Genomic DNA, 72,089 nt, shown 5'->3' with positions numbered 1-72,089 from the left:
AACTATAGTCTAGTAGGTGAACTGTATCAGGGCCCATGAAAAAAAATCATTTATAATAAATGTAAACGGAATATGACGTGATCTAGAAGGACAAGTCACTAGCTATACCTGAGCACCAGGGGCCGGATGCACTGAGTGACAATAAAGTTCAATACACAAATGTGCCAGTTGGCAGCTCAAAGTAGGACCTGAGTTGGGCACACAACCACATATAACACTGCACCTCCACCCTCAACTCCCGAAGTTAATGAGTTTTTATTTCTCCCCACAGGCAATGGGGTACACATGAGAGATTTGCCCAATGGCATCCTAACACAACCCAACCCAACAAAGAGGCAACAAAGGAAACAGAGCAGGGCACAAAACGTAACAAAATGCTCACTCGAGAAAGCTGTTATGACACTTATCTCCATTGTAATATATTCTGGTGCCACGCGGAGGGGATTAGTGGGGAGTGGAAAGAACTGAGACCCATGGCACATATGCATTGATGAAAGAATACATCCTCTACCATGGTACTTGGAGACTCACCCAAGGGAGGAAAGGGGAAGCTGAGAATGGGGCCGCCAATTAATTTTTACAACAGGCTAATTTCTAAGAAGGGCCGGTAGAACTGGCAGAGTCAGTCACATGTTCTGTACTGCATGACCACCCTCTGCCCCAACCTGCCTGCCTTTAAGTCCATATCTGCGAAATGGTTGCACTTTTTTGATGATAACACCAGCTTCTTTGTCATTAATGCAAGCCTTAACTTACAGTGTGCACTAAACCACCATAATATGGTATATTTTGTTACTTTTGTTTTTTGCCTTTTTATTGCCATTTGTAAAACCGTACAAACATTGTAGGAAAAAAGCATTATTATTTAGGTACATATGAAATTAGTTAGTACTTTTGCAAGATATTTGTTATGCTTTTCTTTTTTTAATTAATCTTTAATGAAATTTAGCGGTATACAGTGGGGCAACAAGTTATAAGGCATTTTGTGGTCCAGTACAGTGGTCAATTATGGAATCATTCAACATTGAACTCGAAATAGGTAGATGTTCCTCATGGAAACAACTTCTTTCAAATCATTACCTAACCACAAGTATTTCTGCTTTCTCTGGTAGTAACTATGTAGCAGGTCACAGGAAATGCTCGTACACCAAGAGTAACGTTGCCTTTTCACTTGTTCTTGTGGCGGTAACCTAAACAAAAAAACATGGATGCATTTCAACAATAGCAAGAAAGGTATTTGCCATTGGGTGCTGGACAAACAAAATTCAGAACCAACAGCAATTGAGAAACATTAACTCTAAACACAGTGTCAATCTGAAGCCCTAATATTGTCACAGTGTACTATTACTGGACCACTGGAGGATTACATGAAATGTTGGCAGTGTCAAAATGAGACAGAAAATAGGCCCATGCATCAAAATAAAAGTAGTCCCATTCGCAAATCAGGTAGCTAAAACTTTGGTCCACATTTCCAAATTTGGGCCGGTTTGAACTTGTAAAAGAACTTTGTATATCTGTTTTACAATGTATGGAGGACTACATGGAGTTGTGCTTTCTAGAGGACATTTTTACTGTATTAGGGAAATCAACAATAAAAACTGCCCACAAGACCACAAAAAAAGACCCACAAATGGCCAAAAAACCAGTCCACACACTGATTTCTCAGATGAGCCCTTAGGAGACTACCAAATTGCCCTGTAGGCCAGTCCGACTCTGTGCATTGGGTGATGCACAGCTAGCAGTGGAAGTGAAGTGATTGATGGTGCACAATTCCATGTGGAGGATTTACATAGGCTGATGCTGAGGCTTTATTATGGTTGTGGCGGATGTAATGTTGTCTCTACAGACTAGTGAAGTGCAATCTCCCGAGAAGGATTATACCGGTTGGTGCCCAAGATGTTTTTAAAACAAATGCCATGCTGGTGCCCAGAAGTGCCTGGTCTATGTCCTGGTAAATGTTCGGAGCATATTGAGGAGTGTGATTAGGGCTGATTCTCCATTATCAATCAGATTCAACAGGATGGCAGAGATGCCTATCAGCGGTACCTCTCCTGCCTGCTTTTTCATGCAAGATGACCTCAATCTTATTGCATGCATATATTGCTTATTTTAGGAGGCTTCAGATCAGGTTAAAGGTGTTGCACCAAAGAATGCGATATGACAACATTTATTAAGATTAGAACTATTGTAGATCAACTGCCGGTAAAATTGCCCTTTTTTACTACTTATAAATCTAATAGAAGCTCATTGGCTCCCTCATCTAGTTATAAAATGAGCAAGGAAATCCTTGTAAAGGTAGGCCATTATATCATGACCAGGAGGTTGCTTGGCAGGCCGATTTAACTACTGCCACTGTCGAAGCCAGGTCTCTGGGAATTGATATAAGGTGATGATATAAAAATACTTTTGAAATTAAAATCCCCAATAGGACTAGCCAGAAAACATACAGAGCTCAGTTCTCCGTGATCTGATTTTACCCTTTTACAGAGCTCATGAAGGTTTGAGGAGATTTTAAATTGAGACCTACCTTTACTGGATCAGTGAGTACCTCTAAAGACAACTCTTGTGTACAGAAACCTGTAGGTTATGTAACTCAGACTGCAACATTTTACATTCATGTTTTTTGTATTACTCGTGGCTGTGTGACATGCAAAGACAATATGATGATCAGATCAATTCAGGAATTCGTACTGTAGCCAGTGAATTCTTTAATTCTGGTTTAAATAATGGAGCATATGCATTGCATGCACACTTTGTGAACCACTTAACTAAAAGACTTTTGAAATATGATTTTCCTTAATTTATCATTGTAATTTTTAATATTAGTTCTGCTCAAAGTGATTAACAAATTGGTCCCTCTTCAGGCTCGACTTCAGTTAACTGTGTTATACAGTTTTTGCTAGGGAGATTAAATATTTTATATGTTCGATATGGGTAACTTGTGGCACTTAATCACGCCCTGGTTTTCATTTAAAATGTTTTAGCATTTGAAACGGTGTTATTTCAAGGTCTCTGTACTCTCTTGGGTTTTGATCCCAAATGCAGCTAACTAATAAGTAAAGAAATTGAATAAGACCTGGTATATACAGTTGCTATTCACTTTTCTAATTTCCCGTCATGTTGTTAAACATGTTTTAAACTGGTGCAGGCATTCATGAGATATTTATCTTTGTAATGTACGCTTGTATTGTGTTTCCCCACTATATTCTTCATGTTGAATCTTAATCTCAGCAACCAAAATTTCACAGTCTGGTAGCTGTGACGAATTGTGGGCAATGAGAGGAACAGAAAGGAAGTTTAGCTCTGTCCTAGTTCCTAATGTCAGAGAATATATGCTAGTAGGAAATACTAGGATAAAGGAGACGGTCTTCTTTTACCTCTTTTCCAGTATTTGGTCATTGCCCTATTGAGCCTAATATCAAGCAATAAGGAAAAAGCCTGACAGTTATTATCCAAAGGGTGTTCAGAAAGTTTGGATAACTTATCCTTTTTTTCTAACTGAAATTGGCCACAGTAATGATCTCTTATCTGCATCTTTCATCATGGTCAACCCTTCCCACTTTTTCAAGGCATGGTGCAAACATATCTTTGCATTGCTTAACCAAGGAACTTTTTTAGACCTTCTAAAATGTGGCCAAATCACCTAAAAAAAACTCAATGTCAACTCATAAATGCCAACAAACAAGAGAGTAATTTCTAACCTCCCCTGGTTAGACACGACCATTGAAAATGCCTTTCCCTACAGCTTATTGAGTATATCAACAGCACTAACCTACTCACGGTTCACCAATCGGGGTTCAGAGTGTGTGATGAAATGTTATAGTTTCCTTAATAATCCTGGACTATATCCATCAAATGCTCGCAAGCGGTGACTCCTGCCTCCTTGTTCTACTTAATCTACCTGTATCATTTCACAGAATTGATGATAAACGAATGCTGTTCCTCCTCAAACTGCATTTTGGAATTAAAGACATTGTTTTGAAAAGGTTCACCTCCTTTCTTTTGAACCTAGAACCATTATCAAAGTGTAAAGATGTAAGGCAAGGTTCTGAGCTGGCCTCTATCACCAATGTAGCCCCACATCACTTCATCCTAACCCCAAATCTCTTTAATCTCTTTAATTCATTTGAGGAACCCCTCTCTAAAATTTGTGGAGGCACAGATGTCTCTAGTCACCAAATTTGTCGGAAAACGTAGACATTACTTGACATCCTTTCTCCCGTGCTGTCCTCCTGAACATTTAAACCTGTTTCTCATTGTTACCCTTAAAAACTGAGTTTGTCGTGTTCTCTCCTAAGCACAAAAAAGACCTTCAATCCTTATCTGCTGCATGAATTAAACATTTCAGCAGTCTCTCTCTGTCTTTCTCCCACTGTCTTGCCTCTCGGAATCTTGCTGGACACTCCCTTATGCATGATCCCCCCACATAAACAAAGTCACCAGACTGGCTTACTCTTACGTCCTGACTCAAAAATAAAATTGCTTTTTCCTCCTGCCCGTCTAAAAACTGCAGCTCAGGCTCTAATCTTTTCACATCAAGATTTCGAAAGAGCTTCTCAATCCACCCGTATGCCACTTAAATCTGTCTTACATGCCACAGACAGACTTCTTTCTTAGGCATAGAAATGTGGCCACATAAATCAAAACCTAGTTGAGGTCAATGGCATCCCATTGTGGCTGGAATCAAAATTAGGCGGGGATGTCTAGCCTAGAAAGCAGTCCACTCAAACTCACCTCCTTACCTGGATAATTTCTTCAAGTTATTCAGAAGCTCAAAAATAACTTTCTACTGGAATTCCCTAATTAGAGAACTTCCCATGCATTTTTTCTGGTGCTTTCTCTCTCCCCTGAAACTCTCTTTCTACAGAAAAAAGGACCAAACCTACCTTTACCCATTCTGTTATCTTCTAAAGGCTCACCTCTTCAGACTGTATTTGCCACAATGACCCAAGTGTAATTGGTTGCTTGTGTATATTATGCTCTCGCTCCTATTTTACACCACCATAACGCAGTTTATTCTGACTCCTTGCCCTTTTTGTCTCCACTCTGGCAGCTGCCTGCTCACTCGCCCAAAGTCTCTCTTTCTTTGCATCTCCACATTGTTTTTTATCTCTTCTTCCTTCTCCCTCATTTACTCTTTCCTGCCTTCTCTCCTCCCTCTTCTCCTTGTCCCTCTCATCAGTACCCCATTTTCCCTTTTGTTGGTTACATTTCTCATTCAATGTACGACTGTCATGCTGTAATTGTTATTATGAAAAGGGCAAATATAACTTCTGGTGCTCATGTGATAAATAAATAAGTAAAACGTAGCAAGAACTCACAGGGGGCTCTCAGTTTTCAACTGCTCATGAAACTGTCCTAGCAGCGTACAGGCATTTGGGTAGGACGACAATATATGGCAAAGGCTGTCAATTGACGGTGGAAATACTTAAGAGGATGTTACTTGTTAAGCTGGAAAGGTCAGCTGTATCAAGGCAGGGGTAGTAATTACCCTCATCGGAGACAACTAAGGAGAACAGTGCACGGCTTAATTACATGTTGCGTTTTGAGGCAACATCATCAGTGGAGAATAATGACGGTGAGCTAGGAATAACTGTGACTTCCTATTTCCCTTCTTGTTGAAGTTGACTGGTCTTATTATTGTCACTGGTTAAATGATTAAATGCAGAGGACATAAAATGTTCCAATCTGCACTGGGCACAAGTGTTTTTTTGAAAACCAAGTGTTCCTAGCAGCTAACTGATCACCATCACAAACAGTTTACAGAAGCCCCTTTGTGTCAATCCCCTCCAATTGAGTGGTCTAAAAACAAGCTTAATTTCCCTTGTTGTGCTCTGTTCTGCACAAGGACAGTGTCTTGCTACCCTCCTGACCATCCTTTTTTCACAAACACACGACAACCACCCCTCGCCCAGTGATTTTCCTCTACTGTGGTCAGATCTATTGCTGCTGGTTCCCCAGATGTGGGTGTCAGCATGTCCACAATGATGAACTTCCCATACAATATGGTTGATTGTCAGTTCTCGGTGAAAGGGTGAAGTGTGGGTCTGTCACTTTTCAAACATTGATGTATAGGCTTTTTCTCAGTTGTCTTTCTTGTGCTCTACAGAGTACCTTATAGAGTGTCCTGTAAAAAGGCCCAGTCTCTCCTATAGCATGGACCAGCGTGGGCGGATCTGAGTGTGATTCATGAAGGATCCTCAAAAGTCCTTGCACTGGAATTGTGGACTAATGTCAGGTTGTGGGTCTATCGTAGATTCCATACAGCTTTGGTGGATGCCTTGTAGAGGACATTTTCCATCATTCTGCATGGTGGGCAGCTGTACTGAGATTAGGAGTGTAGAAAATCAGTCGCAAACTAGCCTAAACTTCTGACCTTATTGCTATCTTTAAGAAATCACAAGTGGCCTAGTGTGTAGCTGCATCATACCAGAAATGAGTTTAACACATGTTATGTACATATGTAAAAATTCTCTACCATCCACCTACGACATATGCTGTACACTAGGTAATTGTTGTCACTGCATAACCAACTAAGAGTGTACGTGAAGTTAATATTTCCTTGGCTAATGAAACCATGCTACATGCACCATCTTGAGGAATCAGTATACCACTCACACTTGTCTCTGTCAGCTTGATGTGGGCTCCCTAACATTTGATGAATCCTTGTTCCTAGAGACACATGTCTTGACTGTATTGGCAATGCTGCCATCCCCACCTGATCACACGTGGCCAGGTATTGTCCAATTTGATTAGTCACTCACTGCTCTTTGCTTTATCACTTGTGCAGAACGTGAGATTAATGGTATTGTTTACATTGAATTGCCCTTAAAGCTTGTATCAGTACGTTGCTGTTCTGCACAGTTGATACACCCAACTGTTTCTGATCCTTCCTCCTGCTTCAATGACCTGCAGGATTGGGAGATGGGTATTGAACGTTGCTATCTCCTCCCATGGTTGGAAAGTGCGTCCTTCTCCATCCCCAGTAGCTAGGTTCTGCCGTCAATGGTTGGAGAAGAGATCAAGCCTATGCCTTTTTTTGCAGTCCTCAACCTCTTGTGGACTTGAAAACACAGCACTTATATTGACCGGGATGTCTCTCTAATCCTCGCCTCACACTTTGACACTTATCTGTGTCTTGATTGTGAGTCCCATGAACCTAGTCTCCTCATTTACAATCTTCTCTGATAGCATCTCATGAGAAAATGTATCTTTATTAAATCCTACCATGGCGACAAGATGTGGTGGACCTAGAGATCCATGTGGTAATTACTTGCTGAGGAATGAATTGGATGGAAAAATCCAAACCGGTGGCTGTAAGGAGCCCAGAATATTAGCATTGTGGCTTTAAAGTCCTCAGACAGGGAATGAGCAGGGCAGAGTGCTGCAGGGTTGTAGTGCTCCTCTCAGACAATGGTATGACAATGGAAGCCTTCCTGAGCACATATGTCCTCTCAAGATGATATACTTCCTGTCCTTTTTCACAAATGTGCATAATTACTAGTTCTGATATTGGCAGGTACAATATTATAAGCTGTAGTTATATAGCACCTTGTTAATTCTGATAATGTGTCACCCAGTAAGGACAAGTAACTCATGGTCACATACCAGCAATAGCTGGGTTTTTATTTTATTCATAAAGTGTGAGAACTCCTCATATGTTTCATGCTCTATTAATAATTTGAGGTGAATATTTTGAGTAGCAATCCACCACGACCAACATATGTTGTGCAATAGATAGAAAATAAAAATCTGTTCAAAACCTCTCCAATGGTAGAGAGCATTGATCTTGGTTATAAATGGGGGTAGGCCTCTCAGGAGGCACCGCAACCTGGCAAAACAGTTGTTTTCTGACTAATTACTTATCCATGTTCTCCATGATGGAAACCATACTTTTCCCTTAAGCCTGCTCAAGTCTTACAAATGCCTTAGTGTACACGTGTGCCAGCTCCACCATGTGTCATGATAGTGTCATAACAAAACCAGTGCCTTTCCCAGCTTATGGCCTCAAAAATAGTAACTCCTCTATTGTCTACATATTGAAGAGCACATTACATTGGTTATGCAATCAATCAGGGTGCCAGTGATCTCTGTTGTGAGATGTTCTTTCACCATAACATTGTCCAGGAAAAATATTTTGTTGCCTCCCCAGCCAAAATAACGCAGGCCTCTGCAATGGGGATGGAAACCAGCTCATCCAATGTGTTTGGCAGTGCATGATCAACGACAAACCTAAAATGCAGCACAGTAAGTTGAGTCCATTGAGCCTGCACCACTGACACTTCTCGAGGCTCATTAGGAGATCTGTGTAATAAGTCTCTCAAGCACTCCGAACGATTGTACCAAAATGTATTAAAAATAAACAGTAAATTGTGCTGGCTTAGATAGTCCTCTATCCAAGGGTCACAGTAAATAAAAGTTGCTACAATTGCGAAAACTTTGACGATGTGACCATATAAATATAAATGACAGTGCCTACACACCCACAAGATAACAATTGCCTCTTGCTCCACTACGGAGTATTGTCATCCTTTATTTGGCCATAGATCAGTCATTATGCTCCGTAAATCATGACCCAATGGTCTAATAAATTGGTATGTTTAGCTTCCAACATCTTTAGAGTTCAAGCTGCTACTAATTTGATCAGTAAGAACTACACATCTTGTCTGAAAACTATTACTCATTTGGTCACCAAATAGTCACCCTTTTGGCATATTCACTAATCAACCATTCATGAGGCCAGATTTAAATTAAATCTGAAATGTAGGTCTAATTGGGGCTGGTATGATTGTAGAATCACAAGTAGAAGTAAATTAATCATGTTTCATGTACAGATCACCAGATGGTTAGCCAATCTGAATTGTGATATTTTCCATCCTGGGTGCTACAATGATTGATTGATTGATATTGCATTTGTAGAGAACAACTATCATTCTCCATGGAGCATCCTGGTGCTAGACAGGATTAAGATACAGTTCAGAGCATACAAGAACCAAGTCCAGTTTTTAGATGAGGGAAACGCATTGAGAGTCCGGGCTGCAAAGATCCATGTTTTAAGGAGTTTTTAAAAGAAAGATTCTGATTCAGTGGATCTAAGATGGCAGGGAAGGAGATCCCAGACTCTAGTCCCGAAGACAGCAAGAGATTTACCACCTTCTGTCTTGTACCTAAAGGTGGGCGGTTTTAGCAAATTTGCTAGAGGATCTGAGCGTGCAGGTGTAACATAATGCTTGAATTTGGAAAGTAGGTATTTTGGAGAAGATGCTCTACAGGCTCTGAAAGTAATTAAAAGGATCTTAAACAGTACTCTTTTATGAATTGATTCACTAGATGATTAAAGTAATTGAAGTTTTGGTTCTCCTGATAGTCATCAGACACGTGGTAGTTAACATGAACTGAGTTCCAGAAAAAGAATAATTCACAATATTACTCTGCTTCTCTCTGGGTTATTAATCCCACGTTTGTACCTTTCCTGTATGTGTGCTAAAACAGAAATGAATGCAATCCTCGTGATAAAGCATGTTGGGTTCACTCCCTATCGTTCCAATTCTTCTGGGTACCTATAAAGGCTCTTCTCATTGCTAGGAATGTGCAATAGGTGACCCTTATTCACATAACATGATGACTCCAGAAAGACAAAAAGTTAGAAATTAACTCATTTTAGGTTTTCTCCTACAACAGGAGGGCATTTCCAACTTTTTGTGGATTCACAAAATTTCCCAGATCTACTCATGGAAGTCTAATTAAATCATAGATTTTCATGAGCAGTTCTCTAGATTTACTGCACCTGATTTTTCGGGTGGCAGATATTCCACAAGAGAATGTGCAACAGAGATGTGGATTAGCACATCAAATTTATTGCACTTTAATGCACCGCTACAAATCCGTTTTCCTGGTAGGGAGAACCCTTTTCCTATGTGCCCTCTAGATATGGGGATGTTTGGAGAACCTTTATACCCCATAAGCCCTCTTACCCCCATATATTTTGGACAGGGTGACCACCTCTCTCCAAATCAGTACAGACACCCTCTCCAGTGAGTGCTGAACTTGTCACCTGCAAATCATTGATTTTAGGTGTGTAAATCCAATTTAGGTCACTGGGTTTAAAAGAAGATTACAACACCCAGACAGTATAAGACCATGACACAAAAGTACATGACTGGAAACTGTGTCCCTAATCACCTCGAGTGAGGTGGTTACCCTACAATTGGGAGTATATCTACATGTGTAAACGGGAAGGAAGAAACATTGAGAAAGTATCTGTTAACACACAAAGATATGACTTTATGGGTGTTCTCTATGTTCCTAATGGGCAGCACCCTGTCTGCTCTTGGCAACACCAATTTTCCATCTCTGTGCTCTGAACTTTCTCCTTCATAAAATCTGTCCTGCCAGCAAATCATCCATAGTAATATGTTCGATCTGTTCATCCTGATCCTGTGAATCATGATCTGACATCTGGAACCTCAATGGGTCATTTTGCGTGCTGAGATTGGACTTTGGAGAAAATTAAGTGTCAATCAAACTAAGAACTTCTGGGTGTGTTTTTAAGGGTTTCTTCATAATCTCATTTGTATCTAATAAGCCATCACTGTTATTTCGTTTAGTGCTAATCTCTGATTGCCTTTTCCAGTGTTTCATAATCTGCAGTCTCCCCTCACAGCTTTCTGAGTACTTTTGATTTGAATGGATTTCTTTTCTTACTTGGGGTTAGTGTCTCCAAGACGGATATGTTTTGCACACACCCCAGCATATCATATAGCCTCGTTTTCATGTTCTACACTGGAACATGCACGTCACGAGCCTCTTTTCAATTCGATGCACCCATTGCAAAGTTCCCAGCACCAAGAGCACTGTGACACTTGGACCTTTCTTTTTTGGACTCCTCTCCAAGACCATCAACAGACTTTACCACAGGCTAGAACCACAGCAAGGCCCGGTTTCTTAAATACAAGCCCTAAACTGGAAACACGGCAGCCAGTTACACTAAGCGATAAAATGGCTGATGTCCATTTGTCCCTCTAACCACACTGAGGGCTTGCATTTGTGGGCACGGTTTGCCTCTGAGAAAATAATGACTCAGAATAAATCTATCCCTCAATTCAATTGCAAATGGATCAGGGTACTTCTAATGTAGCCCACAGACACCCATGACTCAGCATTGTATGCTTTGATTGTGGAAAATGATATTATTTCTTAACTTTTTTAACAATTGCTAGGGCTCCAAACCTAAACTCTTCAAAGCTACTTAAGCACTGTACAGACAAAACATGAAGCTAATAAAATGATGTAAAAACACTAAAAATACACTCCTTAACCTGCACCAGACTTTCCCTTCCCATCCGACGGTAGCCAGAGGCATGTCACGTGTTTTTCTGATACCAATTTCAGAAAGCTATACTGTGCTTTCAGAACAGTGGCAGCAACCAGGAGAATGATTCGAGACAATCTTTTCTTTCATTATGTTTGTTTTTTATCTCCAGTCGTGCCATTTTTTCATGCTCCCATGTGTCTAAGGAAGAGACAGAAAATAACATAATCTGTGCTTCACAAAAGAGACGTCCGAGTCTTTTATGAAAACCAGGAAACAATAAGAAAATAATCTAGATTTTGGGAATTCTCATAAGAAGCGTACAAGACACAGAATAAAAAGCGTGTACCAGAAAAACCGCAACATGAGTCCTATTAGCAAAGTCGTTTTGGAAATAAATGTACGCTGACCTCTGAGGAATTTTGGCTCCATTGTGATTCTGTCTTCGCTGCTCTGTTTCATGTCTTTCTTGTATCGTGCTGACTATGACCTGTGCTTCTCAAGGCAGGTCACAAATCACGTGGAACTTCAAACCCAGGCCCCTTTTAGAAGACAGCAGCCCTCTGTAAACTACGTTTCTCTTTCAAGAAACCTGCGTTAGTCTCGGAATGACTGAGGACAGCTCCAAGGTCTTCTTGGCAAGACATTGTAAAAGGTGCAGACCAATCTCCTGACCTTTCTGTTGGAGTTGGAGGGTAACAACAGAAGCTTGGGTTAAAGGGAGTGCAACCCCTGCACAGTTTTGCATAAGAAAATCAATTCACAAATAGTGGGCGTGGTTGTTTCTTCTGCTGGAACAAATTTTGGCATTGCTTGGAAACAGTGCTTTAAGATGGTAAGAAACGATGTATTTAATAACGTCTTACAATCTTTGCTTTACCTGGAATTCGGTGTCTCAGAAAGTTGGCAAAGATAAAGGACATTTCAAATTCATATATTGTTAAATGGAGGACCAGTTTACATGCAGCAAATTCCACATTCAGATTCATACATTTTGCAGTGGTTGAATTTTATGTTTGAAATTGGCGCTAAGTATTGTAAAAATCCATCATTATAGTATATTTGGCGTCATCTTTATCTTAAGTTGTGGTGGAAAGGTAGGTGGTCCAGGAGGGCAGACCTACAAATTGTAGTCAACACCCACACATTCACTGGATTGGGGATTTACCAAAATTTTGCAGGTAGTTCCCACTCTGTGTTCATTTATTATAAGGAGCCTGTTGTGTTTTGCCACCATGATGCAGCATCTCATTGGATGGTCTACTAAACAGTATTATCACTTACTATATTCTCCGGTGTGACTCCTGTGTACTACTACTAAGTATGAGCATTCTAGAAAACGACATTTGTTCTCAAAGGTGTATGTCTCTTGCAAAACAAAAATGTTTACCCTGTGTGATAGGCAAGGTTTAAATCCACTTAAAGACTGAACTCCTCTTAGACTATTTTCATTGCAAGATGTATATTTTGTTTCCGGGTGATCTCTTCTGTCATTGATATTCACCATCTTTATACATGGAAATTGTTTGTTGTTACACACTTGCACTTACCTTTTCAGTTCACTTTTTTCTCACTGCCTTCTTTCACTAAATAGCCATCCCAACTTTCATATTGCAGCCCTACTCCCGGTAACTATTACATTCACCCTAAAGCAGGTCTTGTCCTATAGAACCCCCATTTCAACCGAACAGAAGGTCAGAAAACCCATTTCAACCAAACAAGGGTAGTATATGAAGGCGATCTGCTGGTTTCTTCTCCCACACAAAGGTCTCTTCTCTTTAATGACTTAATCGCCTTGCCCAATATCTCACTTACTCTTCCCTTGTTAAAAAAGTCCCGTCTTCCCTCAGTTAACATCTTAAGTTTTTAAATGTAAATGTAAATTCCGGCATTTGGAGAGCGCACAGCTACCTCCAACGGAAGTGTCCCAGCGCTGTCCGTATACCGCTTAGGAACCCTTCCTGGCTTTTCCCTGTGAAATGTCCACTCCTGGGCACCCCCAAGGTGAAACCAGGCATCCCAGCGCTGTTGGGGCCGTTGTGGAGATTAAGCAAGCTATTGCCCAGAGTTGCAGAGTGGGACCCATGATTAGAATAGGCGAGAATTATCAGGTCCGAGGAAATTGAGCCCAAGACCTGCCGAGGCGGGTATTGAACCCTGGTCCTGGACCAGACCTCTGCATCAGGGTCTGCCGCTCTAACCATTTGAGCCACAATATCAAGAGAGATGTCAGCCCAGCAACTGCACCTCAAATGTTCAGTAAATACCTCTTGCCCTGCCCACTCCTCTAGGTCACAAAATGTAGGAAAAGGAACATGCCTCCCAGTTTTTAACGCATTTTATTTGGCATCAGCAGCATTTGTTCCACCCACCACCCCTGCCCTAGCATCCATCCCGTCTTTCCTTCGAGAGCAGTAGCTATCTATATGCTGCGTACCTTGTATTTTATTTCCTCATAAGTGTCTTCTGTTGCTGCTGCATTATTTCTATCTATGTGGATCCTCTGCAGGCTCTTTACAGAATCTCCTCCACATCCCCCGAATCACTCAACACCTCTCATTGTCTTTCAAGTCTCTAATTCTCTTCACTTTCTTGACTTCTTGTTTTTTTGGCTTCTCTTACACAGGCGCTCTGCCCATGTGCCAGGTATTTTGCACTCTGGCTCTGTAACGTTTTCCCTTTCTTTGTCACTCGCTCTTACTCAAATCAAACCCATACGTCGAGGTGGAAACAAGTAAAAACAAAGCCATTTCTGCTCAATTAAATCTGATTCTTCCTTTAAAGTGGGGATGAATATAAGCACAGCCAGATTCAGGATCCTACGCTTGGACACAGATATGAAAGTGCAGCCCAATGTCCCTTAGCTTCCTTTTGACCCTTTTGTACAACTGTCTTGCCCTCTGGACATGCATTACATAGAATCTGAAGAGGAGTATAGAAGTCCCTAGATTTGTAGGACTGGATTCTCGCTTCAACTAACATATGTATGCTATTATAGTTAAAGCGCGGGTAATCAGGACACTCAAGGGGACCCCCAGAGGTGGCTGTTTAGTCATGGCTCTGTTGGCTCTCTCAACAACGGCGAAAGTTGACAGCTCCTCAGAATCCAGTGAGTTACTGGTCCTGCTCTCCTTCTGGAATCAATCAGGATCTTTTTCTCCTTCCTTAGCTGGGATGCCCCAAACTCTTGTTTTAATTTTGAACATCTCTCATGACTTTGCAATGTTCTGTTATGAGTCTGAGGTGGTTTGTTTTTTGATGAAAGTGCTCAATCTGCAAACTTACTGTCATTGTAGAGTCCTTCACCATGAAGAGATACGCTTTTACTTTGTTCAACCCCCTGATGTCTCTTCATCATGTTCATATCTCAACAAACTAAAAGTAGCCCCCAACTTTCAATTCTTCTTTAAGCCTCCATTATCGTCTGTGACTGCTTTTATAGCCATTGCTGTCTCCTTAGGTTCTTAAGGTGTGTCGAGTGCCTTTATTGTTCATCCACTTTTCCTTGCTGTGCACATGCCATATCTCCATCTGTTACACTATTGGGAGGCGTGTAGTTGCCCTTGCCTTATCAGTTGGCAATGGATCTTATTTCCTGCGGGCTGCATACCTATTGATATACAATACATTGGAATGTGACCCATAGTAATTAGCAATGACAGAGATCATTTGAAATATTCCACTCATCACTTTTTTGTTTTTCTCTCTGAGACACCCTAAGTGGGATGTATATGCCTAGATATGAGTCCTGTGACATTATAGGTAAGTAAAGTTTTACCATATATAACTTCACATATATGCACCTGGAAAATATATACATCTTCAAGGTACGCAGATGTGGAGGTAAGAATAGTAAATCCATACTTACCTATTTGCATTTACCCTCTCGATATTTTGGTCCTTGATATGTTTGACACGATATTCTGTCCATATGATATTTGTGTTTCCAATATTCTGTCAGAGATCCCGATGCTTTGTACTGCCAGGCTGCATATTTGTGCAGCTGTTGAGTACAGATTACTGCAGCGATCAGACAGGATGCGTCCCTGATTATTACAGTGCTCTCCGTCTAGCTCCTAGAGATATCATTTTGAGTAGCACATGCTGCACCAGGTACTTCATCCTCTCAGCCACAAGCCAGGAATTGTCCTAAGTTACTCACGCTAATGATTCATCCGTGGGTCCCTCTCAAACTACAAAACCCTCCCGCTCCTATTGTGATCCTCCACACCACAACTGGATCCCACATCTCTCTGCATTTTTCTATTTTCCTGGAGAGGCATTTGTACTCCTTCCCGTCACCTGAGAGCTGTATCTCATTCCTGCCCCTCTGGTTGCCGCCTCTTGGACTCAGTCTGGAACTGAACACTGGCCCACCCCACCCCAATTCAGGATGTCCTAACAGTCATCTGGAAGTGAGCCTGTGGTTCACGGAAGGAAGTCAGCTCTGCAACATGGTGATCTTTCACCTTCAACCTCTGCAGGGTAACATCACACAGCTCCTATTCTCCATTCCCAGTGCAACCTGTTTCTTTTCTCTTTCCTTTCTCTTGTCTACAATCAGAGCATTAGTCTTTCAAATAGTATTATCGCCAACAATTTTTAATTTAAAAGCAGGACTTTTTTTCTGTCTCAGGCAGGATCAAGAGATGTTCCCTTTTGCTTTTGATTCATTCCTTTGTTGAAAAGCAGCAGTGAGAATGTGCTACAGAATATTGCTGTGAAATTTCATTTAATTAGAAAAACTTACTTACATATGACAACATTGCCTTGTTCTCCTTAGCGTTATTGTGACAGCTGGCGCCCCCTGCTTGTCCATGTTAGCTACGGTTCCACAAGGGGAGCCACTTCTGATGTTTTAGCCTCACTTTCATGGTAGTCAGCCCTAAGCAAACATTTTCAGGAAGTTTGCTTATCTTCTGCAAGTTTACATTTCTTGTATCTATTTTTAAGGTCATTTGCGCCTTTCTCTTGAGAACAATGTATACCTGCAATGATCTAGTTGTTTTGGTTTCTATCATGTGTTTTCCATTGGTGCTCGCAGGCAACAACCTCATAAAGACTTCATGTGTTTGGAAAATATTAGCATTATATGCTTGTACGTGGCAGAAGGGAACCTTTGTTCCTCAATCGTGTGAATGCGCAAATTGTTTATTTTTCCTTGATAAAATGTGTACAGACTTTGGTAGGCATGCAGGCAGATTTTCTTCTACATACAAAAGTGCAGATCTAACCGCATAACACACACACACACACACACACATACACACATACATATATATATGTATTTATATATTTCCTACTGGTAGGAAAATACCAACATTCTATTCCCAATAACTTTGGCGCCGATTGACGAATCTTCATGACATTTTCAAAACTTATGGCCCGCTTCGGTCCGCTCCTATCTTGAAAGTTCTGGGGTGATTCGGCAAGCGGTGGCCGAGAAAAAAGGGGGGTCCCCATGCAATTTTCCATAGGAAACTTTAGACACGCTACAGCTCGAACTGCTGAATGTTATTACACCAAATTTGGCAAAAAGATAGCCATTGGTTCAGAAAGAGGCCTTTTTTTAGGTCTTGTCCTACGCAACGTGCATGCGTTGCATAGGAGGGGACCTAATGCCATCGGCAGAGCTTTTTCAGCAAAGACGTGCACGCGTTGCGCGTGGACATTTTGGCTATTTCCTTTCGGGGCGGCCGGCTCCATATGGTCCTGTACAAGGGGAGGGTTAACCCAATAGAGTCACTGGGACCTGGGTATCTGGCATTAAGAAGAAGAGGGGGTCCCAGTAAGGTAGACGTTTGAGTAAAAACAATTTAAATAAAGCAATTGAAAAGTAAATGCGTCTATAATGTTTAATTCACATTATAGGGAAAAGGTAATCAATTACATAGATTACAGTTGTATTGGTGCCCCTTACTATTACCTCGTGACCTCCTGTTGCTATGTCAACCGTGACAACAGGAAGGCCGGCGTTCTCCTCGAGGCAGCCGAGAGAGACGCTTCACTGTCATTGAGCCGCAGTAGACCGGTAAGCCTTCTTGCTCCCCGCATCGGCTCGCGTTACCTCCCATTACTTTCAATCCCGATTAAACCCCTGATTGACACCCTCCTCCTGTCCCTCTCACTAGGATACTGATTTAATCGGACGTTTTCCGCTCCTTGTTGCGCTGGGGACAGAGGACACACTCCACGCTAGTCGGTAAGCTTTACCGATCACTGTGTTTGCGCAGCTCCATTACCAGTACCGTCACTTTGGCCATATCGACCTGACTAATGTTCCCTTTAACCAGATACGCAGAGTGGTCCCCCCCTCCCCCCCGTGTTCAGCAACCGGATCGCTTCGCCATACCCCTTTGGGATATTGGACTTCATTTCCTAAGTAAGTCGTGAACTCCCTCGCTCAGCCCTTCAGATGTACACGTGTTTAATTTAACCACTGTCCTGATCGGCACTATTTTGTTCTTATAGGATTGAATATCCACTATCAATTCTACATAATGTTTATGGACGACCACTGATATATTCAGGTATGTGTAATGTATAATGTGAATACCCTCATATTTACTGTGATTGTTTCAACTATGATACACTTACTCCGTATATTTATTTAAATTTAGGTTGTTTGCCCCACCCCCTTTTCGTCCTGATGAAGACCCACTTGCAAGGACTTTACTGATTCCTGCGCCCCTTGGGTCGAAACGTCGACTTCCTCACCTTGAAACACAGCCTCCTCCAACCCATAATTCATGCACAGTATGGACATTGGGGCATGTGTATTGTGAACTTTTATGTTGATTTGTGGTCCTTCTATTGTCTGTTCGACATTGAATTCATACGAATGTTTGAATAATACGTGTTTTTAATATCACTATCCCTTCCTACACTACCCTCACGTTTGCACGTCCCCCATACCCCCCAGGGGCACCAATACAACTGTAATCTATGTAATTGATTACCTTTTCCCTATAATGTGAATTAAACATTATAGACGCATTTACTTTTCAATTGCTTTATTTAAATTGTTTTTACTCAAACGTCTACCTTACTGGGACCCCCTCTTCTTAATGCGGCTCCATATGGTGGCGCCATATGGTCGCACGCTCCTGAAAGGAAATCGCCTATTCCCCCTCCCACTGCTGGCACTTTCACTGCAGCGCGGCTTTATTGCAGGGTGGCCAATGCTTGTTTTCATTGCCTCTCTCACGTCTCGTTAGCCCCCTCCTCACATTCCGTCCATTGCCCCGGACCCCACCTTTAGCCCCACTCCTCACATTCCACCCATTGCCCCCTCCTCTCTGCAGCTGCTGCTCAGCCGGACTCTGCCTCACAATTGTCCCTTCAGTCGGTGACTGGACTCAGCGTGAGAAACCCCTGGAAGCTTCAGATCCGTCCATTCAAGCGCAGACTCAGGGGTGCAGGGAGGGGGTCCGTGGTTTATTGTGTGACCACGTGAGAAGGTAGCACGTCTTGTCACTGATGTGTGTCTGGGGACTTGAGTGGCTTGTGTTGTGGGCGCACATTTCACAAGTGCTGTGCTCCACTGTGTGCATGAATAGGCCTCTGAATATTGTTCATTCAGCCTCACGTGGGGTGAAAAGAAGTCCGCATTACGGTAAAGTGTTGGAGGGGAAATAGTGATCATACTGTTAAATGCGAACGAATCGTAATAGAAGATATGAGAGGATGTGGCCTAGCGGGCGGAGCTGCCGACTTTGGAGCTGGGAAAACCAGCTTCGAGTCTGGGCGTCGCCTCAACATCCTGTGATTCTTAGCAAATCCTTAGGGGCGAGTTTGAGGGTTTGAACTATATGAAACTGTGAAAAAAACAGCCACATGGCTGCAGCTGTGAGCATCACCAAAGCACCCCGGTCCTCCCATAAATCAGAATTGACTGGTGTGTCGCTTCGGAGAACCTTCAAGATGTGTCAGCTGTGAGGAGGAGTCACAGAGGGGGGGGCATAGGAGTCAATGCAGTTCCAATTTACACCGAAGTTAATTTATAAGGAAGAGTCAGACCTGTGTCCCGGCCCTGTTTATTAACAGGGTGAATGTTGTACAATAGCTATGCATGTAAATAAAAAGAAAAGTGTTGCATGCAGCATCTCGAACCCGAAGCAAGCCCATGCACACTGTGCCACCCACACTTCCGCCAGCCCTCACCCTGATCAGTGCCCCGCCCTACTCTCTGTGGTGTCAGACCTCACTCGTGTATAAGAGTATCCTGCAGGCAGTGCTTAATTTGTAAAATATGAAGTGCCAGGGCTCTGACCAGGAGGCCACTGCACCTTGCACCACCCATCGCCCCTGTCATTGTTGCCAAAACAACTACTAACCATCTCTCTCGCATGTAAATGCGACAGTTCAGATTATTCCAGGTCCTCAAAGCTGAAGGAAGGGCTGTGGAGGAAGGTATGAGCATTTTTTTAATGCACATTGTTTTCCCAAACAACTGTTATACTGTTCATCTCTAAATTACATGAGCAGCACCCCCTTGTGGCAGACTGTCCTAAATGTGGTGTTGACAATTAGGTGCCGGTGCCGAGCACCCGAAACCAATTAAGTGCCGGTGCTCAGCACCGGAAAGCACCGGCTCAAATTAAGCACTGCCTGCAGGAGTGCGTCAGATCCCCCAGCTGTGTGTGGGGCACACTCACACTCTCACAAGAGACAACAATCAGCTTAACTCGCACACCTGGTCCGCGAGGGGTGAAGCAAACTCACACATTGTGCGTGGAGCTCTCTCAACACATATTAATATCAGCAACGTGCTTTTCTTTAACCACTTTATACTGTGTTTCTGCAGATTGTATGTGCTTTAACTAACAAGTGGTGGTATTTTTATTCCCTCGCTGTACCCCCGTGGTGAATTGTGCATAAGTCTCAGCAGTCCAAATGAAAACATTGAGAAAAGCTGTTTATATTGAAAGTCTCTTTATTGAGCTGTCATTCAACAGGTTACATATTCGTGGACTCCATAAAGGATAACAGTTAACAATAACAAGACACACTGTCACAGTAAGGTCACAGCAGAGACAGACGATAAACACAGGAAATTCTTATATCGGATACAGTGAATGTCTCCATCAAAGGAGCGAAATCCTGGGTTTCATTCTGTGACTGAATGAGTTTCTGCTGATAATCAAAGCCCTAAAAATATTGTAGAAGAAAATAAAACATACTCAGTCACTGAGATGCAAATCTATGGCAGAGACTTCACCACACTGAACATCTTTATAAAAGAAAACACAGCATTGTGTAACTCACACAAATAGCGCCAAGACTACTTCTAAAATGAAGACTTGTCACTAATGAAAAGTTATTCCTTTTCATTCACCAATAATGAATGTTACACTTTGGAGAACACACAATACATGTGCACTTTGTCATACACTTAAAAAAAAATTAGAACAGGAAAGCAAAGCACTTTGTCATACACACTTTAAAGAGATATTTTACGTACTTCTGATGAATGTACATAAATACACTGGGACTGCGCAGAAGGCAGACATTTTACTCATAGGTTTTCAATTGAAAATAGAGTTACACCAGCACTAATATTTAAACAAGCATTTGCAATGCAATAGGTCTCGCATTTATGCGAGTTTAAGCTATTGGCATTGTAAATGACAATGCCTTTTATTTATGTTTTTAATAACTAAAACAAAAATAAAAGGCATTGTTATTTGCAATGTCAATAGCTCAAACTCGTTATTCTATCCTTTCACATGTAGACTTACCTACGTCCTTATCTGATGCTGCTGTGAAGGATTCCATCGAAAATCATTTTGGGCACTTAGTCAAAAGTTGTCCTGGTGTTCGTTTCCCCCATTTTCTTTATTTTATTGATGTGACATAGTTACAGCTCACAGTGTCCTTACAACTTTGAAACAAGCATTCTTTGGCATAGTTACCAAAATCCTCGGGTGCAGAAGTAACATTAAGCACCATTTTACTCCCATCATCACGTCATTATAAGATTGCCACCTAGCCTTTGCTTTAATCCATCACACACACCACACACAATCACACACACAACCACACATAACTACACACACAACCACAAACAACCACACACACACAACCACAAACAACCACACACAACCACAACCCCACACACCCACAACCACAACCACACACAAGCACACATACAACCACACACAAACAACCACACCGTCAGGGCACACTTTCACCAGGCACAGACACCATCAGTCGTCAGTGCTCGCTTTCACCGGGCACAAACACCACTAGCCGTCAGTGCATGCTTTCACCGGGCACAAACACCACCAGCCATCAGTGCACGCTATCACCAGGCACACAACACCAGACGTCAGTGCACACTTTCACCAGGTACACACATACCACCAGCCGTCAGTGCACGCTTTCACCAGGCACCCACACGCACCACCAGCCATCAGTGCACGCTTTCATCAGGCACCAGGCACACACACCACCGGCCTGCAGTGCACACTTCCACCAGGCACACACACCTCCAGCATCAGTGCACACATCAATTGTTAACGCATCCACAATTAACTATTGTAGCAATCGCAGTATGGTGCACTTTACTTTTAGAGGGAATTGGGGGAGTGGAGGAATCACCTACACTACTTCCAAAGGCACTCCAGATGGAGAGAATGTCTCCTTCTCGCAAAGTTTAAACAGTTTAACCAGTGTAGTGTATGACAAAGTCAGTAGTCATCAGTTGTATATAGTTGAGTATTTATTTGAAGAGTCTCATATTAAAATCATAGTGAATCCATTCAAATGAACAGGTATATACATGGTTTTCCAAAATATCCAGTTGTACTAACAATATCCCTATGCATTTCGGGACCGTGGCCCTTCATCAGGGGATAGTTGACAATCTGTAAACGAAAATACATCCAATCAGGAACTGGATGGACCTCAAAGAGAGACATACACGAAAGTAAATGATGCCGTGAGGACAAACGAAAAACTGACATGCCAAAAATAAGATGGGGTAAACAGAACTTATAAGGTGCCAGAGGAACGTCATTGTTGAAAAGTGAATACATGCGGGCAAACGAATAAACGATGAGGAAAAGGAGTGCAAGACCGTAAGTCCAGTGCGAAGTGCACGTGAAGGTATATATGGGTCACGGGGTGAGAGGCATTCGAAAAGTGGTAAAACGCGGTCACCCAAACTGGTCTAAGATATACAAAATAATCATGGCTGATCGAGAATATATGGTGAACAGTGTGCATCGCAAGGTAGGTGCATGACATTCCCGAAGTGCCCTGGATGCGGTGGTTTAACGTTACCGGCGTGCTCTGGAAAGACGAGATATCTGTGCTCGAGCTGGTAACCATTCCGGGTGTACAACGCGGAAGTAAATAATAAACGCAAACGGGGGAGATTAAAAACAAACGTAGTACTATCGTGAATAGAAAGTTAACAGAAATACACAGAAAATAACGAACATATGTGGAAAAAGGATAAAGTGATGATCATATAAATATAAGTAAACATCTCAGAGGAAGAAATAAGTATAAAAGATCAGCATATGACACGAAGAAGGGAGGGTAGAAGTAGAGGACAGACACATATGGGCGGCCATCTTAGGTGAGGAAAAAACGAGACTGAGGGAAAGTAAAGAAATTAAAGGAATGAGTGGGGAAAAATAGAAATGAACAAAAACAAAGAAATTAAAAGGCTCAAAACGGGTAAAACAGGGTGGAGTGAAATCAGAGTGGACCTGCGGAGAGTGAGGGCAAGAACATAGTAAAAGGATAAAAACATAGTCAAAGATTAAGGAAAGAGAATAAGTGTCTCAGCAAGTACATAAATGTATCAAAGAAAACAGCTGTATTCAATACGGTCATTAAGGCCTTTCGGCTGACAGGTATCCAGTTTTTTCATCCAAACAATTTCTCTTTGTAGGAGTCTTTTTTTGTTGTCAATGCCTGCCCTCAACGGTACAACCTCCAAAACAAGGAATCGGAGTTGGCTGATGTTATGCTGATGTTCAGTAAAGTGAGCCGCTAGAGGTGCTTTCGTGATCTTGTTCCTTATCGTACGCTTATGCTCCGTCAGGCGGATGTTGGAAAGGCGACCCCAGGGGAGACAGAAGGTGTCTGACTGCCTGCCCCGAGACCCACCTCTCTGTATGGAATAGGCCGAGCGCCGTAGGGAGGCCTCCTCGGCGAGGCTCCTCTCCTACAATCGTAACAGCTGAGCAATCACACTACTAACAGATGGACACCACACCGGAGGAATATTCACAAGAATCTTTATATAAGCAATTAAGGCAAGTTCTTGGCAGGTTAGCAGGCAAGGATCGAGGGATCCGTAAAGTCTTGGTTTCGGGGATAGGGGGTAGCGGGATTGTCTTGGCACCAACTGGTGCGTGGGTAGTTCAAGGGGTCAGGCCGCGGCAGCGTCAGCAGGGCCTCGATGATAGTTCAGCTCGGTCAGGCCGCGACAGCGTCAGCAGGGCCTCGATGATAGTTCAGCTCGGTCAGGCCGCGACAGCGTCAGCAGGGCCTCGATGATAGTTCAGCTCGGTCAGGCCGCGACAGCGTCAGCAGGGCCTTGAAGATGGTTCAGCTCGGTCAGGCCGCGACAGCGTCAGCGGGGCCTCGAAGAAGGTTCAGTTCGGTCAAGCCGCGACAGCGTCAGCAGGGCCTCGAAGGTGGTTCAGCTTGGTCAGGCCGCGACAGCGTCAGCAGGGCCTCGAAGGTGGTTCAGCTTGGTCAGGCCGCGACAGCGTCAGCAGGGCCTCGAAGGTGGTTCAGCTTGGTCAGGCTGCGACAGCGTCAGCAGGGCCTCAAAGGTGGTTCACCTTGGTCAGGCCGCGACAGCGTCAGCAGGGCCTCGAAGGTTCCAGGTGCAAGAGTTCAGATCAGGATCAGCCGCGACCAGGTCAGCAGGGCTTCGACTCCAAGATACAACTGAAGTCCTAATCCAGGGCTGGCCCAGATATAGGACTGGAGTCCTTTGATGTCCGGACCCTCGCGCCTGGGGGTCAGAGGGGCCGGAATGAGGGTGTCCAGACACCCAGCAGGGGGGTGGAGCCAGCGCCCAGGGAGGCTGGAGGGCGATCGATACCAGGCGTCCGGGGACGGCTGGAGGCCCATCGAAACTCCCCTCCTCCGGGATCCGCCAAGGGGCCACTCTACCACCTTGGAGGATCTTGGTGCCTCGATGTCGGGGCTTCGCTGAGGCCGGGGCCAGGGATGGCTGCGGCCACGTGCTCGGGACGTGATGGGCCCAAGATGGAGTCGGGCCGGAAATGGTGGACTGGCATGGTCGCCAGACCGGCGGTGTTGGTGAGCAGGGTCCGCCGGGGTCCCAGGGGGTAGAGCCGTGGGTTGCCAGGGGGGCTGCTCTCGTCGATGGTTCGTGTTCAGGGGGGTCGACAGCGGGTCGACGGAGGGCCGATGTCGTCCCAAGCCCGCCATGCGGGAGGGGTAGGACCACGCCACAAGGCCGAATCCAACACATGTCCCCTCCAGCTGAAGGCGGGGAGAGTCACCCATCTTCCTGGGGATTCTCCTCGTCGAGGCGGAAGAATCGGGACAGGCCGTCATCATTGGCGTGGTAGTCGCCAGGGCGATGCTCCACAGTGAAGTCCATCCCTTGGAGGGAGATGGACCAGCGCAGCAGCTTTGGGTTTTCGCCATGCATCTGCATCAGCCACCGCAGGGGCCGGTGGTCAGTTTGGACCCGGAAGTGGGTGCCGAAGAGGTAGGGCCTGAGTTTCTTGAGGGCCCACACAACGGCGAAGGCCTCTCTTTCAATGGTGCTCCATCGCTGCTCTCTGGCCAGCAGCCGCCGGCTGATGAAGGCCACAGGATGGTCAATCCCCTCGGGGTCGATCTGGGATAGGACCGCCCCGATGCCGTGCTCCGAGGCGTCGGTCTGGACTACAAACTCCCGGCTGTAGTCAGGGGCTTGGAGCACAGGGGCGGTGCACATTGCTGGTTTAAAAGTCTCTAAGGCCACCTGACACGTGGGTGTCCATTGTACTTTTTGTGGCCGGTTCTTCGAGGTCAGTTCAGTGAGGGGCCCCACAATGCTCCCATAGTTCTTGATGAATCGCCGATAATATCCAGTGAGCCCCAGGAAGGCCCGGACGGCTGTCTGGGTGACCGGGGGCTCCCAGGCCACGATGGCGTCAATCTTGGGTTGGAGGGGAGCCACGTGGCCGCTCGCCACTTGGTGTCCCAGGTAGGTCACGGATCCTTGACCTATCTGGCACTAGCTGGCTTTCACAGTTAGTCCGGCCCGGCGGAGGGCTGTCAGGACCTCCCAGAGGTGCTTCAGGTGCTCGGCCCAGTGGAGGCTGTACACTGCAATGTCGTCTAGATAGGCGGCGCTGAATTCTTCTAGCCCCGCCAGCACTTTGTTCACCAGTCTCTGGAAGGTGGCTGGGGCGTTTTTCATGCCGAAGGGCATCACCTTGAATTGGAAGTGGCCATCGGGTGTGGAGAATGCCGACCGCTCCTGGGCGCCTGGAGTGAGGCCGATCTGCCAGTACCCGGCTGTGAGGTCGAAGGTACTGAGGTACTGAGGTACTGAGGTACTTGGCGGCTCCCAGGCAGTCGATTAGTTCATCGGCCCGGGGGATGGGATGTGCGTCGGTTCTGGTAACAGCATTCAGTCCCCGGTAGTCGACACAAAACCTGAGTTCTGGAGGGGTGCCAGGTGCGGCGGCTTTGGGGACCAGGACCACTGGGCTGGCCCAGGGACTGTCGGAGGGTTCGACCACCCCCAGTGCCAGCATCTTGGTAACTTCTGTCTGGATGCAGGCCCGAACTCGGTCGGGAACTCGGTAGGCCCGGTGTCTCACTGGCTGGCTGTCCCCGGTGTCGACATCGTGGACACACCACTGGGTCACCCCGGGGGCGAGGGAGAACAGGTCTGTAAATCGCCCCAACAGTTCTTGGCAGTCTCGGCGTTGCTCTGGGGTCAGGTCGGAGGAGAGAGAGATTCCCTCGACGGAGCCGTCTTTCTCAGCGCACCTTAGGAGGTCGGGCAGGGGCTCGGAGTCATCTTCGGCCCCATCGTCGGTAGCTAGCAGCAGGCTCAGTTATGTGCGGGCAAAATGAGGCTTGAGCCGGTTGGCGTGCAGAACCCGTAGGGGGTTTCGGGGGGACTCCATGTCCACGAGATAGGTGACAGGGCTCTTGCGCTCGATCACTTTGAAGGGGCCCGACCATTTGTCCTGGAGGGCACAAGGTTCGACCGGGGACATGACCCAGACCCGCTGGCCCGGCTCGAACTCGATGGATGAAGAGTTCTGGTCATACCAGCGTTTCATGTCCTCCTGACTGGCCTCAAGATTGGCCTCTGCAAGGGCCCGGAACTTCCGAGTCTGGCTTCGGAGGGTCAGGAGGTACCGGTAGACATCCGGCGGTGCGTCTTGGACTGTAGTTTCCCAGCCTTCTTTGACCAGGCTGAGGGGACCTCGGACAGGGTGCCCGTACAAGAGTTCAAAGGGGCTGAAGCCCAGGGATTTCTGTGGTACCTCCCGATAGGCGAACAAGAGGCAGGGCAGCAGGACGCCCCATTTGCGGTGGAGGGGCTCTTCTAGGCCCTGGATCATCCACTTGAGTGTCCGGTTAAACCGCTCCACAAGTCCGTTCCCTTGGGGGTGATACGGGGTGGTGAATTTATACGTGACCCCGCACTGTTGCCACAGGGACCACATATACTTTGATATAAAGTTTGTGTCCCGATCGCTCACAACTTCTCAGGGGAACCCCACTCTGGAGAAGATCTCCATCAGTGCTCGGCCCACCACGGGAGCCGTTATGGTTCGCAGGGGGATGGCTTCGGGATAGCGGGTGGCATGGTCCACCAGTACGAGGATGAAGCGATGCCCTTGCGAGGTTCGGGGGTCCAGGGGCCCCACGATGTCTATCCCCACTCCTTCGAAGGGAGTGGTCACTACTGGAAAGGGTTGGAGCGGGGCCTTCACCTTCCCTCCGCTCTTTCCGCTGGCTTGGCATGTCGGGCAGGTGCGGCAGTGGTTATGCACATCGTTGCGCATCTTTGGCCAGTAGAAATGGGTCACCAGGCGGCTGTAGGTTTTGTCCTGCCCCAGGTGCCCGGCGAGGGGCACATTGTGTGCCAGGTTCAAAAGGAAGTCTCTGAATCAGAGGGGGACCACCAACACTCGGCTGGCCTCTAGCTCGGCAATTTTCTGTTCACTGTATAGGAGGCCGTGGTCCCAGTAGACCCAGTGGGACCCCGAGGTGTCCCCGGCAGTTTGGGCGGTGGCTTGCTGTCGGGTCCCCTCGAGGGAGGGGCAGGCCTTCTGTTCCTGCCGGAATTGTTCTCGGGTGGGACCACCCTCTTGGCGCCATTGGGCTAGTTCGGGGATGTCGCTGAGTTCGGCGCTGCCTTCTTGGTCAGGCTCCGATGGCTCGGGGTCGGATTCTTCATTGACTGCGGGCGGTGGGGGAGCGGGCCACTCTGGCTCTTCAGTCGGGGTGGCCTCGGGTGCCACCAGGGCCCGGGCAGTCATGGATCGGGTCGTCGCGCAGACCCACTCTGGTAGTCCCATCATTCCTAGATGCTCTCTCCGTTCGACTTGGGCCCAGGGAGAGCTCTCGAGGTCGTTTCCAAGGAGGCAGTCCCTGGGGGCGTCGTCCCGGACCGTCACTTTGAGGGTGTCCGACACCCCCCCCCCCCACTTGAAGGGGATTCGGGCCATCTGACACAGAGTTTCGGAGTTGTCGGCGGCCCTCACGGGGCATCGCACGTTTGGTATGATCTGTTCGGGGGTCACCAAGTGGCAGCGGACGGCCGTCACACTGACTCCCGTGTATCGGAGGGCTTCGGTCAGTCGTCCATTGATGTGGACCCACTGACGGTACTTTTGAGTGTTCCTCGGTAGCGGGGCCTGGGGTACCATGTCTCTTTCGCCCAGACAGGCTAGGGCCATGGCGGCCGGTTCATACTCTGTCTGATCTTCATTGTAGACCTCTTCGTCTTCTTCTCCCCCTTCCCCCAGGGCTGCAGCAGCGAACTGGCGCGTCGGAGGCCCGGTGGTACCGGGGCGCTGGTTCATGGGGCAGAGGGGGTCACTGGCATAGTGACCGGTCCGCTGGTATCTGTGGCAAGTAATGTTCGGGTGGGGCCCCGGCCGTGCTGGTGGGGGCCCTCTTCTGGTCAGGGATGGCGAAGTGTTCTTCTGGGGGACCCCCGAGGCGGACTCCGGCCCGGGGCCGACGGGAAGTCTTGGCTCCTGTTCTGGCCTCCTCCGCCGCCACGCTGGCGGGGTGCCCCTGGCCGTTCTGTCCCATTTCTCCTATTGGGGTGCGGGGGACCCGGGTGCTCACCTATTGATCAGCCTCGACAGCGAGTTTTCAGGGCTTACTGTCGAGGAGATGCTGCCTGAGCTCGACAAAGCAGTTGTTGGAGAGGTGCTCCCAAACGATGAGGTCGAACAGCTGCTCGTAGGTGGACACTTTGCTGCCCTTTATCCATCCTTCCAGGGCCCGGCTATAAAAGTTTACGTACTCCACCCACGTGGTACCGGGAATCTTTTTGCAGTCTCTGAACCTTTGTCGGTACATCTCGGGGGTGAGGCCATACCGGGTGAGCAGGGCGTCCTTCATGTGGCCATAGGAGGACATCACGTCCTCGGCCAGCTTTAGCAGGGTGTCTCTTCCTTCGCTGACGAATCTCCCCCATATGCCGGCACCCCAATCTTTTCGCGGGATGCAGTGCGCGGTCATGGCAACTTCATACGCCTTGAACCATTGCTGGATATCGTCATTTTTGTAGTATTCCTTGACGATATCCTTGGGAATGTGGACCTTCGGGTCGGTAGGAGGTGGAGGGTTCCGGATTACCGCGGCGCCAGCTTCTTCGATCTTGGCTTTGATCTCTAGTTCTTTGAGGCCACGCTCGTGTTCGTACGTGAGCTTTTTTTCGTCCAATTCTCTTTGGCTCCGCCTCTCTTCCAGATCTCCCTCTAATCGTAGTTGTTCAATGTCCATTTTCTTTGCTGCTAATTGAAGCTCTCCATCCAGCCGGAGTCTGGCGAGCTCTAGTTCATGGAGCCGACTCCTCTCTCGCTCCCGGGCGTCTTCGTGGGAGAGGCCCGGTTCTTTGTTGGCGGTTCTTTCTTCCACTGGGGCTACGACTGTACTCAGGGGTACTTCTAGGATAATGTCCTCGTTGTCTTGGGGTAGGGTTGCTCCGGTCTCCACCCATGTGTGTAATACGTCTTTATGGGTGTACTCCCCTAATAGTTCTTTCTGGAATTCTGCGGTTGTTCCGGCTTCTTTAGTAGTCATCGTGGTTGTGGGTCTCTGTTAGTAGTGGCGAGTTACTCGCTGTACGATTTGCGCGGGCTCGGATCCCGTCGCTTGCCACCAATGTTGAAAAGGCGACCCCAGGGGGAGACAGAAGGTGTCTGACTGCCCGCCCCGAGACCCACCTCTCTGTATGGAATAGGCCGAGCGCCGTAGGGAGGCCTCCTTGGCGAGGTTCCTCTCCTACAATCGTAACAGCTGAGCAATCACACTACTTACAGATGGACACCACACCGGAGGAATATTCACAAGAATCTTTATATAAGCAATTAAGGGAAGTTCTTGGCAGGTTAGCAGGCAAGGATCGAGGGATCCGTAAAGTCTTGGTTTCGGGGATAGGGGGTAGCGGGACAGTCTTGGCACCAACTGGTGCGTGGATAGTTCAAGGGGTCAGGCCGCGGCAGCGTCAGCAGGGCCTCAATGATAGTTCAGCTCGGTCAGGCCGCGACAGCGTCAGCAGGACCTCGATGATAGTTCAGCTCGGTCAGGCCGCGACAGCGTCAGCAGGGCCTTGAAGATGGTTCAGCTCGGTCAGGCCGCGACAGCGTCAGCGGGGCCTTGAAGAAGGTTCAGTTCGGTCAGGCCGCGACAGCGTCAGCAGGGCCTCGAAGGTGGTTCAGCTTGGTCAGGCCGCGACAGCGTCAGCAGGGCCTCGAAGGTGGTTCAGCTTGGTCAGGCATCAGCAGGGCCTCGAAGGTTCCAGGTGCAAGAGTTCAGATCAGGATCAGCCGCGACCAGGTCAGCAGGGCTTCGACTCCAAGATACAACTGAAGTCCTAATCCAGGGCTGGCCCAGATATAGGACTGGAGTCCTTTGATGTCCGGACCCTCGCGCCTGGGGGTCAGAGGGGCCGGGATGAGGGTGTCCAGACACCCAGCAGGGGGGTGGAGCCAGCACCCAGGGAGGCTGGAGGGCGATCGATACCAGGCGTCCGGGGACGGCTGGAGGCCCATCGAAACTCCCCTCCTCCGGGATCCGCCAAGGGGCCACTCTACCACCTGGGAGGATCTTGGTGCCTCGATGTCGGGACTTCGCTGAGGCCGGGGCCAGGGATGGCTGTGGCCACGTGCTCGGGACGTGATGGGCCCAAGATGGAGTCGGGCCGGAAATGGTGGCCTGGCATGGTCGCCAGACCGGCGGTGTTGGCGTGCAGGGTCCGCCGGGGTCCCAGGGGGTAGAGCCGTGGGTTGCCAGGGGGGCTGCTCTCGTCGATGGTTCGTGTTCAGGGGGGTCGACAGCGGGTCGACGGAGGGCCGATGTCATCCCAAGCCCGCCATGCGGGAGGGGTAGGACCACGCCACGAGGCCGAGTCCAACAGCGGACTTTTATTTTTCTTTAAGTCTTCCCTACGTAAGGGAGTCCGCATGGACATTATAGTAGATAGACGACATTTTTGGAGTCACATGTGGCATTGGTCATAAGCTTGATGGTTTTACCAGATGATGGATGGTTCATGGTTTTGCCTTTAATGATATTATGGCAGTGACTACAGTTCTGACACGGTCTCGTACCTGTGAAGCTGGTGGATGTTTCGGTAGATCGAATCTCCAAGATGTTTTTGATGTTTTTAGACCTTTGGTATGCAAAAAGTGGTCTGAGGTTGAAAATGCCTTGAAAATCAGGTTCTTGTTGGATCATATCCCAGTTTTTCAAAATTATATTTCTGATGGCCGAGCTCCTAGCGGAGTATTTCGATACGAAAACCAGTCTCTGGTTACTGGTTTGTTCAATGTGTGGAGTCAAAAGATCCTGACGATTCTTGGAGGAAACGCGTGTTCTGGCTATTTGTAGGGTGGATTCTGGATATTTATGGTCTCTACACTTCTGAAGGATCTTTAGTTCAGAGATTTCGTAAGATTCAGGGTCAGAGCAAATTCTTTTGGCTCTGAGTAACTGGGAATAGGGTAAATGTCTTTTCAAGGATGTGAGATGACAGCTGGTGTAGAACAATGCGTTGTTTCTGTCTGTTGCTTTTACAAACAGGTCAATAGTGAGTTCGTTGCCCTGCAGTGTCACTTGAACATCCAAAAAAGGTAGACTTGAGGGTGAATTGGATGTGGTCATCTACGTTGTTGATGTAGGAAAGAAACTTAGCGATTTCATCTGGTTGACCGATCCAAATAAAAAAAAATTCATCTATGTACCGCCACATAGTGTGGATGTGATTAGTCCATTCATTGTTGTTCAGAATGTGGTTCAGTTCCAGGTGGTGCATGAAAAGGTTAGCGTAGCTGGGTGCTGCACAGTTGCCCATTGATGTACCAACTAGCTGTAGGTAGTAGTCGTTGTACCAGGAAAAGTAGCTATGGTAAAGGGTAAATTGTATCAACTCTAGTAGCAGGATTTTCAGGTCATCGTCGATAGGATGGTTCAACAAGAAGAATTCTATTGCTTCAATGCCTCTGTTGTGGGGTATAGATGTATACAAAGAGCATACATCAATTGTAACCAAAGTATATGTAATGTTGGGAGCTAGAATCACCTGTCGGAGTTGATTTAAAAAAATCTGTGGTGTCACGTACATATGTTGTCATACTTTTGACGATGGTTTGAAGATACAAATCAATGAATTTGCCAGTGGGCTCATGTATCGAGTTTTTGGTAGATACTATGGGACGAAATGGAGGTTGGTTCAAATTCTTGTGAATCTTAGGTAGCATATGTATGCTTGGGCATTTTGGATGAGGTTGAGTCAGGTATTTGCGGTCTTTTTCAGTGATTGTTCCCATCGTGACGGCGTTATCCAGGATGGTTTTCAAGATGGTGGAGAAGGCGTCTGTGGAGTCTTGAGTTAACTTCATGTACAGATTGGCATCATGTACGTGCTCAGTCACACTTTTTAGATAATAGTCACTGCCCAGAATAACTAGTGCTCCCCACTTATCAGCTTTGCAACAGACAATGTCGTGATTTCGAGCAATTTGACTTAACGCTCTAGATTCCCTGCGGTTGAAGTTATTGTATTTGGGGACTGGTTTTCTGAAACATTCCTTTAAAGCGTTCAAAGTGATGGTCTCATAAGAGTCAAAGATCTTGTGGATGACGGGAGCCTGAAAAGTGCTCTTGCTTCTCAAGTCTTTACAAGTATGGACAGTAGGGGGACCCATGGGAGGGTTGACGTCAGTGAAAAAAAGGCGTAATCTCAAACTGCGCATGAACTTGTATAGGCTCACTTCGGTTTCTAGTTCCGTGGCATTAAAGGTCGGGACAAATGATGTCCCCCGTTCAAGTGTAGTCATTTGAGATTTGGTCAAAGTCACTTTAGAGATGTTGATCACTAAGGTTTTTTGCTCCTGGTTGCCTGAGCTATAGATGTTATTGGTTGTTTTGTGCCTTCTGCTCCTCCGGGTTCAACGGCGGCAACGGGGCCTTTCTCTAAAAAAGAGACACCAGATGTTGTGGCTGTGCTCTGGGAGACGTTATATCGGTGGTTCTGGATAATGGAACATTTCTGGATGGTCTTCCATGGAATGAATTCCCTCTTTGAAATGTTGATCCGTCGGTTGAGCTATCTTCATCAGATGAGGGATTGTTGTGAGGTCTTTGTTGTCTACGTTGAGCATAGACTTCAGCCCAACTGTAGACCTCCCCCAGTTTGTAGTCCATGGTGTCACGCTTATATTTTCTAATCTTTCTGTTTATTTCTTTTGTATATTTATCCAATTGGATGTTGATGTCGTCTAGAGCCTTGTCCAATTCATCCTTAGACATATTCTTATCCAAGTTTTGCTTGATTTGTGTGACTCCTTTTTCCAAATCGTCGATCATCACTTTATCCTTTTTTCACATATGTTCGTTATTTTCAGTGTATTTCTGTTAACTTTCTATCCACGATAGTCCTACGTTTGTTTTTAATCTCCCACGTCACCCCGTTTGCGTTTATTATTTACTTCCGCGTTGTACACCCGGAATGGTTACCAGCTCGAGCACAGATATCTCGTCTTTCCAGAGCACGCCGGTAAGGTTAAACCACCGCATCCAGGGCACTTCGGGAATGTCATGCACCTACCTTGCGATGCACACTGTTCACCATATATTCTCGATCAGCCATGATTATTTTGTATATCTTAGACCACTTTGGGTGACCGCGTTTTACCACTTTTCGAATGCCTCTCACCCCGTGACCCATATATACCTTCACGTGCACTTCGCACTGGACTTACGGTCTTGCACTCCTTTTCCTCATCTTTTATTCGTTTGCCTGCTTGTATTCACTTTTCAACAATGACGTTCCTCTGGCACCTTTTAAGTTCTGTTTACCCCACCTTATTTTTGGCATGCCACAGTTTTTCGTTTGATCTCACGGCATCATTTACTTTCGTGTATGTCTCTCTTGGAGGTCCATCCACTTCCTGATTGGATGTATTTTCGTTTACAGATTCTCAACTATTCCCTGATGAAGGGCCACGGTCCCGAAATGCATAGGGATATTGTTAGTACAACTGGATATTTTGGAAAACCATGTATATACCTGTTCATTTGAATGAAGTCACTATGATTTTAATATGAGACTCTTCAGATAAATACTTGACTATATACAACTGATGACTGCTGACTTTGTCATACACTACACTGGTTAAACTGTTTGAACTTTGCGAGAAGGAGACATTCTCTCCATCTGGAGTGCCTTTGGAAGTAGTGTAGGTGATTTCTACACTCCCCCAATTCCCTCTGCTTGAACTCGGTGTCCTGACAGACCAGGAAGGACTCATTCCTCGGCAACCGAAGACTCACTACTGATAGATCCAGTCGATCTTGCTGAACTTACCCAGAGACTGTGCCGCACTCCTACCCTTTTGCTCATTGCACTTTACTTTTAAACATATTCATCTAAAGCGCAGCATGCCACCATTGCTACTAAAACAAATACACATTTTTTTGGACTACAATTTATAGACTTTTGTTGCAATTGGTGTTGCAATATTTAGCAATGTCAATAGCTCAAACGTAATTAATGCGAGACCTATTGCATTGTAAATGCTTGTTGTTGAATGGTGTAAATCCGTTCAGTAGTTGCTATGAAAATCAAAATTTAAAAAATATCGATATATAGAGGCGCACAGGATCCGCGCACCCTCCCGAACACGAGCTTCATGCTAATTGGCTGTCAGCACTCCAAACCAGGAAGTGTTGGCAGCCTTCTTGTGCCTCGGTAGAACTGAGGCACAAGAAAATAGGAAAACAAACGCACAAAATACGAAAAGGGTGCAGGGTAGAAACACCCTGACCCCCTAGGCCTGCTTAGAGGGTCCAACAAGTACCCCCGGGGCCCAAAATAATAATTTTTTTTAAATCACAGGATGCGCGGAGGATCTGCGGTTCCGGCCGCAAAATTTAAAAAAACGAAGCGCGGGCTGGCCAGGTCCCGGGGGAAGAAAAAAAAGTGTGGGGGGGATTAAGGACCACCACCCCCCGGGGCTTTGATTTTTACAATGGGGGGCATCCAAGGCACGGGGACAACCACCCCCCGGGGCTTTTCAAAAGTATTTGCGGGAGCTGACGGCCCCCGCAGCCCTGGGAACCGCCACCCCGCAGGGCTTGTATGTTAAATAGGTGGGGGGGCTCAAAGGCCCCCCAAGCCCCGGAGAGCACCACCCTCTGGGGCTTTTGTAAAATATTGGTGGGGGGCATATGCCCCCCACACTGCACCGGGGACCGCCATCCTCCGGGGCTTGTTCTAAAACAAAAATAAACTACCTGTGTGGGGGGGCTCAAACCCCCCCACATGCCCTGGGGACCGCCACCTCCCTGGAGCTCTAAATATGCAAATTTGGGGGTCCCTTACAGACCCGGAGCATTAACAATGTTGGGAGGGGGGCCGCGCGGCCCCCCTCGTGGAGCCCTGTGATGGCGCTGGGGACTGCCACCCCCCAGGGCCAGCTCCTACAGTGTCCCTGGGTGCCCACCCCCGGAACACTGCTGTTTGCTATGGCCGCCCTGCCATATGAAACTGTGCTATGGTTTTTGGAAGAGAGGGAAACCTGCTCTCTCTTCCAAAAACTAAAGCAGATTGCTTTTCCACACGGGGAGCAGTTCCCCATGTGGAAAAGCAATGCCGGCTTCCGCAGGAGGCAGTGAGCCATCGGGAGCCGCCAGGGAGCTGCGTTGCAGAGAGGTGTTCAGAGGCCACGCCCCTTTTTACACCTCTCTGAAACGTACCTCTGTGGCGCTTAATGGAGGTACCTAGTGGGCTAGTTGGACCCTAGGGATCCTCAGGATTCAAGGGGACTTAATCTCCCAACTTAAAACGGCCACAGGGCACATTTACACAGTGGGGAAGAGAGGGGACGGGTGACATGTGCAAACACACCCTGTGGCGCGTTTTAAGTTAGTGAAATTATTCCCCTTGAATCCTGAGGGCCCCTGGGGGCCAACTAGCCCACCAGGTGCTTCCAGTAAGCGCCACTGCTCTGCTTTGCAAAGGGGTGGTACAGGCCTTGCCCCTTTTTACACCTCTCTGCAACGCAGCTCTGTGGCGCTTACTGGAGATACCTGGTGGGCTAGTTGGACCCAATGGACACTCAGGATTCAAGGGGATTTTATCCCCCAAATTAAAACGGCCACAGGGCGTGTTTGCACACGTCACCTCAGGCACCCTGCTCCCTTCACCAGTGTGCAAACGCGCCCTGTGGCGAGTTTTAAGAGGTAGTTTTACTCCCCCTGCCCTATTATGTACTAGGTTCTTACAGAGGCGGTCATGGTAATCAGAAGGGTACCCCAAAGCATAATGTTCCCTAGTGTATGTAGGTGTTTTCACTGTATTCTAAGTGTCTTTTAGCATAGCACTGGCTCTAGGCCTGGTTAGTCAGATTCAGTTACCACCAGTACCCGTCTGAAAAAGTTGTGGGCACAGGAGGACTTTCTGCTCCTCTGTTGGTTCTTTCTGTACATCTCTTCTTCTTCCTGCACTTTTCTTCGTCTTTGTGGACTTATGTTGCTTCTTTCTGCATTTCTTTTTTTTCTTTCTGTGCGTTGTTTCTTCTTTCATCACGTCATACCTCTGTAGGTATAGTTAGAAACTAGCATTTAAAAAACCTTTGAAATTCACTGAAAAAACCATAGGTTTCAGGCAAGTTATATTTAGAAACTAGCATTTAAAAAAACTTTGAAATTCACTGAAAAAACCATAGGTTTCAGGGGCATTATAGTTAGTTGGACATTTCTCTCGTACAAAACCAGTGAAATACCCCCGTTAGAGTTAGTTCAGCTAACTATAACTCGCGCGCCTGCAATGCACTGCTGATGACGTCACATATTACATCACTCATGACATGGTCAGTGAGATCACTCATGACATCACTGATGACATCTCAAATGACATCACTGATACCAACTACTAGTGTGCTGGTTGACTTCTCTTGACCAGCCTGCCACCCCAGATGAGTTTCTGACCCCAGGGGTGAGAGCCCATGCTCTCAGCAGGTCAGGAACAAGCCTTCTCTGGTACAGGGGGGCATATTACCAACAAATCGCGATATTTATCGCTAAGTAGGGTTAGCAGCAATATTTTTATCGCCGCGCATCACCGGTTTTTATCGCTGAGATAACTTGCTATTAGCACGGTTTATCTCTAAAGCGATAAAAATCAGGCTGTATTCTCAGCGATATTCACACATTAGCAACGAAATGCTCTTAGCCATGTTATCCACCAACCATTGGATAACATGGCTAAGAACTGGTCTGAGCAGGCGTTCGTTTTTGGAGATGCGGGAATATTTCCATCGCTAAGCCTGCCTTTCTAATAGGCGATAGCAACGTTAGTGACTGCTTGCAGTCGCTAACAGGTTGGGTACGCCCACTTTGCATGTCATTAGAGATAAATATCGCTGACATGCAAAGCGGGCCCCAAACCGCTCGCTATCGCCTAAAAGCTGTCGCTAACATCAGTTAGCGACAGCTTGCTAATAGAGCGATAGAATTATCGCCGCTTAGCGGCCGAAAACGGCCGCTAAACCGGCGATAATTGCCTATCGCCACCCTTGGTAATATGCCCCAGGGTGTTTTATATCTCCTACAGCAGGATGACCTGTAAATTAACATTCCAAGTAAGGGAGCTTCATAGAGCCCGCCACCTTTGTTATGCAAACCTGGCTTCCCTCAGAGATGATGCCACCCCCCGACCAGGCCCCATTGGTCACCTGGACAGGAGGGACAATTAGTAGTTAGGGAGGCGTGTTCAACCTCAGGCAAGTTCCAACCCTAAGGTGGGCTACCTGACGTGGACACAAAATATAAAAGTCTGCTATCTTTGTGATGGCAGAATTAGGAACTCTGTGACAGGTTTATGCCCACTTCTCACAGGAAGTGGTCAATTAGGGGGTGTAGTGACCCCAGGGGTATGTAGCCTATTAGCTACTACCCTACACTCCCTAACACCCCTAACTTTAATATTTAGGGGAGCCACTGGCACCATGAAATCAGACCCTGCCCACCCGAAAGAAGACGAATACTGAAGAGTTGCAAAAGTAAGAACAGACAACCAGCAATGGACTTTTGGCGCCAACCGTATCAGTTTGTCTGCTGTCCTTGACAATTGTGACGAAGACAGCTCGTCCTGCAGCAGCCTGTGCCTCTAATTTGCCAACTCTGCAGCCTCCTTGTGCAGGCCCCCTCTACTGCAAGTGTTTCCCGCGACAAAACCTGATGCCTCATGACACCTCTGCACCTGGCCTCCTCAGCCCGAGCAGAAGAGGACCAAAGGTGTCCCCACGTCCCCGAGCATTGTGAGACCTGAGCCCCCATGTTGGTTGAGTTGGACTGGCCCCAAAGTCCCAGCCTTCATCTTCTTTTTGACCGGACCGATCCCCATCGACTTCAACTGGGCATCCAACGCTATATTGCACCTTTGCACCCGGCTGCCCCAGTGCTGCCTGAAGTGACCTGTTGGTGCTGCCTTGGAGCCTGCCCCATACTCACCCTAAGTCTGGAAGATTGGCCCTGTAAGTCACTGTGAAGTACCTGTATGCAGTAGATGCCTTTCCTCTGTAGGATAACATTACCGCTTCAGAAATTGCACGGTGTCGACTTTTGAAACCTGTAAATATTTCTAACTCGAAAGGTACATACTTGATTTTGATGATCTTGGTGCCTACATTTATATAAAGATATGTGTTCTTTTTATAAATTGGTGTGGATCTCCTTATTGAGTTATGTACATCATTTATGGACTGTGTGTATACAGTAGATGTCTAACACTCCTCTCTGATAAGCCTATGGCTGCTCCACCACACTACCCCTTAAGAGAGGACCTTGGGATTGCTAGAGCAAGACCCTGTCCACTTATAAGGGATACCTGAAATCTTTGGACAGTATACCTCTTTTTGGTATACTATACATAGAGCCAATTTCCTACATTGTTGGTGCAGCAGTAGGATACAAGACCTGACACTTCCTGCACCATTTGAATTCCACTAAGAAATCCAAAATTGACCTTAGGTAAAATATTTTTGTCAATTTCTATTTTTTTGTATATTGTTTGAGCTAACTGATAGGGCCTTTTATTGAGCCCCCACCCCACCACCCCCAATTCAAACTGTTTCAAAATCAATGCATTTTAATTAGTTAGGCCCTTTTAGAAAGCTTACTTAAATTGTTTTCTAAATTACTAAAAAGATCCCAACTACGTTAAAGCCATGACTGAGGTAGCAGGTTCCTCTCAGGAGCTCAACATGGGCCCCTACAAAAGTCTTAAGTTGACCAAACTTAAGGCCCTTTGCCAAGCATGGAACCTAGCCATGGTGTCTAAACTCAATAAAACACATCTGCAAAGGATGCTTGCAGAAAATGATAGATCCATGGCAGGTAAAGAAACCCCTGAGGAGTCTGGGGAAGTAGATGCTGAAGAGGATGATGAGTTCATCGGCAACCCTACTGATAGCATCAGCACTGCAAGCATTACTAGTAGTACCCCAGAAGACGTAGACAGTGAAGATGCTGATCTTCAAAAACTAGCAAAGAGGATAGCCTTAGAGGATAAACTTGTAGCAATAGAAAAGGAAAGAGCTGAGATGGGCCTAGGAAAGCTGCACTAGTCTTCCTATTTTTGCTGCCTCTGGTGGCAGCAAAAAATAGGGAGAAAGGTGAAGCTTTTAACCCTAAGAAGCCCAAAGTTATTCTGCCCAAATATACAGAGGGTTGTGATATCATCAAATGGTTTACTGCTTTTAAGAGGGCTTGTACAATGAGGAAACTCAGACAGAAGTATTGGGGCTCTCTACTCTGGGAGCTGTTCTAAGGAAAGTGCAGGGATAGGCTCCTGATGCTGGATGAGACACATGAGGAGTCCTATGACCTCATGAAGAATGCCTTGATTGAGGGCTTTGGACTCACCCGAGGAGTGCACGATCAGGTTCAGGGAAACCCATAAAACCTTGAATCAGAACCTAGGTAGATTTTGTTGACTTCTCAGTCAAAACACTAGGTGACTGGTTAAAAGGTAACAAACTGCAAGACTATGATGGGCTTTATAATCTTATTATGAAAGAGAATCTGTTAAGTAACTGTGTTCCTGAAAATGGCCTCAGTACCTGGTAGACCTAGGTCCACTTTCTTCCCAAGAACTGGGAAAGAAGGCAGACCACAGGGTTAAGACTAGGGTAACAAAGACAACTCATGGTGCGTGTGACCAAAAGAAAGGGGTTGCTAAGCCCCCCCCCCCAGGGAAAGAAAGTAACCCGTCTAAAGATACAACCAAATAGTCTTCTAAAGGCCCCCAAAACCTGTTCACGAGGGTGGGCCTGAGACAAAATCACAGACCAAGGTTGGGTACCAGGGTAAGAACTGGGATCCCTAGAAGGCTTGGTGCTTTAATTGCAAAGCCAACGGGCACCAAACTAGAGCTCCTATCTGTCCCAAAAAGAATCCTCCTAGTGCACATGCTGTTACTAATGCAGTGGTAAGTCTCCCCGATGGGATCCCAGGTGTGCCCTGACCATATCATATCCACGTGGCAGTAGAATGATGTGATCCAGAGGGATACCTAACAAGCTTTTGTAAAGGCATCACACTGGGCTCCAGAATCCACTTCTAAACAAATAAAACTTACAGAGACTCATAGAACAACAGGAGCATTCCAGAAAAGCCTGTCCTGCTCCATTGATATTGTGCAACGAGTACAAATCCCTAATAACCTCGACAACTGATAAGTAGGAATCAAAACACTTTGTCGTGCCCCCTAAGAATTCACCAAATGCTTGTCCTGAAGAGAACCCCCAAAGAAGTGTGGGTTTGAAACACATAGACCGGAACCAATAGGGGATTCTAGTTCAACCAGTATCAAGATGGACGTATAAATTCATTTGTCCAAAGAAACTATTGGAAGCCCACATGATATACCTCTGGACCCTTTATACGTTCCAGTACTAAAAGCACTTTCTGTGAATGTAATGCTCTGGTCTTGTAAAATCTTGGATTGGTGAAGAAGCAATTTTAGCCTAGTTAATGTATAAATTTTGCGTTATCACAATATATATTTGATTTGTCTTTCTATATTTCAAACATGTTTTTTAAATATTTTTTACTGTATACAGAAGTTGAATGTGGATTGTCCTTTCTATTATCGCACCAAATGTGAAAGTTTTAAAAACTTTTCTGTTCAATCATGACTAAAACAAATTTGAGGTCATGATTATTGAGTAAAATGTACCTCATGCATAAGTAAAGATGTGTTTAAATCTCACAACCACCTGATTTTGTTTTGTGTAAACAATTGACCATATCAGAGAGCACACTGACACAACTCAAGTCTCAGAGGGTGGGGTGGATGTAGCTGCCCTGACTGTCTGGTCCAAGAAATCTGGAGAAATACAGACAACTGCCACATATTAATAGGGTTAGGGTTGAAGCATGGAGGGATACAAGTGCAAGTGTCGCTATGGTGACTGAGAAACTGATATCACCAGGAGAGTATCTGACTGGTGAGGCAATCGCAGTCATCAATGCTCACATCCAGACTAAAGTCCATTCCATGGCAATGGTGTCCTTCGAATGGGAGGGTTACTGACCAAAAGAAAGTGGTGGTATTCTCTACAATTTCTGTAGCAGGTCTGCTAGAAAAAATGGAAATGATCTGGAGTCCTTGGCTTGGGCTGAGGTCAAAAGAAAAACCCATGCAGCCATGCTGGTTATACTTGAATGGGTGTGTGTAAACACAAGAGCCCAATGCAAAGCCAAAGGTGAACAAGAGGAGTTGAAATAATGTCCCAACCCTCCAAGATAAAAGGCAAGAAGTCTAGGAAACAAGCACTAGCTCAGGTACCCTCTCTTCAGGGAGAAGACCTGTCAGCCCCAGAGGGAACTCATTGCCAGAAAGTTTGGCCTTGCACGGCAGAGCTCCTAGGCCCAGGGGTACACTCTAGGCAGGATATATGCCAGGGACAGAGGACAACTCCCACTCTTGAGAGCCTGAGACAACAAACTGCTGATCAGGAAAAGGGAGATGTCAGTAGCTCCCACTGAACCTATTGGGAGGAGGGCCTCCTATACACTGAGGCCAGAGACCCCAAAACCTGGTGCCACTAGTAGAGTGGTAGTGCCTCAGCAGTATAGAGAATTCTTACTCTCTGTAGCTCATGACATCCTCCTAGCTGGGCATCTTGGCCAGAACACAACTTGGAGTAAATCAGTCCCCTACTTCTACTGGCCAAGTGTGTCACAGAAGGTGAAGGAGTTTTGTAAGTCCTATGTTACCTGTCAAGCCAGTGATACGATAGGCAACTGCCCAAAGGCCCCCTTAATTCCACTCCCAGTGGTTGGTGTTTCCTTTGAAAGGGTACAGGTTTACCCGCCAACATTGCCACCAGGTGCCCTAAGGCTATTCCACTTAGGAACGTCACTGCTCCTGCAGTTTCCAGGACCCTCTTGAGTATCTTTACAGGAGTGGGCTTTCCTAAGACGGTAGTGTCAGACAGAGGTAGTAACTTCATGTCTGGCTACCTAAAGGCCATGTGAAATGAATGTGCTGTGACTTATAAGTTCACTATCCCATATCATCCATAAAACAATGGTTTAACCTGAAAGACATGATTATGGGACTCCCTGAAAAAATTAGAAGGAGATGGGATGTCCTTTTGCCATACCTGCTTTTCACCGACGGAGAAGTACCACTGAAGGGAGTACATTTTTCCCCCTTTGAACTTCTGTTTGGTCATGCTGTATGAGGAGCATTGTGTCTAGTGAAGGAAGGCTGGGGGAGACTTCTCAAAGAGCCTGAACAAGACATATTGGACTATGTACTTGGCCTACATTCAAGCATGGCTGAGTACATGGAGAAAGCATGCAAACCCCTTGAGGTCAGCCAAGCTCCAGAAGCTCTGGTATGGCCAAAAAGCTGCACTGGTGGAGCTCTATTCAGGACAGAAGGTGTGGGTACTAGAGCCTGTTGTTCCCAGGGCACTTCAGGACAAATGGAGTAGCCCTTACCCTTTCCTTGAAAGGAAAAGTGAGGTCAACAACCTGGTTGACCTAGGCACCAGCAGGAACCCTCACAGGATCATCCATGTGAACTGTCTAAAACCTTTCCATGATAAGGCTGATGTGGTCAAACTGATGTTTACTGATGATGATCAGGAAGGAGAGTGAACCTCTACCGGGCTTAGTCTCCCACAGTCCTAAAGATGGGTTAGTTGATGGAGTGGTCTTTTCAGACACCCGCTCTGCCAAACAATAAGTTGAATGCAGGCAAGTCCTGGATCGGTATACTGAGCACCTGTGCAGACTAACTGGCGTGTCCATGATGTGGACACTGGTGAAAGTATGCCTGTCAAAAGTAAACTGTACAAATAACCTGATTAAGTGAAGGAAAGCATCAGGGCTGAAGTCAGCAAGATGCTGGAGTTTGGGTGATTGAGCCTGCTGAGAGTCCCTGGGTAAGCCCAGTGGTATAAGTCCGCAAACCTCATTCCAAGGGTGGTAAACCAGAGCTGAGGTTTTGTGTGGACTATAGAGGTCTCAATGCTGTCACTAAGGCTGATGCACACCTTATCCCAACAGCAGATGAACTTATTGACAGGCTAGTGTCAGCCAAGTGTCTCAGTACGTTCCATTTAACATCAGGGTACTGGCAGATTTGTCTGACCCCTGGAGCAAAAGGAACATCAGTAATGCCATTTGGTTCATAGAATGCTCCTTCCAAAGGTTGGTAAACAAAATCCTTGCTGGGTTGGAGTATTTTGGTGAGGTTTTTTGATGTTATTGTGGTCTATAGCTCCACTTGGCAAAATTACCTGATCCACCTTAGAAAAGTCCTTGGGGCTCTGCGGGGTGCATGCCTCACTGTCAAGGCAGGCAAGTGATATATAGAGCAGGGTTCTGTGGTACACTTGGGCCACCTTGTAGGTGGAGGCAAAGTTTAACCCTTAGAACCGAAGATCCAGACAATTGTGGACAGGGTAGCTCCAACCACCCAGACACAAGTCATGGCATTCCTTGGCTTGAATGGGTACAACAGGAGGTTTTTGAAGGGGTATGGGTTAATTGTGGTATTGCTCATAGAATTAACCTCCAAGAAAATTCCAAAGAAGGTAACTGGATTTTGACACTCTGAAGGAAGCAATGCGCTTAGCACTCATTCTGAAAGCTCCAGGTTATTCTAAGAAGTTCATAGTGAAGACAGATGCTTCTGACCATGGGATAGGAGCAGTCCTATCCCAAACCAATGTTGATGGCCCTGACCAGTCTGTTGCTTACTTCAGCAGATGGTACCTTCCTAGAGAGCAGCATTGGTGTGCCATTGAGAGGGAAGTCTTTGCTGTAGTGTGGTCCCTGAAGAAGTTGAGTCCACACTCGTTTTTTTCTCACTTCCTTGCTCAAACTGACCACAGGTCTCTCGGATGGCTGATGCAAATGAAAGGTGAAAAGCCCAAACTGTTGAGGTGGTCCATCTGCCTACAGGGCATGGACTTTACAGTGGAGCCCAGACCTGGGACTGACCATGCCAATGTAAATGGCCTTTCCAGTTTATTCCACCCAGACGATGAAGAGTCTTTTAGGGAAAGGTTAGTTTCATTCTCTTTCATTTGGGGGGAGGGTTCTGTAAAGAAGTACCCATTTTTGACATGGCCACCCCCCCCCCCCCCCCCCACTTTACCTGATATTCAATGCAATTTTGACAGAATGTGTACTGGAATCCAAACAGTGGTTCAAGTACTACATAAAAAGCAAGAAAGAATTTTGAAACAAGAGAAAATTAATCCTCAAAACATTTTTAAATAAGAAGAAAACAAACTAGTGCTAACCATATAATGAAACACCCAAAAAGCCCATGTACATGGAATCACTTCAAGTTTATAAAATGTATTTTTGGGAAAAGTTTTTTTATATGTAAAACAGTAATGGCACTCACAGAGTTACACAAATAATGTTACAGTTAGGGAAAATAACATGTGTAACCAGACAGAAAGTGGCTGAGGTAAATACACCAACCTGGCTCAAAACAAAACAGAAACACACAACAAACTTTGTATCCTCTTAATTTCAGGCCACATATTGGCTTTGATGGCGTTTTGTCCCAGAGTTAATTAGAGGGTCATCATCAGGACATAACAGATATTAGAGCGTCCACTGGATATCAATAAAATATCTGTATTGACAGAATTAATTGCTTCAAAAGAAAGGTGCCTAAAACATGCAACCTTCAAGACGTCGGTCCTGAGACGCAAAACTCTAAATGAAATGTCAATACCCCATAGGAGGGAATTAATAATGGTCCACAATGCTTTGAATATCAAGACTTAGGGAAAATATGTATTTGGATCATATCACAAGTACGGGAGGTCCACCGATAATGCTGTTAATGGAAACTCATTCAGTGTGCTCATAGAAGTAGCAATTTCACTGCATACGTTCCAACAGCATATCGGTCCAGACAAACGCATCCGGTGGCGTTTGTCCGGACCGATATGCTGTTGGAACGTATGCAGTGAAATTGCTACTTCTATGAGCATACTGAGTTTCCATTAACAGCATTAAAACAGCTAATAATGTACATAACTGTTTTTGGGTCTGTCCCTTTCAACCACTGGCTTTCTTCAACCACCCACTTTAAGCTGTTGGCTTGAGACTTTATCAATCATGTCTTGGCTCAGCCCAAAGGAATATTTATATCTCTCCTTAGGCTGTTTGGATGGATACTTCTACTATCCCTCTCTGTCCTCTCCTGCTGTCTCACACACTTGTGCTATACTGGCGTGCATTAGCTCACTAAATCCAGACCTAGTGGCTTTGTAATGTATGTGATGTAATGTATGTGTCTTGTAAAGCGCACTGCTGCCCTGAGGCGTGGTGGCGCTGTAGACCGCTGGGGAACCCGTCCTGGCTATCCCTGTGAGATGGTCCCTACTGGGTATCTCCAAGGTGAAACCAGGCATCCCCAGCGAATGTGGGGGGCCGTTGTAGAGATGAGGCAAGCTAATGCCCAGAGTTGCCGAGTGTGATCCCTGGTTAGAGTAGGCACCGAGGCGAGAATTATCGAGTCCGCTGACCCTGGTCCACGACCCTGCCGCGTCGGGAATTGAACCCTGGTCCCGGGCCGTTCTCTGCTTCCGGGTCAGCCGCCTCTAACCAGTGAGCCACACTTGCAAATGCTTGTTAGTAGTTGGTGATCTCTGTTGCAAGAAGGGTTAACTTGCGCTCAGCCTCTGCTCTGTGAACAATACTTCTGTTCAGATTATAGAAAGTACATGGAAGCCTGCTGCTGTGAGATCTCTCCCTTCAAGACTGAGCTTACACAGTCATTCAGAGAATGAAAATATCCCTTCCCTGGCTGATTTACATGAGCCTTAGAATGCATCACGACTGAGCACACACTTGTTATTTTGCATTAACTTGAATGGCTCTTGTTTGAAAAGAGCAAGCCTTTTTTATAAACATTATGCACGCACTCCAGTGGATTCAGCGAACATATATTGACCATGTTAACGTACATCAAGTTTTGTTTTCCATGTAACAAGATAGAAAAATAAATAGAGAAGCCTGGGCAGATATGTCAATACAATTATATCACACACATTTTTTCTTTCCATTTCAGTGATGTCCTAGTGCTTAGAGAAGTAATACTGTCAATGCAAAGATTAGCTGTCTGTCCTTTATCCATGGCCCTGCTGCCATTATACTCCCATCTGGTGGGATATATATGTATATATACCTGTAATGGTGCCGGGTCCTTTCATTAGCTATAATTATTGCAGCCTATCTTTATCAATTCTGTACATGACATGGTTGGCGTGGAACAGTGCCTACTTAGGTGGCCATGTACTCCATCGATGTCCATCTGCATAGACTGCCTCGCCCAGGGCCGCCGGACTGGCCGTAGCGGGCACCAAGCATTTTCCACGGTAGGCTGGAAAGAAGGGAGCTGGTTTTGGACCTGTGGGGGTGGTTTTGCAGCAGTGCTATAATATCGGCTCCCTGTAACAAAAGCACAGCAGCGTTTCCCACCTATTTCCCACCAGCCTTTCCCCCTCTCCCCCCCCCCTTTCCGGGCCGGTCCGACGTAATTGCCAGGGCTGGGTTGCTTTCCCAGTCCCGCCCTGACCTCGCTTACACAGCTCACACGTTCCTATCTGTATGTGAAGAGAAAATTCAGTTTGTGTCATTTTTTGTCCTTAATCTATAAGGAGTAATCAGGACTACAGGTACCAGAAGGCATAGTGAAAACCTGAACTGGATAAACTGCATGGGAGGGGAACACAAGGGCTCAGTCTGCACCAGCACTGGTGCTGGAGTTCTGTGTAATGGCAATATATGTTACTGCAACATGGTATACGCTCTGCTGCACTTTCTCGTGTACACCGAGCTACACTGTTTCACAGTTTCTGTAAGTGGATGCCAATAGGCTTTGGATAGGGAAGTGGTATTTTACGCGCCTCTGGGGCAAGCTGTAGAACGGCTGCCATTAAGCCCCCTTTCAGGCACATCCCAACATCTCTGAGGTGCTCTGGTGTCTTGGGGGGATTTCATCTCCAAGTTGCTTGTGTTTGTAGCAAAGTAGACAGTTCCGGATTACCAAATAGGCAAAGTAGGCACCGGCCTATGGGCCCACTCCTTTTAGGGGCCGGAGACAGCAGATCAAAATAATATTGATTTGATCTTGAAAGAAAATTAAAATCACGTTTTCTTAACTATTGTTTCCAAAAGATAGTAAAAAATGAATCAACTCAAAGAAACGAAAACTTTACATTAACGCCTCTATAGATAAAATAGTGTATTCATGTAATGTACCCATTACCAACTTAAAGTACATAAACCAGAGGCATCAGATTCACATAACAGTTTGTCTCTTAAAAGCTCATCTTCTGCCAGCTGTAAGTTTGTAACACAAATCCGGTGCATTGATTTGCAAGGGTTGGGGGCGACATTTCGACTGCCTAGGGGGTCTTCACAGGGTTTAATACATCACTGAAAGTAGAGTAAATTGAGTGCAGGTCAATTTCGGTTCAAGGCTAAAATGAATGATTCTATGTTGCCGGGGCGTAAATTTCCTAACTCTCAGCTTTTTCTTACTGGCACCGGTTGCTTCCTTTGTAGAGCCTAGCTTTACGTGCACCATGTGTGTACTGTGCAATGGTTGTGTTTTTTCTGTCAGCTCATGGTGTTATGTGGGCGCAGCTGATACATCCTCGCGTGATTGTTAAAGTCCATAATTTATAGCGTGAAGTGGCGTTTGTCTTTCTTGCCCTCCAGTGCATTTTAATGCTAAACCCACAGAGCTCCTGGTGTTTTAAGGCATTCTCAAATAAATTACTCAAGTGCCCCTGACAGAAAAGCATGTCAAGCAGGGGCGCCTAAGGAATACCATTGAGTCTTTTATGTGACATGTTATAAACGGTGTTGATACAACAGAATTTGGATTTCCCTCTTTGAGTCAATTTACAACTTCTCTACGCAAGCTTACTCCCCCCCCCCCCCCCCCCGCCCCAAGCTTATCTCCCACCCCCCCCCCCGGCATAATTTACTTCTGAACCAAGGTTTTGAGTAATTTATGTTTACACCCTCCTCCAAACCAGGCTTCAAGTCGGCTGCAAAGAGGTTGAAGTATGTGAGTGAGCAGCAGGTTACACGGATCTTCGCAGCATGTGCATTAACCTCCTAATTTTGAATTCTAGATGCGGCCCCTCCTGGCAGATTGATGCTATTAAGGTCAGTGACGTAGCAGCGATGTAGTTGGCCCTAGAGCAAATAAGGACATTGTGCCTATTACCCTCCCCCCAATTAGTAAACGATTTTGAAAATTGAGGTGCAGAAGGGCCCTCATATGATACTGCTGGGCCAAGGTGCCAGTGCACCTGCTGCCCTATTCAGAGCCACGACGCGAGGCTATGAATAGGGCAGCCCTTTTGTAAACACTAGAATCGTAAAATAATGCAGCCTTTTTTCTAAGCAACCCTCTTCAAACCAGTATGCGTATTACGCATGTCCCCCAAAGAAATTCAAATGGAAACCAGGTACACGGATAAATCTTAGTTCGCTCTGCTCTTACGCTTGACTTTGCCATCATTCCTCATTGTTTTCTGCAGTGCTGAGTGATTTAACGTTGCCAACCGGGAAGACAGTATTTTTCTTGCACGGAAGCTGGAGATCCCAATTCACAACTGCACGCGGAGCTCGACGCCAGCCCACATCACATCATGAATCACTTCCATTTGCCTCCGGGCGGTGATCTTATAAATATGATATGTCAGCCATAAATATCTATGAAGAAATATGTTTTTCAGAATTGCTGGCGATACTGGGAAGCCCGATATTGCATGGATGGGGATTTTTTTTGTATAAACTGCACGCGTTCACAAAAGGTTAGCGTCACGGGAGCCCCGTGACGGGGCTAAGCTACCATTGGTGCAGCAGGTGCAGTGGCACCGGGGCACAGAACCACAAGGGGGCATCGAACTCTGATAGTTGCTGTATTTTGCTACCCCAACAAAAGCCAAAGGGGTATTTTTCCTTGCTTGCACCATGGCCAATAGCATCCCTACTATGCTACTACAGAGCTACATACTGTATAACAGCTGTAACAGATGTATTACCTTGTTAAATTATCCCCGTATCCCCATTACTATATATATAAACTGAGAAGAAAGGACAGAAATAGAAGAAAATCGAATATAAAACATGAAATCTACCTGATAAAAAACCAAACACAGTAAGAGTATGGCACGTGGTGTAAACGGTGGCACTAATGTTCTACTTTATACTTGTTTATTGAGCAAAATGCTTTATGGGGCTTATGACTTCACAGGAAGCCAGCGGCATGGTCGGAATACCAGAGTGAGAAAAATTGGGTCAGATCAAGTGGGAAGGTTTTTAAGTGAATAGTAGCACACATGTGCAATAGAGGTTGGTGAAGAGGACAGATGATTACCGCAGACATTGAACATTACATGAGAGTCCAAGGCCTACCCTGAGGTACCATGTGAAACACGATATTGACTGTGGAGACAATATAGTTAGGGAGACATTTGTAGGTGAAGGAGTTGGTGCTTGAAGGCCTCCTGCGAGTGCTTTGAGTGGGTGGCACATCTATGGTTGGGAAGGGACTTCCAGCATTGACAAGGTAGCACAAGACAGACATGGAGACTGGGTATTTGTGTCTGGGAGCTACTTATACAATGTGAACCTAAGGCATATTATCCAGTATCTTGGTTTGACTTAAGTTTAAATATGTTTTCAACACAGATTCTTCATAGTTATGTGTTGGTGCACAGTGGCGTAGTATAGGCGGGGCCACAGGGATGGTTGCTGTGGGCGCAAAATTCTTAGGGGCATTCTGAGGGGCGTAGTGGCATTCTTTGGGGTGCAAAGTTTAAAAAGAAAAGTGGAAGGTTACTTGCCTTGCCCCGGGCGCTGGCGACCCACGATACACCGTTGTTGGTGCTTGCATTTATATGCTGGTGTGTGCGTTTACGAGTTGGTGTGTGCATTTGCATTGGGGTTTATCTGTGTGAATGCTGGGTGTGTTTCAATAAGGAAAATATTCTAGGGTTATCCAGAACGTCGAAGTTTTTTTAAAGCAAGGGATGGTGCACCAAAATTCAGTAGTCCAAACAGGCTGTTGAATTTTTCAAAAAAGTCCTTTATTATTTTCAATCTTTAAAAAGGCCATCACAGCCAACGCGTTTCGTTCCGTACGAACTTTGTCAGGGCTGTAAGAGCACAAATAAAACCACTCAGTATATGGACATACAAACACATCACACAGTCATATATATATATATATACACAAATCTGTACAAAATATTTACATAGACAAAAAAATATATAGACAACTCTGAAAAACATCTAGTATTACATTATTTACAAACAATATCCATATAATTAAACCGGGATAAGAATCCCTAAAGAGAGGAGGAAAGGAAGAAAAAGAGAATAAGTCACAATCGTTATTGTGATATCTTAAAGTAACTAGTCAAGGAGAGATATCTATAAGCTACAGAACAAGGAAGAAAAGAGAAATACATAGTAGTAGAAGTAGAAAAGTCAAAAGGTCAAGAAAATGAGGAAATAAATAAAGAATATAGACCACAGTTAGGGGAAGGCGTGGGAGAGAAACTAATAGAGTTGTCATCCCCTTACTTTGGAACATTCTAATTACCGGGCCCAATCTATCTTTAGCCACCCGAAAGGACATATTGCTCAATCATATTCATTAATATTACACAAAAAGCGTCTAACTACAAGGGAGCATCAAAAAGAACCAAGCATAAAATGCAAAAGTAATACCTCACACTCACCTAGAGAAACAGACCTGGTGACAAATGAGGCTACCAAGCGTAGTTTGTATGGATTAAGACCTTCACATCAAGATCTACATAAAGAGATGTGCAAACAATCAATTCAACAAAATATATGAAAAACCTCGTTCAGACAAATACAGATGTCGTACCTATCTCAGGTCGATTAACATGAACCACACAGTCTTCAAAACAAGATTTGGACTTCTAGTTTCAGTAACCAACAAATGTCAAAAGGGTCTCACCTCCCAATATATAGATGAGACGTATTATGAGAAATTCCTTAACGCTATTGTGCGTCACCAGGCAGAAGACTTTTTATTCCGGACACGAAAAGACCATGTATCTATACAGAGAAGATATATACGTTGATACATAATGAGTCTTAAACTCACTGAAAAAGTTACTCTCAAACATTATACCTAAAGGCCGGACCCAGAAACGAACTATAATGTACACCATATAGTTCCCGGTTCAATCTTTAAGGGATTGACAAACGCGAAAAAACATATATTTTGACCATGTGTCATAGAACTGCTGTGGGGAGAGAGAACATGCTCACCAATTCAAGTAGCAAATGTGGGCTAAGTTCCAATGATGTGCCGGGTGTGGATCAGTGGAACTGCTAAAGATACCCGGAAGGAATGGAAAAATTAGTATAAACGGAGGATACAGAATATTTAGAGAGAATTTAATAAGTGGAAAACAAACAATGTGACGCTCAGAAACGGTATAATAACCGTTAAAACCAAGGTTCAATATTCAGATATACTATGAAGTCGACATTTTGTTAAACAAATAGAGTCTTAAACCCACCTAGTTGAGTACGGATGTCATCCCTCATCAACTTTTAGAGAAGCATATAAAGAGCTGGCATAAATAGGGGGTAGAAACTATTGGGAGAGATAGATACTTATTAGTAAATTAATAACAGTGAAGCAACCAGTACCTATCAGTAAATCTACAAAAATGTATATATATACATGTGAACAAAAGAATACCTGTCGCTTTTAAACACTCGCAGTGGTCAGAGACATGTGTAAAGACCTGAACCACTAATAATAATCTCCCCAAAAAGACGGATCGTAATCTCTGTAAAACATAATAAGAGAAACGTTTACAATATTCACTTCACAGTAGCACTATTTATATTTGTTAACCTTGCACCTAAAATTATATAAAGTTTGACAATTAAGAAAAGGATAGCATATATCTCAAGACATACAGACGCTAAAATAATAGGTCACCCAACTATTGCGGGCAAAGGTACAAACCACCTAGATATAATTATAAAACAAGGTATTTCACATTGTTGTGCCTTGGTGATCGTAATTGATGTCATATTGCATTTACCTACATAGCGTCTATATATACCATAGAAGTAACCATCATGCATTACGAAATACGAGTATTCCATTCCTAATCACAGATCAAATCTTTCAAAAATATATCGCAGGGAGACAGAGGTGAACAAATAGCTGTTAAATGGCCAAAATCGAAGAACTAGTGCACTACTAACATGAGGCCCTCCCAGACAGATTATCAGTAGCAGTCATCTTACCCGTGAACACAGAGTCCGTATCTCCAAACCCGTTTTCTTCAAACAACCCGCCATCACCATCACGCCGGTACAAATAGGATAAAATTACCCATAATTCACCCAAAGCGAGTCACGTCATGTTTAGACAACAGAAATAAACATAGGGCATTTAGACGGGCGCCATGTTTAAATGTATTGCGAAAGCTCCGTATAAAGACGCATTTGAAATACCAAAACAAGGATGTAAGGACATCAAATCGATACTGATCAACAGAATTGCGTCGTCACATAGAGATAAATATACATTAAAATAATTCTAGGAAAAAACAGTAGAGCAATAACACATAAATTCAAGGCACAAAAATGTGCGCCGCAAGGCAGGATTGAACCGGGGACCTATGGATCTATTGGCTAGCGCAGCTCTCTTCCAACTGAGCTATTACAACCTGTCACTCTCTTGTGATAAAATAAATCAATATATCGGTTTTGAGTTACCGAAATATTAATGACTTTTTTACTATCCGGACATAACTGATTCCGCGCAAATTACTTCTTGTCAGCATAGTTTCATCAACACAGAAATAAGAAAAAGGGAAAAACGAATCTGGGGAAAAACAAAAAATGTATTACATAAACAAATAATTACACACAAAAAAATATATGTGTACCAAAAGTCAGGATTGAACCGAAGACCTTCGGATCTGTAAATTAACTCTCTTCCAGTTGAGCTATTGTAACCTGCTCCTCACATCAAGACAAATAAATAAATATGTTAGTTTCAACCTACTGAGGTAAATATACCTTTTTGACTAACCGGACACCACCGATTCCTCCCGGGGTTATCTCAGAATATTAAGTAGTGAGATAATCCAATTGGTGTCCCGTCGAGAATTAGAAATAGTATGATGGTTGTAATGGAAAGGAAAGAAAATAAAAAAGAGAAAAAAGGGAAAAGAGAGAGAAGAAAAAGACCCAAATAACATAATAGATCAAAATCCAAACATATATTCCCAAACAAACATCTATAAATACTGTACATTTGGGGGGCAAAAAGGTACACAATATGGATTCATTCATGAGTGATGGGCTCCATTTCATTGTGGCGATTAACAGTACAGAACATAATAGAAACATGAATTGTTATAGTCATTACGGGACATGATGGAAACATGAATTATTACAAACATAGCATGATCAGACATGAGTTTCCAAAAGAGAATCTGATGTAAAAATGTCAGGTACTCCTATGGGGTCAGTTTTTCAATAATCGTTAGACATGTACATTTCTCATTTTTCTAACCAAGAAAGAAGTGCATCTCCCCATCAGTATTGTGTCCAAGTTCAATTGCCCTAAGCTTACATATCCACCTGGATTCTCTTTGTCTCAGGAGGAGCTCCTTATTACCACCTCTCAGAGGAGCTGGGACATGATCAATGCCATGAAACCAAAAAGATAGATCATCTGGATGTTCCTTCATGTAATGTTCAGTAATCGGATATCTAGAGTCTTTAGTTTTGATCGCACGTCTGTGTTACTGCATTCTCACTTTTAAACAACAAATCGTACTCCCAACATAAATAATCCCACACCTGCACCCCAGTACATAGACTACATGTGTGGTATTGCAATTCATGAAATGGTCAATGTTATAAATTTTCCGTGTTATAACTGAAACTGTGCATTTTGTTCTTACCCATTGGACAGACAATACATGACCCACAGGTGTAAAAACCTTTTGGGTTCGGCGGGAACCAGTTCCCATCATTCCTTGTGGTTGTCACGTAACTCGGACGCAGAGTGTTCCTTAGTGTTTTACCCCTCCTGTATGTTATAGAGAGTTTGTTGTCAACTTACTCCTTTAGACCAGGTATGTCAGTCAGTAGATACCAGTGTTTGCGAAATACGTTAAAGATGTATCCACTGTGTCTGTTATATTCAGTAATAAATCTGGCCTTTTGGTTCTCGCTGTCTCTTTTCAGTTTGTCTTGAAGTGTTACTTCCCTAGGGATATTATGAATTCTTTTTTAGCCTTTTCCAGAATCGAACGCTCATACCCTCTTCTAGAGAACCTTTCAACAGTGTCCTTGATATGAGTATTGAATGTCAGCTCCTCACTACAATTACGCCTAATTCTGGTCATTTCCCCAAAGGGGATATTGTTAACCACTGATTTAGGGTGTGCACTAGTGGCGTGAAGTACCGCATTACATGCAGTATCTTTTCTGAAAAGAGTGCTTTCTATTTTGCCCAAATTGACATAGAATTGAATGTCAAGAAAATTGATGCGATCCTGATGATAGGTCATAGTGAATTTGACATTGTAGGTGTTATTATTAAGGAAGGTGACATATTGGTCCAGTTGTTCTACTGTTCCTGACCATAAACAAATCACGTCGTCTATATACCTCCCCCAGTATACGATGTTGTTGATCCAGGGGGAGGCATTTCTGCTCCACGCGTGCTCCCTCTCGAACCACCCCATAAAGAGGCAGGCGTAAGAGGGAGCAAACTTGGAGCCCATCGCAGTTCCACGTAGTTGGTGGAACCAACGTTTGTCAAAAAGGAAGTAGTTATTAGTCAGAATGATCATAATCATAGAGACGATCATCTCATTGTAATCATACAATGTGGCATCATCTTTATCAAGAAAGGAACGGATAGCCATGATCCCATGCTCTTTATCAATACAAGTATAAAGACTTTCCACATCGAGAGTCACAAATAGAAGGTCTTCAGTCCATTCAAAATCTTTTAGTTTAGTCCAAATGTCTTTACTGTCCTTCACATAGGAGGGCAAGTTAGGGACATAACTCTGGAGTTTAGCATCCACAAATTGGGATAGTTTTTCTGTCGGTGATCCCACCCCCGAAATAATAGGCCTGCCAGGCGGAAATAGACCACCTTTATGTACTTTGGGCAGTACATAGATACAAGGGTAAGATGGAGACTCAACCAATAGAAACCTAAATTCTTCTTCAGAGAGTAATCCTATTTCTTTCCAGTCGCTTAGGTGGGTATTGATCAGTTGGGCACTATCAGGGATTGGGTTACTCGACATCTCTCTATAGAACAGTTTGTTACTCAGTTGTCTTGTTATTTCCCCCATGTAGTCACTGTGATTCATTATAACGACGTTGCCGCCCTTGTCAGCCTGATTACAATGTTCCTGTCATCGTTCAATCTCTTAAGTGCTTGTTTTTCCTTCACTGTAATATTGTGTGGTATTTTCGGAGTAAACCTACTCGGTTTCTCCAAATCATAAAGTTCCCTAGTGATTTTTTCGTGAAAGATATCAATGTTACGATGATAGGAATGTGTTGGGATGAATTTGGATCGCGGACGCAGGCCGGTGTCAGTACTGATTGTCTGTGATATATTCATGTCTCTGAGCAAAGCGGGAATGTCCATATTGTCGTCCTCTGTTAAGGTCATGAGACAATGTACTCCACGTACCTCGCCTATTGTATGAGTTCCTAGGCTGGGTGGATTTATAATTTCCTCTGAGTCTTGTGGCTTATTGGCAAAGTAATCCCTTAACTTCAGAACCCTAACGAATTTGAAGAGGTCAATATGGACATTAGCAAAGTCACCCTCCTGCGTCGGACAGAAATTAAGGCCTTTACTCAAGATCTTTGCTTCCTCAGCATCCAAAATTTTATTTGAGAGATTTACAATTTTTAAATCATTACTGACATCAGGCAACAAAATCGCATCAACATTGATACATGTATTCACAGCATTTACTTCTTGGGTTTTGTTCCCACATTCGGATTGTTCCCTGGTTTGCCTTTTATATCTGTTTTTGGCTCTCCAGAAGGTCGAAGTGTCTGTGATGATGAACGAATGACGTTACAACACATACATTTACAACGCATGCACTTACAACTCAGTTTTTACATCGCAACATACTCTACAAAGCATTTCATTCAATCGAATGACACTACATCGCATTTAAAAACGACCTTTACAACGCATTCCATTACATCGCATACTACCTTTACAACGCATACCATTACACTGCATTTAAGATAAATATTGGATAGTGTAGGGGTAAAAATTACTATTCTAACTCCAAGGGGTGCAACAGTAGGGTAAGTGTTGGATAGTGTTGGGGTAGAAATTACTATTCTAACTCCAGGGAGTGCAACAGTAGAGTATTGTTGGATAGTGTAGGGGTTAAAAATTACTATTCTAACTCCAGGGGGTGCAACAGTAGGGTAAGAGTTGGATAGTGTAGGGGTACTATGCGTTATAATGGTGTGCGTTGTAATGCCTGCATTGTAGTGGCATGCGATGTAGTGTCATGCGTTGTAATGGTATGCATTGTAATGCCTGCGTTGTAGTGACATGCATTGTAATGGATGTTGTGATGTAATGACTGCGTTGTAAGTGTAGTGCGATGTAATGACTGCATTGTAAAGGTTGTTTCCCGTGATGATATCACAGAGTTTTGAGGATGGTGCTACCTGCACGCTTTGAATGACAATTGGTCCGGGGAGAGCGTTTCCTGAGAGATGTTGGGGGCTGTTTTCCTTCAGGTCCTGAAAAGCCTTCATAAGCGTAACTCCCAAGGCAAATATTGATTAAAAAGCACTGAGGCCCCTTTCATAATTGTTAGGAGGGACACCTTAGCTCCTCAACTCTTGACACCACTAAGATATGCCAAGGCAGTACTTCAGTGTGACAGCGAGGGTGAGGGAGAGATCTTACAATCATAGGAATGTGTTTGAAACAACTGGATTCCAATTTTAGTCATACTCATTTTAGGTTTTTGTTCCTGCAAGGCGAAAAGATGGCAGCAGGTATGACTGACAGATATGAGAGTGTGAGTGATGGTGAAATGTGGTCCTCTTTGAAGTCATTAAGCCTTAATACCTCACTGAAGAGTTATTCAGTGCCAATGATTGTCCCTGTTAATAGAACTCTAAGGGCAAAAGGAAAGGCAGGGCTCTTCATAAAAAAATAGCATCTCTTAAAATGATTTTGGATTAAGATGAAACAGGCTGGAGTATTAGCTGACCACAAAACTGTGAATGGCTCTGGAATGATTGCCTTAGATCTTCCAAAGGGAGAGTAAAGTAAATATTACAGAAAAACTATAGAAGAAGACCCTTAAACAGTGGATGCATATCTCATGGGGTGGCTCGCTCCATTATACCAGAGAATATTTGTCACTTCTTTTTAAGAGAATGACCACATTCTTTCAGATGATGATTCTTCGGCGTGCAGAAGCCAGGTGCTATCTTCAGCACACAGTCCATTGAGGTGATAACCTTAAATCCTCACAATGGGCCCCCAAGGCACCTCTTAGGTCTTCAGGACATTAGGCAGTGCACCAGTCACATTTGGCAGCGTGGGCAAATGGGCCAACAGCAGGTGCTTATCCCAGCTTCAATAGGGCCAGCCACATGAGCACACTGCTCCAGATGTCTGGTGGTACCCAAATGGATAAGTCACACTGCCTAATCCGTTAGTTCCACCAGTCCTTTGGCGCAGTTGCTTGGAAAATCTCTATCAGACTGACCTTTTGTCAGAGTCAATTACAAAAGTTCATTCCACGACCTGCTCTTTCTGTAAGGTTGGCGCTACTTCCATCATTCACAGGCAGGATATTTTGGCATTCAGGACAGTCCAGTAATTCCTCCTTCAGATCAGAAACCAGGTGATGTTTCCTGACCACTGGGAGTTGGCTGTCAGTGCATCACCAAATCTTGGCTACATAGTAGTCCCTGAGTACTCTGCAGAGTACCCAACAACGAACAATGATGGGTCTTCAGCTCCCATCTTTATATCAGTCTAGCAGATGGAAGATAGGTATTCCTGCTTTCTTGGAACTGGTTTAGGTGTGTTCCCCTTTCATGTTTTCTGGTCAGGCCACCTTCCAGACCTGGCCTCTGTCAGCAAGGATGCTCTGCTCAGCAGGACAGTCTCCAGTTGGAGTGCACTCCACAGAAGAATAAAGAGGTTAGAGCAGAATGCACAAAGCTGTTTACAACCCCTCCTCATAGAGATCAGAAAGAGAAACTAGGAGCTGCGCCCCATCAAAGGGGTCCTTTCCCTCACAACAGATGCTGCAGGCCTCACCTGTACCCCCTGCCATCTGCCTAATGTCAGCTGCAGTCATTCATTGGCAGCCCAATGTATCAGGAAGCACCCTGGCAGCTCTACGGAAAGCCTGTCTCCTCTGTCCTCAATATCACATCTGGTCCTCCCTCTCCTATCTAGGAGATGACAGCAATACACATGTACTGTCTGGAGAAGGCAACCTCTCCTCCATCTTGTACTCTGGTCCAGGCCATGGGGGGTTCCAAAATGGAACCCGCAGACCTGAATCACTTGTGCATGGCACACTGTCAATTCTATCACACAAGCACACGTACAATACATGGGATGTCAGGGTTCAGGATACCAGATTCATCTTGAGAAAAGAAAATTTTTAGATGAATGGGGCGGTATGCACACATTCGTGTCCCACAGGTAAAAATGGTTGTCACTATAATTCATTAACTTGATACACTAGCACCACTGTGCTCCACGCAAAAAACCTCGACATGGGTGGTAGCCCTTTGTCACTATGAAGCTGCACCTGGTACAACCATCCGTGTTCAGAACATGGTCCAGAACAGAGCATTGTCAAGAAACTGACCAAGGTTAATGGGCGCATACAGGATAAGTGTGTTGCATGACCAAAAATAAAAAAACAGTGTCAAAGTTATATGCAGTCTCTGGCACGGGGGGCAGGGTTGGGCAGGGTTCATGACTGTACATAAAGCATGTGGAATCCATGTCCCAGTTGTCCCCAGGAAGAGGTTTGAATAGGAGCGAGTGAACCTGGTCCCCATTGTGGTGTCAAAAATCTGTTGAAAGAGCTCATCCTGATCCATAAAAATGATGAATATGTAGGACAAAATGTGCTATCACCAAAAGTTTCTTTGAATGATTAAAAAGCAGGGTGATCCTTCGTTATTTGAAAATGCAAAGTGTCCCACTGAATGTTCAGTCTGTTAGACCTATCACCCTTAGGGTGGTCTTTCCCCCAAAAGTTTTGCCAGCTTACCTCCTCTTTTTGTTGGCCTTAGAACACTGAGCACTTTAGCACTGCTAACCATTGATAAAGTGTGTGTGCTTCACCCCTAAACATGGTGTTATTGGTGTATACATGATTGGAATACCATAAATCCAGGGCCTGTAATCTAAATGCTACTAGTGGGCCTGCAGCACCCACACAAGTACCCTTGCAAACCTGTCTCATGCCTGCCATTGCTAGGGCTGTGTGTGCAGTTTACTGCCACCTGGCATTTAAAACCACTTGCCAAGCATTAAGCTCCCCTTTTATTACACATGTCACCTCTTATGTAGGCCCTGGGTAGCCATAAGGGCATGGTGCTGTGTAACTAAAAGGTCTTGCACATAAATATATTCTTTAACAGTTTTAGGAACAGTTTAGGGATGCCCTATTATCTGGCCTGTCGTGTCTTCAAAGTGGAATATTCCATGACAGACCTTTGACTCTCTAGTTTTTGATGCCAATTTTTACTACTGTTGTTGTATTTTTTCTCTCATTTGTCTGTGCAGTGATAGCGGTGTCACTAGTTGCAGCTTTTTTTTGTCCTTGTGAGAGAGAGGTGTCCTCAGGTTCCTGCTCCCATAAGGTATGTAGTCCTCACTTAGAATCCTCATATATATCAGGCTATGGAATAGGCTAGAGAAAGGATTTAGGCCTGTGTTTCAAGTATAGATGCTATTTATCGAACCAGATAAATAAATATACCATGGGGTACATTATTTATTGGGTGCTATAAATAGCACCTATTCCATGTTTCTGAGGACTTACATGGATTTTGATGCTTAAAGCACCAAACTCTGCATGGTACAGTAAATACCGTACACTTCTCCTCTGTTAAATTCTAACAGGCTTATCCTGCTGAAATGTAATATGGGTGAGGTATTTGATGCACCTGGTTATTATCAGGTGCATTCAATACCTCCCAACTCCAAATTCCGACCCCTGCACAAACAGGGGTTTGCACAAGGGGTTGAAAAATACCCCACTTATAATCAGGGACTTAGACTTTGCCTTTTAATTCAAGACGAAGGATGGGTAAGAGTCTGTTCGTTCAGCACAAAGGATGAGCAAGAGTCTGTTCATTCATCATGAAGGATGGGGCAGAGTCTGTTCATTCAACATGAAGGATGGGGAACATTCTGCTCATTCAACACAAAGAATGAGCAAGAGTCTGTTCATTCAACATGAAGGATGGGCAAGAGTCTGTTCATTCATCATGAAGGATGGACAAGAGTCTGTTCATTCATCATGAAGGATGGGCAAGAGTCTGTTCATTCAACATGAAGGATGGGCAAGAGTCTGTTCATTCATCATGAAGGATGGGCAAGAGTCTGTTCATTCCACATGAAGGATGGGCAAGAGTCTGTTCATTCATCATGAAGGATGGGCAAGAGTCTGTTCATTCCACACGAAGGGTGGGCCAGAGTCTGTTCACTCAACACGAAGGATCGGCAAGAGTCTGTTCATTCAACACAAAGGATGGGCAATAGTCTGTCCATTCAAAATGAAGGATAGGCAAGAGTCTGTTCACTCAACACAAAGGATGGGCAAGAGTCTGTTCCTTCAACGTAAAGGATGGGCAAGAGTCTGTTCATTCAACACCAAGAATGGGCAAGCGTCTGTTCATTCAAGACAAAGGATGGGCAAGAGTCTGTTCATTCAACACAAAGAATGGGCAAGAGTCTGTTTACTCAACACAAAGCATGGGGAAGAGTCTGTTCATTCAACACAAAGGATGGGCAAGAGTCTGTTTACTCAACATAAAGCATGGGCAAGCGTCTGTTCATTCAACATAACGAATGGGCAAGAGTCTGTTTACTCAACACAAAGGATGGGCAATAGTCTGTTCATTCAACACAAAGAATGGGCAAGAGTCTGTTTACTCAACACAAAGCATGGGCAAGAGTCTGTTTATTCAACACAAAGGATGGGCAAGAGTCTGTTCATTTTGGGGGTTGGTGTAACTGAGCTCAGAGCTCTACCCTTAAGGGCTCCATGAAAGTTAGAAGGTAGTCAGCTGAATTTGTGGATTGAAGAGTACAACTGTAATCCTGAGCCTCCACCTGTGTGGTAGTGCAGAAGTCATTTAAGGACTTTTTTAGAACGTGTCTCTTTCAGTGGCTCTCTCTGCAACTCTGAACCATGAGTCAAGCAAAAGAGCCTTTGAGGCATGATCTGTTTCTGCAAGAGGATTTATATACGTAAGTTGACCACAAAGCAAAAGGTGCTGTTGTAGTAGTGTCCACGTCTGTAAACATCTTTCATAGAATATTTTCTTTGCCATGAGCCTTGGTTGGTGGCAGAGAGATACCTCCAGCCAATCAGCCAGAGGTGGCTCCTCCACTACGGTGGAGGAGCGTTGCCCCACTGCTTTCAGCAGTGCAAGAAAGGAGAAATAAGATGATAATAATACAATGGTATTATCAATGTATTTTTCCCTGCTGAAGCATTTGTGTGGCTCTTGGCAGGCCTAGGCTGCTCATAGAGCAGGGGGAGGAGTGGTTGGGGCACTTGGTAAGTGCGCATGACGGTTTGGCTAGCCATCTTGGGCCGGCCAAACAGTCATGCGCACTTTGAATGCTCTCCATGCACAGACTCGTAGTCCACATTTGAGCGCTGAACCACGGCGCTCAGTCCGATCGTCATGGTGGCAGCAGCGTCGTGATTGGATTAGAGGAGCCTATGTGCTTCCTGCTTCCATTCCGGGACTCATCAGAAGGGAAGCAGAGGAGAGATGCAGCCAGCCGAAGAGGTAAGTGATTTTTTTTTATTCACTACACCCTCCCTCCCCACCCACCCTCGATTCGGGCCAGTTGCCCCTGCAATCAGCATCACCTACTCCTCACAAATGCCCCCACACCATTACCAGCGACAGTTGTTTCCCTCGCAAAACAGTAGCACCGATTGCACCTGGACTGGCACAGCTTCTGCCAGTGAGTGGGCTTTGATACAGCCACAGAGCGCCCTGATATAATTACTTTTTGTAATTCAAAGAAGAAAAGACTCTGAAGCTGTTTCTGTTTCTAAATTAGTTGTTTACAGTTTCAAACGACCTTCCAGTCGCAGATGTTCAAGCGCTCCCCTTTCTGTTGCATTCCTCCCATGTGTCCTTGATCAGACAAGAGGGCAGAACGAGTTCATGGCAGACACTCCAAGAGACTAAACAGCTGAAATGTGTTTAATGCTTTTCTCCCAGCCAGCTTCGCACTGAGTTAGGTCAAACTTCTGTTTCGTCTGCATTCCATTCTAGAGAATCAGTCTGACTTTGGCACCTTTACTACCTTGATTCTGTAACTGTTGGAAGTTACACTTATCCTTTAAACCCCTCAGAGAAGTTGCCAAAAAGCAGATTTGTTGATGACCTTGGGTCTCATTTAAACTTAGGCAAAATGTAAAGATGTCTGATGTCTTTGCAGACATTTCCCCCTGAAACTTCCCCTGTGTACATGGCGGGAGAAATCCGGTGCATGTTGACTGATCCACCAAGACATGGTGGACACGTCAACACCTATGTTAATACTGAAGTTAGACCGCTAACGTGGGGTTTCCATCTTTATGAAGAATATAAATAATGTCTCCATGTGTTGGGAAGATGTTTGCTAGAGTAAGATAGATTTTTCAAAGATTTCTCTGTCTGTAACCGCCGTGGACAAAAAGGACACTGGTGGAAATGGCATTGCATGGGCCTTCCTAAGTTGGACAGCCCCTCTGATGGCATTCATACATTCACTGGGTCTGAAAAAGTGGGCCCCAGATGGCAGAACACTTTAGGGCTCTGCGCTCTGGAGCTTTACATTCACCCATATTCTATATGAGGAGGGGGAATAAAGAGGAAAGTCAATGGGACATGTTTCTTTTTTGGTGGATGTCCCTTTACTGCACTCCTCTCAACGAGGCCCTTGTGTTTTCTCGCAGCTAAGTACATTCCGAACCCTTCTTAGCCCACTAACAAGTTGTAGTAGAGTGCATCTTAGTCAGTACAGTGGAAATTCAGTGGAGCACCCATTAGTGATTATTGGGACATTTCTGCAGTGAGCAATGAGCTGGTGCTACAAAGTATAATTGCAGCCAGTGAAGGGTACACAGAGAGGTAAGTGGCCCCTGAGTAGGGCAAGACAATCCAGTGCCACCTAGTACTGTGTCAACTCCTGACTGCAGTGCTAAAATACAAAGCACAGTGCTTTTAACAACTCAAATAATTATTAGTAATAAAAAATAAACGTTTTAAAAATCAGGTATGTCTAACAGGTTGCACATTTTAAAAGGAAAATTACACAATAAGACCATTTTATGCTGTTGTATCAAAGTGGATTAAAAGCCATTCCCGCCTCGCTGCTCATATCTATATGATAAGCTATTCTTTGATGCACATTACTCCAAGGCAGGCCCAAGGAGGGATATTATGCCTGCGTTGCCCTCGTGCAATATCTCAAGATAAGATATACGAATAAAGTGTAAACGATTGTCCAAGTGCTATGCACTATTTCTGTTTAGGGAAATTATGTCTGCTTGCATAAAGGGTTAAAACATGACTTCCATTTATTTTACAATTGTACAAATGTACTCCAGCCAGAGTGTTAGAGGAATGACTTCAGTTCCCAGGTATTCACCATACTAATGCAGGACTATGGATTAGTATCAATCAATGCAGCCATTGTTCTGTACTACTGCTTACATATTTTTAAAAGTTTAATTTTTACCAAACATATGAGAAAATGTTTACCCAGCTGTTGTTGTACATTTATCATGTTTCATTCCTAGGATAAGAGCACGTTACAGAAGATAATTATAATTCTGAGATTTTAAGAGCTCCTGCCCACTATCAATGAATCATGCTTCTTAGTAAGCTCTGAATCCTTAACTGGTATTTAACAGTGGAAAACATGTTTGCTCCATGCACGACATTGGTAATCCAAAATGCACAAAACAAGCAATTACAGTCAACAACAGCAGTCATAAACAGTGAGCAATGCCATCTGAAAAGGACCCCAGTCATATTTAAGAATAACTTTGAATTTGTTTTCTCACTTTACTTTTCTGTAAAAGTAGATGTGGACTTGTAACATGCTATTATTTTTGTATCCTATATTTATTTATATGTTAAAAGTGTTTACAATATTCCAGCCTACTGCCTCTTGGCCACCTTCAGAATACTATACATACATTTGCATAAAAGAGTGGATTGGATGTATCAAGGAGGGTTATTGCTACTTTTGATGAAAGTAGCTCATGGAGATGTTGAAACATCCATGCAGAACTGGTAATCTGTTCAAGGAAAGTTGTTAGTAGTAGTGGAGAAATACAATTTTAACTAGTAAGAAGACCAAGAGGTAGAATTACTATTTTTGCACACAATGCAGCGCAACAACCAAATTTGCTATGCTGCCTTGCAAATGACGGAAAACACAGTGTTTTGTCTCCTAAAATATGTTGCTGCTGGCGTAATCCCATGCGTTGGTACTCTAAAAGGCTGTCTTGTCTGATGCACTGCCTCACAGAGGTCAGAGTACACTGCCTAGCAGAGGATTTGTACTGAAAGCATACCGTTCCAGTACAAATTCCTATGTCTTGACAAATTTACACAAATCCACCGCACTGGATGTCTGCTGTGCCACATGAGGCAAAGTGACACAAAACAGTGCAAAGAAGTACCAATCTCTACTTAAAAAAAGTAAATTGCAAAACTTTGTGTGGCTTTCTGTCAGCGTAAAGCCTTAATAAATCTGGGTCCGAGAGGCATATTTACAAGATAACGACGCAGCGCAGCGCTGCAATCCATCTTGCAGCGCCGAGCTGCGTCATTAAGAAAGTGCAGGGATGTGTCGTATTTACAACAATACATCTCATCCGTGTGCTTTCCTCTGCGCTGGCTCACAATAGACTGCCTAGCACCAACGTAGGCACCCTTGCACCATGGTATGGTTATTCCATGCACCATGTTTATTCTGATTGGTTATCCATGATTGGCATACTTGGTTTACTGGTAAGCACCTAGTAAAGTGCACTGTGTGTACCCAGGGCCCGTAAATCAAAAGCTACTAGTGGGTTTGCAGCACTGGTTGTGCCACCCACACCAGCAGCCCTGTAAACTTGTCTCGGGCCTGCATTGCAGTTTCTGTGAGTGCAGTTTTAAACTGCCATATCGACCTGGCAAGTGCCCTCACTTGCCAGCACCAAACCTTCCCTTTTACTACATGTAAAGCACCCCTCAGTTAGGCCCAAGGTACTCCATGGGCAGGGTGCAGTGTATGTGAAAGGTAGGACATGTATTGGTGTGTTTTACATGTCCTGATAGTAAAATACTGCCAATATAGGTTTCCCATAGGTTATTATTGGAACTGCCTTGTAGCATTTTACAAGTGTAACTTTTAATTGGAAACAGCTAGAGATTTTGAGTTTGGGCTCACTGAGCTCAGAATTTAAAAACACGTCTTTTTCTTAAAGATGAGTTTTAAATTAAGTGTTTGAAAATGCCAGTTTTAGAAGGGCGCCTCTTTGTGCATTCACTTTAGACAATTACACAAAGGGAGTTGCAGTGTGCCCTGCATATGCTGATGGCCCATCACCAGGCTGTTGGGCCTTCCTGAGCTAGAGTGGTGGAAGGAGCTGTCACCTGCAACTGACTAGGGCTGTGCCTGTCCTCTCACAATGCTGTCTCAACCTCCCTGGAGTATGTCTGGAGTTAAGGTTAGGCAAGGCAGGAACATGTAAACTACAAAGACTTCAAAGGCCAAAAGGGTATAACTATTGGACTTTAATCCCCAGACTTTTAGAACAGTTTTGCATCAAGAGGACTCTGCCAAGAAGAAGAGTTGAAGAGCTGTCAGGTGGAGTAATGCCCCTTTGCTGTGCGTTGCTTTGCTGGGTAGGCCTGCAGTTGATGCTCCTGTCTGTGGGCAGTTTTTACTTTGGTGTATCCTGCTTGAGAAGATTCTCCACATGCTTAAAGTAGAGTTTGCTTCCTGTTAAGAACTCTCATGGACACAAAGATGTCATCTACAGCATCCGGGAACTCCACTGCTGGGAGTTCTGACCTACCTCGTGGTGCCAATTCCTGTTCAGAGGCCTTGGAGTATGTTCTGCTGCTTGAAACCATCAAAATTGACGCATCACCCGTTCAGCTCATGTTTTTCCGACGCAGCACTGCCGTGTGGGAGAAATTTCAACGCACCACTGCTGTGTGGCTGAAAAAACGACGAAGCACCTTTAGCGGCAGAAGAAATTGCCGCAGCCTGAGTTCAGCGCACCTTGTATCCGAAGTCCAAGACCCCCACACTGACTGCGAGACAGGCCCTGCTGTGCAGCTGAAAGAATTGACAATCGACACATTGTGGGAACGCAGCTGAAGAAACCGATGTAGCGCCTCTTTGCTCCTACCACATCGCTTTCCAGCATGTCCAGATTTCCATGCATCTCACCTGTGCAGCAGTTTTTCTGATGCATTACCCTCAGACTAGAACTGTCTTGGATTTTGACGCATCGCTTCCCTTGCAGTCCGGACTCGACACAACTCTTCTCCTGCGTGCCTCAGAACTGACGCATTGCCTCCCCACGGACTCAGGAACCAATGCATCGCTGTCTTTTCCGATGCTACCCTCATCCACAGCTGTTTTGCTTTGTGAATTTTGGCGCATCTGAAGGTACTGTGTGTAAAATCACCGCATCAACAGTTTTCTATGGAAAGAATTGTTAAAAACCTTTTAAAAGTCATATCTTGAGTTGTGTATGTTGGATTTTTATTGTTCTGGTCTTGTTTGGTTTAGATAAAGATACTTTAGTTTTCTAAACTGGTGTGGTGTCCATTTGCAGTGTTTTCACTGAGTTACTTTGAGTGTTATGTAAAAATACTTTACACATTGCCTCTGAGATAGGCCTGACTGCTTGTGCCAAGCTACCGAACGGGTGAAACATGGGTTATCTTGGGTGTGTAATCCCCTTATCTTCACTAGAAGGAAGGTCCCTACTTGGACAGGGTATATACAACTGCCAACTGAGACCCCCATTTCTAACACAAGTGTGCCTACGTTGCAGTGAATGATTGTTTTTGTGCAGGAAGGGACTCTTTCCTGCACAAAAACAATCATTGATGGTATTTTTCTCCTTCTATGTGTGCTGCAGAATTCATCACACACAGAAAGAGGAAAAGACAAGGAGAAATAAAGGTGTTTCTCCTTGCTGCACCACTTTTACGCCTCCTCTGGGGAGGTATTAGAATCTGACGCAGTCCCAAGTTTAAGAAACCTTGTAAATCTGGAAAAGAGCAGAATCCATGGGTGTTGCATGGAAACACCCACAGCAACACCCATACAATGCCCCTTTCACCAGAATAATCTGTGAAAGGGGTCCATATTTAAAAGAGCATGAAAAACCATGCAGGGTGGCTTTGTGTGGCCTTGTTAGTATGGGCCAGCACACTACGCCACTGGAGCATAAAAAAGTGATGCTCCAGTGGCGCAAGAGGCTTGTAAATATGCCCCTAAGTCTGCACATGGGAGAATCTGGGCATTTGACTCACTGCTTTGTTTGTTCATGTTGGGCCTCAGTCATAGTCTGAAATTTGTTTTTAAAATTTCATGAAGGTTATTTTGGCTGTCCTTTTATAGCTGAAGTAAGGGCATTCTAAAATGTCAAGCCATGCACATGAGATTTTCTGTCCCCTACGTGCATGGTATTGTCATTTGCTGATTAGAGGTACCTGGCTGGAAATGTACTGTCTGTTCCACTTCTGCTTTTACTCTGGGGCCTTGTTATAGTATGTCTTTGGTACACAGAGCTTACATCTAGATCCTAGCTTTCACTGGGAGGGACTGGGGTGATTTGTAATTTGACTTGAATTCATATTTCTTCGAATTGAGGACCAATCTGTCAGCCCATGCATATATTATTTTATTTTTAGGTTTTCTGTTAAGTTACTTTCAGCCTTATTTTGTACATGTTTTACCCTGTCAAATAAGCTGGGCCACAATCAGTGATGTGTTTGTTCTATATAGGAATCGTACAACTTTGTTGATCAAAGGTATTTGTAAGCTGCTTCTTTTTCGAAAATGTATTTGAGGTAATTAATGAAAGGCATGAATCCAATATTATCCTACGTTCCTCAGATTTTGGGCTGGATCTGGTCCCAGGTCTCATAGACCTTTATCATTCAACATTAGAGTTTTAGTGTTGGCACCACGGATGCATAGATTTTTTTTTCCTTATTCATTGATAGATGTGGTTAAAATATTCCAAGATGTTGGTATGGTTCTTGAATCCCTCAGGAAATAGTCTTACCAAAAACAGTCATCAGGCATAAAACAGCCCATGATCTCAAGTAGGGGACTTGTTAAACTATCCCTTGACACAACATCCTGAATTTTATATGGATCCCAAAAGATGTGCAGGATTAAACACCTGGGGGCAGTCCTCATTCCCATTGGTCTGCTGAGCCTCCAGATTTCCTAATTAGGAGTGGGTAAATTATTAAATGAGTGTACAGTCTGTATAAGCAGCAGCTGTTGGCTACCCAGATGTTCCTGGGCCAGTATGCATGTGTCATGCAGTCTGGCTTGAGAAGGCAGACAGGTCAGTGGCCTCCATGCAGGTGGGATGTACAATGTATTTAACTGCATCCTAGTTCAAAGGGCCTCTCTGTTCCCACACATGCTCCAGAGTGAGAGAAATCCAGGCCTGAACAGAGAAACCCCAACAGCAGCTGGTCCCTCTCTGAAGCTTCTCCCAGAAGTTCTGGTGCTCTGTCAGAAGGCGTCTATATGCACTGCTTTCCTCTGAATAACTGTGAGGTTACATCAACCAATACCTGAGGGGAAGGAAACATCCATCCAATGTACACTTCCAGCACAAAAATACTCATTCACTGCAATGCCGGCATCCTTGTGTTAGATATGGGGGTCTCTAGTTGGCAGTGGTATACACCCTGTCTAAGTAGGGACTCTTCCTTCTAGTAAGGATATCGGGATTACACACCCAAGATAACCCCTGTCCACCTGCTTGATAGCTTGGCACGAGCAGTCAGGCCTATCTCGGAGGCATTGTGTAAAGCATTTGTACATAACACACACAGTTCCTCAGTGGAAACACTACAAATGGACACCACACCAACATACATCCAATGTACACCAAAGTTGCCTATCTGTCAGACCTCTAACCCCCTCTCTGGACTGCCACTATGCTACAACCGCCTGATCTCCAGAATGAATGCTGACCTAGAGCCTGCCCCGTCTTTCTAACCATTAGAGGTCAGCTATTCCTCAACAAGATGTACCTAATTACTTTATTTTATTTACACTAGCCTTGAACCTGGGATGTGGGGGTCTAGACGCTTGCCCCTCCCCACGACCCTACCTGTATATGAACAGAGTTCATTGGCGCTCTTACAAACAAAAGTATTTTCAGCACCCCTACCAGTATGACCCATGTTTGGTAGCATAACTTCCCATCCCATTGTCCTCCTGGGACCTTGTAATAACATTCCATAGTAGATCCTTTCTCTGGCCCTAAAGGCCAAGGAGCAGAGACCTTCTGTAGCTTAAGAGTCTCCCTAGCAGCAAGTCTCTAATGTAAAAGCCTATCACTGCCAAGTCAGCCCTTATGATCGGCTGTATCTGGGGGCTGTTTATGGGCTGGAACAGTGGCATAGAGGCTACACCTATGCACTCCTTCAAACCATCCTTGTATAGATATGGGAAACTGACAGTCATCCCAGACCCACTAAGTTGTTTTTGATGTCTCAGTTTGATGCCTCAGTGTACATCCACTGCAGGATTCTAGACAAAGGCTTAGCTATTGGTAGTAGTATATTCAGTGCAGTGGCACTGAAGCCCAGTGCCGTGAGGGCCCCAGCGTGCTCTGCAACAGCTGCAGTTTAATTAAAAGGCAGCCTACTCAGAACAGTTTTTTTGTGGATGCCTGGCTCTGTTTTGACTGGTTCTTTGGACGCTGGGACTAGTCAATGTCATGAAAAGAGAGCTCCAGGCAGACATTGGCAAACTCAGCATTGGCAAGCTGTAAATATAGGGCCCATAATGTGGAAGACTGTAAAGGACAGAGAAAAGGAAGAGGTAGAAGAGAGAAGGAGGAGAATGGGAGAAAGTCAGAGGAGGACAAGGAAAGAGATGATAGAGAAGCTAAGATAAGATGTATAAGTAAAAGCGAGGAAGAGAATGAGACATGAATGGGAAGAAAAAGATAGAAAGGACAAGTAGATTGAAGGGAGAAGGGCATGATATAGATAGACGTGATGATTATGGAGAAGTAGGGGAGAGAGGAAAGAGGGAAAGACGAAGAGCAGAGGGTAACGGAGAGCATGGAGAGGAGAAGAAAAGGTTAAAAAAAGAGAGAAAAGATATACAGATGAGTGAGAGAAAAGGGGGAGGAAAGAATAGAATTTGATAGGTAGGAGGGAAGGTGAAAGGGCAAAAGGAGATGAGAAGAGAGGGTCTGAAGAAGGGAAAGAAAATGGAAAGAATGGGGAATTGGGAATTCAGAGACAAGTAGGGCCACATCTGCAGGGGAATAGCTAACAATGGTGTAGTAGATGCAGTTGCACCGGGGTCCAGAGCTCTTGCGGGCCCTGCGCACCTCTGTATGGATGTGTTCCCTGTCCATACTGTGGGCCTGGGGCCAATTTCACATTCTTGAATTAGGATCCATCCTAACCTTGCCACATCACTGAGTCTAAATTTGACCCTTGACCACAGGCTTGAATCCCGGCTGTTCTACTCAGTTTTTCATTCTTCCAAGGTGAACAAAACGAATGCTACTGGGTAGCTATAAATATCTTTTTATGGCACCAAGACACCTACATGAGAATGTGCATTTTACAAGTGAATGTGATGTTATGTTATGTTATGCTGTGCTATGTTATGTTATGTTATGTTGTGTTATGTTATGTTATGTTATGTTATGTTATGTTATGTTATGTTATGTTATGTTATGTTATGTTACGTTAGGATAGGTTAGGGTAGGTTAGGTTAGGTTAGGGTAGGATAGGTTAGGTTAGGTTAGGTACCACTGCCACATGAGGGAGCCAACAGGAACTTGCACACAGATCATTCATCCTTCTAATAAACAGAACATTGTACTGCCTTCTACACCCTTCCTGTCTGGTATGTTCAGTCCCACAGAACATCCTTCACCCATATGCAAAGATGCCA

The 72,089-nt window shown here is 44.9% G+C and overlaps 1 long non-coding RNA gene across 1 annotated transcript; it reads right to left on the bottom strand.

Moving 5' to 3' along the window:
* Positions 1-20,375: 20,375 nt before the first annotated feature.
* Positions 20,376-52,947, bottom strand: LOC144782766 (uncharacterized). The gene is made up of 4 exons (XR_013601248.1): positions 52,889-52,947; positions 52,329-52,419; positions 52,144-52,220; positions 20,376-20,461 (listed from the first exon to the last, which is right to left on the bottom strand). It is a non-coding gene; the product is annotated as an uncharacterized LOC144782766 (long non-coding RNA).
* Positions 52,948-72,089: the final 19,142 nt, after the last annotated feature.

This window comes from Lissotriton helveticus, chromosome 9, assembly GCF_964261635.1.
Source record: "Lissotriton helveticus chromosome 9, aLisHel1.1, whole genome shotgun sequence".
In the NCBI taxonomy this organism is placed as follows: Eukaryota; Metazoa; Chordata; class Amphibia; order Caudata; family Salamandridae; genus Lissotriton; species Lissotriton helveticus.
Note: the sequence above shows the minus strand (reverse complement) of the source record. Positions and strands in the feature narration are given on the sequence as shown.